Source organism: Monodelphis domestica, chromosome 3 (genome assembly GCF_027887165.1).
Source record: "Monodelphis domestica isolate mMonDom1 chromosome 3, mMonDom1.pri, whole genome shotgun sequence".
NCBI lineage: Eukaryota > Metazoa > Chordata > Mammalia > Didelphimorphia > Didelphidae > Monodelphis > Monodelphis domestica.
This window is the reverse complement of record NC_077229.1, coordinates 287,411,571-287,483,659: the sequence shown is the minus strand read 5'-3', so window position 1 is coordinate 287,483,659 and position 72,089 is coordinate 287,411,571. Positions and strand designations below refer to the sequence as shown.

At 37.8% G+C, this 72,089-nt stretch overlaps 1 protein-coding gene across 1 annotated transcript; it reads right to left on the bottom strand.

The window, feature by feature from the left end:
- Positions 1 to 20,895: 20,895 nt before the first annotated feature.
- Positions 20,896 to 53,242, bottom strand: RNF125 (ring finger protein 125). Its single transcript, XM_001369261.4, has 6 exons — positions 52,641 to 53,242; positions 42,307 to 42,460; positions 32,274 to 32,365; positions 29,804 to 29,894; positions 26,005 to 26,112; positions 20,896 to 23,767 (listed from the first exon to the last, which is right to left on the bottom strand). Exons 1-6 carry the CDS (start codon positions 52,805 to 52,807, stop codon positions 23,681 to 23,683), a joined length of 699 nt encoding a protein of 232 aa, XP_001369298.2. The 5' UTR covers positions 52,808 to 53,242; the 3' UTR covers positions 20,896 to 23,680.
- Positions 53,243 to 72,089: the final 18,847 nt, after the last annotated feature.

Here is a 72,089-nt window from a genome sequence, read left to right as displayed (position 1 = left end):
ATTACCTTCTCTATCTCTTTAAACTAGATTTATTTTTACTTTGGCTTTGTTGGATATCATGATTGTGACTCCTGCCTTCTTTTTGTCAGTTGATGCCCAATAGATTTGGTTCCACCCTCTTACTTTCATCCTATGTGTATCTACCTTCCTCATGTGTGTTTCTTATAGACAGCATATGGTAGGGTTTTGGATTCTAATCCACTCTGCTATTCACTTGTGTTTTATGGGTGAATTCATTCCATTTACATTCAGAGTTATGATTACTAGCTGTGTATTTCCCAGCATTTTGATTTCTGCTCCTGTTCCTGCCTTTTCTTCTTTCACTATTTCCTTCTACACCAATGTTTGCTTTTAAACAGTCCCCCTTGTTCCCACCCTTATTTTACTTCCCTTTCTACCCCCCTCCCTTCTTATTCTCCCCCCCTTATTTTCCCTGTAGTCTTTCTAAAATTAACCCCCCTCGCCCTCCCTCTCTTGTACTGCTTCCCTCCCCACCAGACCTTTTGTTACCCTTCTACTCTCTATGGGGCGCAAATCTATTCTTTGCCCCCAATGGATTGGATCATTTTTCCCTCTTTGAGTCAATTTCAAAGCACGTAAAAGTTGAGTATTTCCTGTCTCCGACCTCTTTACCCTTCCAGTGTATTGATGTTCTCCCCCCTCCCACCATAAGCTTCTTTATGACATATAAATTTATCTCCATTTGTTTCTTTTCCCATTTCTTTTTATATTAACCTATTTTTAGGCTCTAGTTATATATATGTACATATATATATATGTATATATATATGCATTCTCATGTGTATGTATTTTTGCATGCATATATCTATATACCTATTTATGTCTTGTCCTTTCATCCTATACAGTTTGTCACTGTTCCCTCTAAGTGTACTTCTTTTTGCTGCCCAGGTAATAACAACAGTTTTTAAGAGTTACCAATGACCTCTTTTCTTATAGGGATACTGTGAGATTTAAAATGGTTGAGGTCTTAAACTGTAGTGATTAAAATGGTGGAAGATATAAATTGTGATAGATATAAGAGAGGGTGAGTAAATTTGACCGCAGAAAATATGTTTCACTACAGTGTCTTGGTTTTTAAATCAAATATAAGGTGGTCACCAGGGAAATATTCCCAATTATTCAAATACCCAAGTCAACTGGGTTTTATAGAGATTTTAATTAATACAAATGTGGAATTAAAGAAAGGAGAGAAAGAGAGAAAAAGGAAATAAGTATGAAGGGCCTTAAGCCAACATGGCCTAGACCTGAGTCTTAAAAGAGAGAGATCAGTCAGTCAGTCTTTTAACACTAGAATCCTTGCTTAGGCAGACCTGGTCTGCCTAAGGATTCTAGTGACACCAGGTCAGCATCATCTCAGCTGCTTTAACCAGCTCCCTCCTCCATCTGAATATTTCAGAATGAACCTTCCTCAATCTGAATGTTTCAGAATGAACCTTCCTCAATCTGAATGTTTCAGAATGAGTCCTCCTCAATCTGAATGTTTCAGAATGAGATCAGCTCTTCTCTGAGCTCTCATTTTTAAGGGCAAAATCTCCTATGTCACCTCCCTTAAGTTCTTCCATCTACGTTTTCCAAAAGACAGCCCATTTTGAATTCACAGCTGAGTAGATTAATCTCTTTAGTAAGTCCGAAAAAAATGCTGCTGTGTCAACAAATTTCATTAAGAAAAAACCTCTGAATAAGTTTTCACCTTTTAGTTCTAAGTAGTTTACAAGTTGCCCCACCTTTATAGGCACTTAGCATCCCATTGTATCAATTCCAAAAATAGGCATGGCTCAAAGAACTCCTTTCCTTTATAAGTATGGGTTTCAAGTACTTTCATTGTTTAGCAAGGAGTTTTCTCCGCTAAAGCAGTCCCAAATAGGGATGGGGTAGAGATCCTCCCATAACAAGGAATTTTCACATTCAAGTAGAGTTCTCACTATCTGGTAGGGAATTATTTCAAGTAGGGAATTGGAGGATTCCTCAATGTGGAGTAAAATTTTTAACATTCATAAGTCTGTGATATTTTAAGGTTTACAATACATATCATTTTAAGTTATTGAGTCTCTTAAAAATTTGTTTTGTTTTGTTTTGTTTTTATTTTTCTCCCTCTTTTTTAATTACCTTTTGATGATTCTCTTGAGTTCTGTGCTTGTACATCAAATTTTCTGTCAGGTCTGGTCTTTTCTTTATGAATTCTTGAAATTCTTCTATTTTGTTGAATGACCATACTTTCCCCTGTAAGAATATAGTCAGTTTTGCTGGGTAGTTGATTCTTGGTTGTAGACCTAGTTCCCTTGCTTTTCAGAATATCATATTCCATGCCTTTCTTTTTTTCAGTGTGGATGCAGCCAGATCCTGAATTATCCTCACTGTGGTTCCTTGGTATCTGAATGACTTCTTCTTGACAGCTTGTAATATCTTTTCATTGGTCTGATAGTTCTTGAATTTGGCTATAACATTCCTGGGTGTTGTCAGTTGGGGATTAAGTACAGGAGGTGATCTGTGGATTTTATCAATCTCCACTTTTCCCTCTTGTTCTAGGATATCAGGGCAGTTTTCTTTAATAATTTCCTGTAATATAATGTCCAGGCTTTTTCTTTTGTCATGGTCTTCTGGTAGACCAATGATTCTTAAATTGTCTCTCCTTGAAAGATTTTCTAAATCCTCTGTCTTGTGAATGAGATGCTTCCTATTTTCCTCAATTTTTTCATTCTTTTGGTTTTGTTTTATAGTGTCCTGCTGCTTTGTGAGGTCACTTGATTCTAGTTGTTGTATTCTGGTTCTTAAAGACTGGATTTCATCCTTAGCTTTTTGGTCGTCCTTTTACTTTTGGTCTGATTTTCTTTGGAGGTCATCTTTCATCTTCTTCACCTCATCTTTCATCTCCTTTGCCTCATTTTCCAGCTGGTTGATTTTGGCTTTCAAGACACTATTTTCTTGTTTTAGTTCCAGTGCCTCTGTTTCCAGATGACTTATCTTAGTTTTTCAATTCTTTTCCCAATTGTCTTCATCCTCCCTTAATCGTATTTTGAATTGCATTTTGAGTTCTTCCAAAACCTGTATCCAATTTGCTGGGATTTCTGATTTTTCCTTTGCTGATCCCTCCCCCTTTGTTTCATTTGCTCTTTGCTCATTACCTGTGCAGAAGCTGTCTATTGTAATTTCTTTCTTCTTTTTCTGTTGTTTGCTCGAGTTTACCCCTTCTTTGCTCCCCATATTTGTCTGTGCTCTTGCTCCTCTCATTTTTTTTTTGGTTTTGGGGCTGTCAGTCTCCCCTCTTGGAGCTTTGTCAGATCTCTTGGTACAGTCTCTAGGGGAGGAATGTTAGCTTCCCTGTCCTCTGGAGGCTTTTGATCAGATTAAGTTCAACTGGGTTGGGCTGTATGGGCTCTGAGGCCAAAGACTCCTAGCAGGCTGGGCCACCCAGGCTCTCTCCAGTTCTCTCCAGCTGCTTCTCTGCTGTCCACAAGGTACCCCAGTGCCTTTGCCTGCCTCCCTGAGCTCTGAGGAGTCCTGATGGGATTATGTTCAACTGGATTGGTCTGGATGTGCCCTGAGGCAAAGGTGAGACTGGAGCCAGATGGACGGACCCAGCCACAGGCCCCAGTTTCTCCCTGGCTTCCTCCCCGCTGTCCATGCTGGACACTTTGAGCCTGGTGCCCCACTGCTCACAAGGTAGACCCTCCAAACCAGCACCTTTGCCCACTCAGAAGTTCCTGCTGCCGCTGGGGGCTCAGCCCTCTGGGTTGGGGGGAGGGGTCCTGGGACCTTCTCTCTGCCTTCCCCTTAGACCTGAGTATTCTTGGATTCCAGCTTTTGGGGTGCATACCTTTTGATTTGAGTCCAGAAGGAGGGTTCCCTGCCTCTGTCCTGTTGTTCAGTTTGAATTTCGATACCCTAGGAGCATTCAGTTTGTAATTGGTAAGGAAAGGTTTTCTGAGGTCTGAACTTTTGCTGCTTGCTAAGCTGCCATCTTGACTCCTCCTCTATTATTTTCTTTATTGAGCATTTGTATTTCCTTTTTTGATTTGGCCAATTTAATTTTTTTAAAGAATTGTTTTCTTCAATGGATTTTTTCCCCTCCTTTTCCATTTGGATAAACTCACTTTTTTGGCAATTTCTTTTTTTGGTGAGTTTTTGTATATATTTTACCAAGATGTTGACTCTTTTATTTCTTGTACCAATTTCTCTTCTACCTTTTTTTTTTGGTATGGCTGTCATATCAGTTTATTGGGGGTTATTTCTATACAAAATCTACCTCACCTCCCATTTCTCACCTCTGTCCTAGGAGAAAGGGACCAGCCTGTGTTGTGGGATGGAAATACTCCCTAGGGGTTGTCATCACTACCCAAGGGAAGGGAACGGCTCACCAGTTGCCTATCCCTTTCCTTGGGGGAAGGAGAAGGACATAAAGTAGCTTGGCCTAAGTCCCAAACTTCTCTTCCCCCATTTTTCCAGCATGTCAGGAAAAGAATAACCTGAAGTTTGTGAATCTTAAACATTTTTTCAGACTCTACCTTAGGACATTAGGTTAAGGCTATTCCCCATTTAAACAATGGAGGTACTTGATCAGGAATGTATTGGGAACTTTAAAATTACTCCACCCATACTTAGGCATACCTTAAGGGAAGATAAAGTTGTAAAACTCTTTACTGAACAATGAAAAGTACTTAAGTCATACTTATAGTGAGGCCAAAAGCCCTTAAGCTAGGTCTATTTTTAGATCTAATACAAAAGGGTTCTAAGTACCTATGAAGGTCAAATTAATCACTATCAGGCAACTTGCAAGGGACAACCTTAGCAAATAGTGTGAAATACTCAGAAGTTTTAGTCTACCCAGAGAAGGTGAAAACAAGATGTGAATTAAGAAGGTGATAACAAGATGTGAATTAAGAATGGTCAGTCCTTTGGGAAACGTCTACTGTGATTGGTAGATGTGAAAATTTAGGGGAGGTGACATAGGAGAAAATTCTCTTTAAAAGGAGGTCAGAGGCTTCTGTAATTAATACAGCCTTGGAGCTGAAGTGGAGGTCAGGAGTCAACGGAGGCTGCTGGGTCTCTGAACACTAGAGTTTTGCTTGGAAATATTTTGTGATGAGTGATTAAAGATTGACTTAGGTTCTTTCTTAAAGAGAAAGGCCTAGGTCCTAGCCTTTTCCTATTATTTCCTCTTATTCCGTCTCTCTCCCTTCCCTTAATGCTTTCATTTATATTAATTAAAATCTCCAAAAACCCCAGCTGACTTGGGTATATTTAATATTTGGGAGTTTTCCCATGGTGACCACTTATTTTTGATATAAAACCAAGACACTAAAAATTATCTTTACAGTTTAGGCAATTCAAAGTCTTGAAACCATATTTTCGCAGTCACAGTTTATGGCAACCACTCTTTTGTCTATAACAAGTTCTTAGGGTTCTTAGGGGTCCCTCAGATGAGATGTGCATGTTGCTGTGGGGAAACCCAGATTGCAATCTTTTGACCACAGTTAGCTTTTATTATCACTATTTTGGTAATATTTCTTTCTTCAAGTTTACACTTGGGATAACCTTAAGAGGTTAGAGAACATGTTTTTCTACTGCCATATGCTCAAGCATTCCCTGGCTTTGTTTCCCCATTTTTTAGGAACCAATGCTAGTACTGCAGTTCTATTTAATCACTTGACTTCAATTGGCTTTTTACAAAGGGATTTTTACTTTAAAGACCTAGTAAGAACAGATGTACAAACATTCCCCCTCTAATATATCCAGAATATCCCTTTCCCTGCACTACCTCAATCTTGGAACAGTAGACACAAAACTTAGCTCATTTCCCTCATAGATAGTTCCATTCCCGTCAAGTTCATATCCAAAGGCAGCACCACCTCTAAAAGATCTCTCATTTTCAGCTTTTTCTGGCATGAGTCTAGAAGGATGTTCCCAAAGACATTCTAGGACATTGATGCTGGGCCCTCTGTATTACCCAGTGTGGAATCTGACTCCCAGATCATATCCCTCAGTCTCCCATCTAAGTATTTCATTCCCTGTGTCCAGAATAGAAAAGAACAGAAAAAAGAGGTAAAGATAAGAACCAGGCCTATTTCTCTGGGGTTAAATGGCCTCAAAGAAGGGAAGAAGGACCTTTCCCTTAATCAAATGGTTTTTCATCAGACCTCCCTAAAGAGTCCAAGATTTCCCCCCAATCTATGATAAAGCAATGAGAGAAGCTGATTCAAGCTTTTAGTTTTAATTTTTGAAGATGTCAGAAATTCCTAGTAGACATTCAATGCTAAAAAAAATACTTCTAACTGCATAATTAGTCAACTAGAACCAGTTATAGAATGTCCACACATGATACACAATCTCTATTAGACCCTTTCCTCACACATCATCATGATTCACCTATGATTTACCTAGAAGCAGGCTCCAAGTGTCTCCATCAGACAAGCAACTTGATGAGATTTATTCATATGTTAGACTCCCATTATGTACATGTATATGCACATATATGTATATATATTGTGATGAAATGTCATAGAATTATTGATTTGGTCCTGGGTTAATGTAAAAAAAAATCCCTCCCATCACTGATTTTCTTATGTAATCAATAGTGTACAAAAGGAAGAAAGGACTTAGTAGAATGATATAAACATTATTTCTAGACATCTAACAAATTTGGTCCTTCAAAAGACTGATTTAGTCTGGGAGTAGGACTCACAGATCATTTCACCTTGTTGTTCCAGTGTGAGGAATAAATAATTAATCACAAACAAGCAGTGTATTTGTAGCTTCCTTAATAGTGGTCCTAAGAATGATACTGGGAAACTACTGGAACAACTGATTTTTTTTAACCCTTACCTATTGATTCTAAGGCAGAAGAGTGGTAAGGGTTAGGCAATGGGGGTTAAGTAACTTGCCCAGGGTCACACAGCTGGGAAATGTCTGAGGACAGATTTGATCCTAGGACCTCCCATCTGTAGGCCTGACTCTCAATCCAGCTGCCCCTGACAAGTGTTCTTCTGGATAGCTGTTTTTGCTTCAGGTGCCCTTTTGTTTGAAGGTTCTCTGGAAGCCATAGTTATGCAAATGATTATGATAAATGTGAACTGGGGCAGGCAACACAGTATTTGTGTAAAATTACTGGCCAACATCCCCAAAAGGTAGGAATGGCTCCTGTGGGCTCTGAGCCAAGAGAGTGTGCTCCATGGGATTCTTCCAAGCATATTCTTGGTTTCCCAGTGCCTAAGGAGAACTTTCCCTATATATAAATATATACATACAAAGGATCCATTGTGTGATGATTGAGGATTTTCACTCCAAAAATAGGTCAGGAGGGACTAGCTAATTGTCTCCTTTGTCCCAGTGAAAGAAAAGCGTCTGAGATGACAGCAAAACAGGTTCCTCCTCTTCAACAAAGAAAAGGGCATTTTCTGACAATTTAATTTAGCAAGCATTTATTGAGTGCCTTTTGGGGTGTGTGCTGTTGGAAATCAAAAAACAAAAATAAAGACAAACACTGCCATCTGGGACCTCACATCCTATTAGGGTGGGAGTGGGAAGGTGGAGGGAACACATCCAAAAGGAATACAAAATGTGTGCCAAGTAATCCTCTGGGAGACAGCACCAGCAATGTCAAGGACGTTGGATCAGGATATCAGACTTCCCAGGAGGTTACATCTGAGCTGACCACGGAAGGAAGAGAGGGATTCAGGGAGGCAGAAGTGAAAAGGGAGATGCAGAGTCTGTGGAAAGGCATGGAGGTAAGGGAGAGATGGGAATGCTTAGTTCAGGAAACAGCAAAGAAGTCAGTTTGTCTGGAACATCAAGCATATAAAGAAGGCTAATGGGCTAATGTGTAATAATTCTAGTTGGAGCCAGAAAGGATTTTAAAAACTATAGAGAGTAAAGAAGAGAGGACAGTCGAGTTCCCTGAGAATGTAAATTTTAAAATGTGTTTAAATTTCACCATAGATGTTTCTTTTCTTTTCTAAGGTGTTGTTTTTGATAATCCATATTGCAGATTCTTTGATGCCTGTTGCTTAGGAGATATCATGTATTTTCTCATTTTTTTCCCAAACATTTTATTATTTAAAACTTCTCCTTAAAATTTAAAGCTTTCTTTTGCATATAAATTTTGGCATTTTTGAACCAGGATGTTTAGATATGTTTGGGATATTGATTTTTGTTAATACAAAAGAATGTAAAACACAACCTTGTTATTCCCTAATATATCAATCACATTGGTTCAAGTACACATTTTCAAAACAAACTACTGTAGCAGAATTGATTGTACAGGATTGGAGAGAATCAGCAGACAAAAGGCACTAACATGGAAGGGGTCAGAAAAGATGTCATCTAGGGGCAGCTGGGTGGCTCAGTGGATTGAGACCCAGGCCTAGAGAAGGTAGGTCCTAGGTTTAAATTCGGCCTCAGACACTTTCCAGCTGTGTGACCCTGGGCAAGTCACTCCAAAAAAAGGCAAAAAAAGGGACTTCAATTCCTAGCCCGTACCACTTTTCTGCCTTAGAACCAATACACAGTATTGATTCCAAGGCGGAAGGTAAGGATTTATTTTTTTTAAAAAAAGGTGTCTTCTGGGAGAAAAAGGAGGCCAGTATCACTATTCGTGAAGGTGTAAGGCATATGTAGACTGGAAAAAGTTGGAAGAGGACCATTTATAAAGAGATTTGAAAACCAAATGCTTGATGCTGAAATGAGCTGTACTTTTCTTTATTATTCTATTCATTCTCCTCTTATCTACTTGCTTAAACTTCTCTTGTATTTTTTTTCCTTATACAAGTGCTAAACTTTAACTTCTTGAGTTTCATTTGTTATCCTTGTTTAGTCCTTCATCTCTTTATTACTCCATTTGGAGTTTTCTTGGCAAAGATATTGGAATAGTTTGCTATTTTCTTCTCCAGTTCATTTTACAGATGAGAAAATGGAGTCAAAGAGGATGAAGTGTCTTGTACATAGCCAGTAAACACTTGAGGCCAGACCTGAACTCAGGTCTTTCTTCTTTCAGGCTCAATACTATTCCATTCAATACCTACCTGCTACTTTAGGCATAGTTTGTTTTAATTTAGGTGACAGCTATTAATTTATCTAAACAATTAAATTCTGTTGAATCATTTCAAATTAGCTTCAATTCTGCTTATTTGCTAATAGGTAAAATCATCTTCTACATAAACAATACATCTTTCACCTTCCAGGCAAAAGAAAAAGTCTGTTCTGTTTCTGTGTGTGTGTGTGTGTGTGTGTGTGTGTGTGTGTGTGTGCACATGTGCGTGTATGACTATATGGACTGGAGGTCAATGTTATGAAAGACTTTGATAGACAAATGGAAGATTTTATATTTGATCCTGGTGGTGATAGGGGGACTAATGGAGTTTATTGAGAAAGAGAATATTATGATTAGGCCTATGCTTTAGGAAGATCACTTTGGCAGCTGAGTGGAGGATAGGTTGGAGGAAGGAAGGGAGCAAGTATTTATTAAAGACCTACTATGTGCCCAGCACTGTGATGGGCAAACATTCATTACAAATGTTATTTTATTTGATCCTCAAAACACTCCTGAAAGGTATGAATTATATGATTTCCATTTTATGATTGAAGAAACTGATGCAAAAAGGTTAAGTGACTTCCCCAGGGTCACACAGCTAGATGGCATCTGAGGCTAACTGTAAACTGAGATTTTCTTGACTTGAGGCCCAGTGTTTTATGGCACCATCTGGCTTCCTAGGAATAGAGAGAGCCTTTATGGCAGAGAAACAAATTAACAGACTAATTATTTCTTTAATTCTGTTTTGCATTGTTTCAGCCTTTTAAATAAATTATGAAAATGGTCACTAGTATTTTTGACCCCTTATTTTTAATACTTTCAATTTTCCCAGCAAATGCATAATAGAGTAGAAAAGGATACACACTGTTTCTTGTTCAGAAGTATAGAAAGGGAGCCTACATCTCCTCTTCAAAGTTCTAGGGCCATGATGGCAAACTTATGGCACGCATATCAAAAAAGGCAAGCAGAGCCTTCCCTGTAGACACACCTACAGTTGTCTGCCAGAGTTTGTTACTAGAAAGCCAGAGAGACTCTGGACAGAGCTGTTCCCCTCCCCCTCTCCATGAGCCTGAGGATATTCCTCACTTCCCCCACCCCTCTGCCCAGCAGCCAATGGGAGCACTTTCTCCCTCCTCTGTCTGGGTTAAGGGGGATCAGGGCTCACATGTTGTGTAAGGGGGTGGCATAAACAGCAGCCTGTTGAGTCTGTGGTGAAGGTGATTCCCATGGTGGGGTTATAGAAATGCTAAGTTTGAGGGGAGCATAGCTTATAATGTGGCACATAGCTGGAAGGGAGTAGAGTGTTCTGGCCACTCTGTGACTTTCATCACCTGCCCCTGTGCACAGCAGCCTAGTGAGAGAGCTTCTTCCCTCCCTTGTCTGGAGCAAAAGTGGGGGTGGGGTAGGAGGGGGTGAGGTGAGGATACTTGGCACTAGGTCTGGGGTGGGGCGGGCAGAGCACTCAGTCAGGGGTGGGGTGGAGGTGGGGCCCAGACATGCCATCTCTAAAATGTTCACCATCACTGTTCTAGGTGATCTTGAGGGACATGAAGCTATCTCTTCTTTACTGCAATTTCTTAGAGCCCCAACCAAATATATTTGGCTCCAGTGACTAGTGACTAGTGTCTCAGTTCCTTTTAACCATTTATCATCACTTAGCTTTTACAAATAGGCATTTACTCTGAAAATACAACAAAAATAAAAATGTAAATATTCCTCACCCCTAAACACCTGGGGACATATTCTTAACTCAGTTTCTACATAACATTGGTTTCAAAAAATGTTTGTCTACATAGAGTCTGACTGCCTTTTGAGTCCTTAACTTCTGTTTACCTGAATCCCAAAGGTCTCTTTTTTCACTTCAGGGCATTAATGTTGGACTGACTGCAAAATTCCATTAGGTAAGATTTCCAAGATTCTAGTGGCTTCTTCTCTTGACCTATTGTAATCCATAATATCGGAGGCCCTATTCACTTTGCCCAAAAAGAAAAAAACAAACACAGAAGCAAAGGAAAAAGGACTCTGTCAGGCCTTGATGGGACGAAGGTCCCAAGACTTCTGGGCTCATTACCATATGGTCTCTCCCCAGATATCTGTGAGCAAAAGGAGGGAAAAATAGAGAAGCAGAAAGGACTAGGTCAAGAAAAATGGTAGAAGCCAACCAAGGCCTTTGGAATGCCCACTAGCCTAATCAAAGAGCCTCCCATTCACAATATGATTGGCAGATAAAACCAGTTACAGCATGATTTACCATCTTCCCAAGGTTTATTTTCCTTATATATGTGTCATGACTCTCCCAGAAGAAACATTTCCAATATCTCCTTCTGGAGAGACCTTGACAGAGACAATCCACATGCACCAGTCCCAAATAACTATATAAGTAGTTACACAAATAATTACATAAAATTTATCTATGCCCTAGCTTAGAATTACAAATATTGTACTGAGAAGAAAATATACTCCTAAACTCAAATGGATCTTAAATCTAATCAATGTGGCTATTCCCTGAATTATACAGATTACAACTGATTCATATCCACCTATCTCAGCTGAATGTTTGCCAGCCTTGCAAAGCCAGACTTATACATGACAGTTGTTACATCTTTATCACAAATGTAGTAAAATGTAAAATTATACACTTAAAATTCAGCTGAGTTCCACCAACATTATAGTTTTTATATCCTTACATGGGAGTGGATAATGGCCAGAGAATGAAGGAGCTATTTAAAACCTCCATTTGTTAAATTAGTTTTTCCTCCTTGTTTGGTCAAATGATTTTCCTAAAACCATGAGTAATTCTACAAATGAGATGAAATTTTTGTTTTCCTGTATTACCTAGGCAGCATTCATAATGTATTAGATAATATAATATATCTTATGTGATTTGAATGCTATGGGGGTAAGAGTGATATACTTAAAGGGGTACTAGACCTCAAGTGTGAAAATGAGGCACAGGTGCCAAAGATGGCACTCTTTGTGGTCATGTGGCCATCCTCCCTCCCCACTCTATCCCCCAGAGTTTGTTACTAGAAAGGCAGAGGGACTCTGGTGGAGCTTCTCCTTTTGCCATCTCCACCATGTTTGATATTTTTTTACATCACCCATCCCTCCACCCAGCAGCCCAATGGGAATGCTTTCTCCCTCCCCTGTGTGGGGTAAAGAGGGAGCAGGGCAGGCCTGGCACTCAGTCTGGAGGATGAGGTAGGACCAGGGCCTGGCACTCCATCTCTAAAATATTCACCATCACTGCTACAAAACTTGGTGCATATAGGTCTGATATTGATAATGCTTTATTATCCATAGTATATCCCAACATAATACAGTTATCATATTTATCCTTTCTAACTACATCCATTTTAGCCCAAACTGTGTCAAAGATCATGATTATCCTTACCTTCTCTGGAACATCTGAGGCATGGTATATGCTGCTCCTACCCCTCACCTTCATTTTCAGTGTGTTTCTTATAAACAACACATTGTCAGGTCCTGGTTTTTTATCCTTTCTGCTGTCCATTTTCTTCTGAATTCATTCCATTCACATTCAATGTCATAGTTTTTACTTGTGCATTTCCATCTGCTCCATTCCTCCTTGCTGTTTGTCCCCTACTTCGTTTCATTCTACCATATACCTCTTCAAATGTCTAATTTCCTATGACCAATATCTCTCCTATTTACAATCCTTCCCATAAGACCTCCCTTGTCCTCTCCCCTTGCTCTCCTACTTCAAAACTGATCTTCCTTTCCAAAGGTCCCTCCCTTGTCCCTTCCCTCTTCCCTTTTAATTCCTATTCTATCCATCTGTCCAGATATCCTTTCCTAAACATCCAACATGCCCTCCTATTATTCTCTTAGGACCTCAAAGGGACTCCCAGGCCATCCCTTATTCCTACCCCCTTCTCTCCTATTTTTCTTTATGTTAAGAAAATTTAACCCTTCTTATTGTGCATGTTGTTCTCTCTTTATCCCAGGTCTGATGAAAGTAGGATTCTGATACTACCAGTTCTCCAATCCCTCTCCCTTTCTCTATGGCAGTTTTTCAATTTATTCCTCCTCCATATGAGATAGCCATTCCACCAATATCCATTTTTTAACATTTTAAAATTATGCTTATCTTTGCTAAATATGTTATTCTTGATTGGAAGTCCAGTTCTTTTGCTCTATAAAATGTTCTATTCCATGTCTTGCATTTTCTTAATGCTGTGGCTGCTAAGTCTTGTGTTATATTGATTGTAGCTCCACAATATTTAAATTTTTTCTTATTGTTTGTAATATTTTCTCCTAAATCTGAGGCCTACATAACTTAGCAATGATGTTCCTGTGCATTTTCTTCTTTGAGTCTCTTTGAGTTGATGATTAATGGATTCTTTCAATTTCTATTTTACCCTATGATTTTAGAATTTCTAGGCAATTTTCCTTGATGATTTCTTGGAGAATGGTGTCTAAATTTTTTTTTGCTTATGCCTTTCCAGGAGTCCAACTATTCTTATGCTGTCTCTTCTTGATTTATTTTCCAGGTTTGTGTTTTTAGATATTTCATATTCTTTTCTATTATTTCATTCTTTTGATTCTATTTTATTATTTTTATTATCTTATGAAATTGTTAGCTTCTCCTTATTCCAATTCCAGTTCTTAATAGATAATTTCTTCCATGAGTTTCTAGATCTCTTTTTTCCATGAGTGATCTTTCATAATTTTCTTGAATTGCCCTGATCCCCCCCCCACTCCCCACTAATTTTTCCATGTCTCTCATTTTCTTTTTGAGATCTTTTTTAAAGCTCTTCCAAACACTTTTTGTGAGCTCGTGGCCATCTATTATATTTCTTTGCTATTTATAAAGTGGGTGTTACTTTCCTGTCTTCTGAGTATGAGTTGAGGTCTTCTTTGTCCCCATAATAGTTATCAATAGTTGGGTTCTTTCTCTTTGCATCCTCATTTTTATTTTTATTTTTTTATGATTTCAGTAGCCATGTCAGTAGACTTAACTATTGACTTTTTTTGGTGGAGTTCTATGGTTCCTGGTGTGTTGAGGTATGTTAACTCAGGTTTTGATGGTGGTGGTGGTGGGGTCATGTGTTTATTTTTTTCCTGGGTTCTATTTAGTTATTCAAGTTTTTATAGTCCAGGGTCTGACATGCTCCTGGTTCTCCTCTCAAAAATTGACTTCAGATGTGCCAACCAGGACACGTGGGCAGCTCAGCTCTGCTATGGAAATAGCAAGCAGCCTGTCTACCTCCCTCTGTGGCAGCAACCAAGCATTCCATTCTCCTGGGACTGACTACAGTCAATGGGGTTCCAGTCCCTCTATAACCACACTCTGTGCTGTGCATTCTTTGTTCATAATCCTCTCCTACTGCTCTAGGCCTGGATAAAGCAAGTGTCTAGCCCATGTTCCTTGGGCCTCCAAAGTCCCTTGTTTGTTAGCTACAAGGCTTGAGTTCCTGCCATTAGTGCCTAGTGCCCATAAATTCTGTGGTGTCCACTCTCTCGGTCCTCAGCTGTGGATCAGAAAGGGTCTCCAAAGGCAGCAGCAGAAGCACCTTTTCCCAGGGCCCTCCTCCTGCATATTTCATTGGTATCTTCAGAGATACAAGCTCCCAGATTTAGCAACCAGTGAGGTTGCTAATCCCACCCTCTGGGGCTGCCTTGTAGATTCCACTATTTGCTCTATTCCTGCCCCCAGGACCTCCAGTGGTAGAACTAAGAGCAGAGGAGTTCAGTTCTACTTGTCCTTGGTTGTCCTGCTTCACTTTGGATTCTTGTATGTTTTTGTTGCTTTTAGTGTTGATTTTATGGAGATATTAGAATGGGAAGGAAATTTCATGCCTTAATTTACCATCTTCCCACAACACATCTGAGAATTTGTAACTCAAAACTTTTAAAAATTGTTAAAAATTGTTTTTACATGTAATTGATGAAAAAATAAAATATCATTTTTAGATATGATATTGAAGATTTTTTAAATGCAGTGTTTCCTCATATACTTCTCCCTAATAACTCACTAACCCCTCCTTTGTAACAAAAGAAAAAGTTAAGCAAAGCCAACTGTGTTAAGAACTACATCTATCTTATGTAGGATAGACTGGTTTTACTTTTAAGGGCAAGGAGATTATTTGTAGAATTTGGTTGGTCTGAAGGATTAAGACTTGAATCTTTAGTGTGTTTCCTTGTCTCCTAAGGAAGCTCAGTGTATGAGGAATTGGTATTTCAAAGGTTTGGTAGATTACTCACAACTTTGTGAAACAATTTTTTATTTTTTATTTATTTAAACCCTTACCTTCCATCTTGGAATCAATACTGTGTATTGGCTCCAAGGCAGAAGAGTGGTAAGGGCTAGGCAATAGGGGCCAAGTGACTTGCCCAGGGTCACACGGCTAGGAAGTGTCTGAGGTCAGATTTCAACCTAGGATGTCCCATCTTTTAATTTCATGTAAAATCTGAAACTCCATTTCTTCTCCCTATATATGTTAATTCAATCAATCCTCACAACAATGCTAATAATGTAAGTGCTATTATTATCTCCATTTTGTTATTGTCCAGTTATTTCAGTAATCTCTTACTCTTTTTGACCCAATTATGATTTTCTTGGCAAAGATTTTGCCATTTGCCATTTTCTTCTCCAACTCATTCTACAGACAAGGAAACTGAGGTAAATAGATTTAAGTGATTTGCCTAGGATCACATAGAGAGTGTCTGAGGCCATATTTGAACTCAAGATGAATCTTATAAACTACAGGCCGAGCACTCTATCCATTGTGCCTCATAGCTGCCACTGCTATACACTAGCATATACATACTCTATTATTTAGTGATTTGTACTCCCCTTTTAAGATACTTATATATTTGTTAGAGAATAATCATCATGTTTTCAGAGAAAAATTCTAAAAAGAAAGCTTGCAGGAAAGGCACTCTTTTAGGCCTCTGAGACAGAAACCAAATGAGTATTTTTAGAGTATCAAAATGACCACCACTAAATTCTCCCTTTCTGGGCTCCAGGCCCAGTAAAGCTACAAATCAGTAATGGTAATTAGAATGGTTTTGTTTTTGCTTTTGCTGCCTCTAAGCCATAATGCTTTGCAAGATTTGGGAACAAACAAAAGCCTGTTGTTTTGTTTTCTGGGAAAGAAAATTGATATGTTTGTATACTATAATGGAAAGAATACTGGCTTTAGAATCAGAAGACTTAGATTCAAAATTTGGCTCTACTACATATTACCTTTATAAGGTAGAAAAATCATGCATTCTCCCTGAGCCTCAGTTTTCTCATTTCATATTAATCAATGAAGCACTTATTAAGCTTCTAGCATGAGTTAGTGTAGTGATTAGCAGTTTAAGAAATAGAATCTTAGAAATCTTGTTTAGAAATCTTAGGACCTTAGAAATCTTGTTTGCAGCCCTCATTTTACAAATGAGAAAGCGGATGTTCAACAAATCAAAAACACAACTCCTGTCCTCAAGGAACTCATATTCCAATGGAAGAGACAACATACAAACAACCTTGTAGATACAAGATATAGACAGACAAGTATACAAGGGAGGTAACCAGAAAGGTAAGGCATCAGTAGTTAAAAGGAAAGACCACTTACTGAAGGTAGGCTTTGAGTTGAGAACTAAAGGAAGCCTAGGAAACCAGGAGGCAGAGGTGAGAGGGGACAGCATTCCAGACAGGGCGATTAGCCACCCCAAAGGGAGAAATAGCAAGGAATTCTGCACTAAATTGGACAAATCACATGTAGGGGAACACATTTAAAGAGAAAGATGAGAAGGTGATAGGTTAGCCATTCTTCAATTGATGGATATTCCTTCAATTTCTAATTTTTTACCACCATTAAAAGAGCTGCTAAAAATATTTTTGTTCAAATAAGTCCTCTCTTCATTTTTGTGATCTTTTTGGATACAGGCGTTACAGGATCAATGAGTATGATTATAGTTTTATAGCCCTTTGGGCATAGTTTTGTAAAAATGGAGACTTGAATCCAGGACTTCAATCCCCAGAAGTCCTTGCTCCACTTCCCCAGAATGCTTTGTAATCTCACTGAATTCTCACCTGGGCCGAGATCGAGAAGGGGTATTTAACCTGATTGGAAAGGGTTTTGGGTCTCTTCTTTTTCCTGTTTCCGCTTGCAAGCAGACGTGGCTCTTTCATAATGTAGGTGAGGTTGTCTAGGCCAGAGGCCTAGACACGTGTTTTTCTTATTCTGTATTTTCTTTAATCCTCAACCTTTAATAAACTTCTAAAAATATAATACTCCTTGCAGAGAGAAAACTAATTTTTACCTGCCTCAGTTTCCCAAAATTTTAATCTTACAGTTTCAAGTTGCCTGCTAGAATAGTTGGATCAGTACACAACATTACCAATAATGCATTAGTGTTCCAATTTTGCCACATGCCCTCCAGCAGTTACCACTTTCCTTTACAGTCATATTGGACAATCTGATAGGTGTGAGTTGGTACCTCAGAGTTTTAAAAAATTTGCATTTCTCTGATCAAGAAGGATGTAGAACATGCTTTCATATGATTATTGATAGCATTGATTTTTTCATCTGAAAACTGCTTGTGCATATACTTTGATTATTTGTCAATTGGGGAAGATCATTGATAATTTTGGAGAATAATTTCAAGGGCATGATGATTGATCAATGACACATGTAAAACTCAGTGGAATTGCTTGTTGGCTACAGGAGAGGAATGGGAGGACAGGAGGGAAAAACATGATTCATGTAACCATGGAAAAATATTCTAAATTAATTAACTAAATAAACTTAAATTCTCAGGGAAATGATAAGATTGGAAGCTAGTCAGCCTATAGAGGGTTTCAAAGAAAATGAGGAGAGAAATTGGAAACAGTGTAGATGATATTCTCAAGAACTGTAATTACACAAAAGAGTGATTGATATAAGAGGATAGCTTAAAGAGATGGTAGGATAAAGTAAAAATTTTGTTTTGTTTTTTAAGGATGGCAGAAACATGGATATGTTTGTAGGAAAATATCCAGTAGACAGGAAGAGGTTGAAATTATTGAGAATGGGGATAATGGAGGAAAATTGTCTTGACTGGGATAGAATGGACTTAAGGGTGCATATAGAATGTTTTACCTTGGCAAGAAGGACCACTTCTTCATGAGAGAAAGGGGAAGAAAATAGTCAAGAAACACATCTGAGTGATATGTGATGAGGAGGAGAAATAAGTAATGTGAGAATTTGTTTCTCTTGGATAAGCATATAATTCATCACACATTTATAACAAATTATATATTTTTTATTATTGCTGAGAATCTTAATTTATTGAGGACCTAGTTGAGATTATGTAACATAAATTTGTAATGAGCCCAGTTAGCATGGTTTCATTTCCTCATTTCTCTAGTTCTTTTTAGAAGCATATGAACAGGGGGAAGATAGGTGGCTCAATAGATTATAAGCCAGGCCTAGAGATGGGAGGTCCTGGGTTCAAATCTGACCTCAGACATTTCCTAGTTGTGTGATCATGGACAAGTCCCTTTGCCCACATTGGCTAATCCTTACTGATCTTCTGCCTTAGAACCAATACTTAGTACTGATTCTAAGATGGCCAGTCAAATTTTGTGTTTGTGTGTGTATGTGTGTGTGTGTGTGTATTTAAAGAAGAAAGAAGGCAGCAGGTGGTAGGAATAAGTAATCCAAAGTTAGGGTTTAACAAAAGATAAACATTAATAGGATAAGGCTACAAGGGCTTATGGGCAGAAGATAGAGTGAAGCTGAACTGGTTCACAAGGGGTTGAGATAGCAAAGGGAATAGTACAACAATTCAGATGTGATGGCCCGGGGGAAAAACTGCAGAGTGAAAGGATTGGAAATGACCAAGAAATGGTAATGGGGTAAGAGGTCATAAAAAGTAGTAAAAATGGTAGCTTGATTGATGCAAAAATTATGACAAGATAAAGAAATTTTGCATTCTTAATAATACCCAGGCAATAAACTAATTTCACAAGACTAGATCATGATCGGATTCATATTTGCTTTTTTGGCAATTGTGGAATGTGTTTTGAGAATTTTTTATTTTGGACTGAGGGCCATTCCTTTTACAGTTTTTGGTTAACTAAAAGTCTGTTTTAATATTAAATTCTTCTACATTAGATGAGTGGAAAGATGGTGGAATAGGGTGTGAGATTGCTATCCTTTCCAAAATCCCCCACAAATAATCAGAAACAATTCCACAGAATCAATACTAAAAACAGCAAAACTCAAAATGGATTGGAGTGAAAGAGTAGCCAGGGACAAATTGGGAGAGGGGTCTCTGACAAGTATCCCAGAGCAAACACTGAGGAATCAACAAGCTGCAAACTGCAAACCTTGAGGGCAGGGTGGACAACCTCACCGTTTTTTTGCTTGGCCTAGGAATCTATATTCAATGGTAGATAATGGTGGAATTAACAGATGACAGATCAAGAGAACAGCTATGTGGACAGTAGCCTTGGCTCCAGATATCCTGATTTACCCACAGCTGGGAATTGACCAATGACCAGGGAAGAACTTCAAGTGCCCATATGTGCTGACCAGACATCAGCTCATTCCCAGGTTTTGGGAGAAGAGAAGCAAAGAGGGAACATACTGGAGAGTGTGGTTGCTGAGCTGTAGTCACCCACAGGAGATTGGAGTCCCTCGCTGCCATCCTGGTAGGTGCCTCCTTGCAGTGGCAAAAGTACCATAGGAACTCTAGTTGCAACATCTATCCAAGTGGGTTCAAAAGTTTTGAATATGTTCTCTAATCTTTTTATAATTGATATTGGCTCTTCCTCAAATGAGGGAAAGTCTTCCTTGAATTTATTTTAAATCCTCAGGACTGAAAGGTGTATGTTGTCTTATGTATAATAAATAACTTAGGTTCCCATTTTTTTTGAAAGTTGGAATTTCCCTTAAAGGGAATAAACCTCTATCTGAATTTTCTCATGTTTCTGTCTCTAGGCTTCTTGGGGTTTGAACTGAGGAGGAATCAATGACTATATCAGGCCCTGGAATACAGACATTGGAAGAACTAATAAGGATTCAGAAAATAATCATCAATTAATTTTATTCCTTTCTTTTTTATTTAACCCTTACCTTCTGTCTTGGAATCAATACTGTGTATTGGTTCCAAGGCAGAAGAGTGGTAAAGGCTAGGCAATGGGGGTTAAGTGACTTTCCCAGGCTCACACAACTAAGAAGGGTCTTGAGGTTAGATTTGAACCTAGGACCTCCGGTCTCTAGGCCTGACTCTTAATCCACTGGGCCACCCAGCTGCCCCTGGAACTGAAATTTTTAAAAAATCAATGTTAAAAAAATTGTTTTTACATATAATTAGAAAAAAACTTAACTAAAATTTTGGTATATGAACATAATGGAATATTATTGTTCTATAGCAATGAATATGTAGAATTCAGAGAAGCATGAGAAGACTTTTATGAACTGAAACAGATCAAAAAAAGCACAGAAAAAATATATACATGACTCCAACAACATAATAAGGGAGTTGAAACTGCTCTAAAACTGAATGTTATGTAATTATTATAAACTAATGGGGCATCGGTTGGGAGGGTGGTAATACAAAACAGCAAACAAAGATATGAGGTTTGAAATATCAACTGTGTTGTCCCAGATTCTGTTAAGGAAGTCTGGGGAGACTGCAGAGCTCAGGGGAAAATCTTGAAAGGTACATGTAGTACATATAATAGAGTAGAAAATCTTCTTGGCAAGATGACAGACCACTAATGCTATACTAACTCTTCATTGTTACCCAACCCTAGTTCACTGAGTTTATGTATGCAGAGTCTCAATTTGTGGTCATGTTGGTTTATAGGAATTTCTGTTTTAAGTGCACATAAATGATAACACAAAATCAGGTTAGGTTTAGGAAAACCATTTATTGAAGGTCAGCATTTATGAATAGATACATATTTTAAACAAAAGCAATGGTCCTGCCATCCTTTGTTTCTCATAAGACATCTTTACAAAAGAAAATCAGTAATTGTTAATTTTTAAAATTCTGATAATTATAGTTTTTGTTGTTGAGGAATGAAACAAGAGTGGATCTCTTTTAAGACATTTTAGCACCTCTGTCCTTATGACCACAAACCGTATTGTTACTACCTTTCATAAACTCAATAAGCTTACTTGCCTCATGAATCTATGATGGTAAGTTTTATCACTTACATCAGAGCAGTGTGACTCTGTAGGCCTGGGAAGCTGAAATTCTAGACCTGTCTCTATCATTCATTAATACTCAACCTCTATCTCCAACCCACAATCTGGTTTGACATAATCAAGTTGACATATCCTCATAGAATATACATCCTAGCTTAGGTTTTACATAGGGGTGGGCTAATAATAGGTAATTTTCTTTTCTAGGTTGTCCATTTGGCCGCTAGGAGTACTGAATTACCAGAGAGACACTATTTTAGACGTTAATGACATTTTTTTCCTTTGTTGTTCCCATCATTCTCATCCCAGATGACTAAGTCACTTTAATACTCACTCAACAAACTGCATGTTTATGATAATTCTGGAATAAAACTCTAGGAGTTTGGACTCTGCTAAATCAGAAACATGTAACACATTAGGGCTCATTAATAAGTAGTTCTTGATTTGAGATCAGTGGTAAAAGCATGATGAAAGGAGATTTGAGGCAGAATTTAGATGTTGGAGGTCTCCTGTAGCAGATAAATTAAATTCAATCTTATATAGTTTACACTATAGGAGTGTCTTAAAAAAATTCATGTTTATTAAAAATTTAGACTTTTAACAATTTTTGTTAAATCTGAAGTTCATCTCTCCACTAGTCTAAATATAATGACTGATTAATATTGGTATAGTGCTTTAATAATTTATAGCACACCTTCACATGTATCCTCTCATTTGATTCTTTCAACATTGTATGAGGTAGGAAGGTCAGGTATTATTTATCACCATTTTATAGATGTGAATACTTAAGTTTAGAGAATAAGACTAGTCCCAGGGCACATAGAGACAGTGTGCCAAGCCTTGTCTTATTACTCCTAGATCCTATGCTCTTATAATGATGCCACTCTGCTTGTTGTATAGATATTCAACATTAACACTAGATATTACTCTCTTTTCCTTCTCAAGCAGAGTGGTATCAATAGAAAGATCACTTAATCTGTTTGTTTTAAGAAGAAGGAAAAGGCATATCGATCCTCTATCTTTACCAAGAAAACCCCATGACAAGTATGGTCCAATGGCTATAACTGAACATCAACCATAATAGAAAGATAAGGAGTTAGGAGGCTTTTGGGTCTTAGCTCTGTTAAGAATAATCTTAGACAAGTTGAAAGCCACTTTTCTATGTTTCCTTTCATGTAAAAAAAAGGGGGTGGGGAGTGGTTTTTACTTATATCACCTTTCTAAGTTCTCTCCTAAACTAATTAGATTTCTAACAAATGACCCAGTTTTGGATAACTCAGAATCTTTTCTTTTTCTTTTACAATTTATCTTAAGAATTCTAACGAAAAAGAAGTTATATATAACTCATCTAGGCTTTTCAGTAAAGGAAAACTAACTTCCCCAAATGAGATTTTGGACTACCCAGGTTTCATTTCTTTGTAGTCTTCTCAGTTCCCATATACCCTTCCAATATTTTTAAACATGTGTTAAGTTCTAAAGGTGATAGAAGAATAGGAACCAGGCCTCTAAAGAAATGGTACTCATTTTTCTTCTTTAAGTTTCCATACTATAAATAGTCCTTATATAGAAGGAATAAGCAGAAAGGACCATTTCTCATTAGAACTACTAATCCAAAACTTAGCTGAATAAAATCTTACCCTAAGGAGTTGAATGAATTGTCTTCATAAATCAATATACCTTTTTAGTTGAAAAATCAACCTGGTATGGGCTTTGCTTCAAAAAAAATTCTGTTCAAACAAGATATTTTTTACATGTAAAATGTCAGGCCATAATATTTTAGCACTTATTTACATTATAGGAATCTCCTAACAATAATTAACATTAACCACCAACTTTTCAAATATATTCTGCTTATGATAGATACATATTTTTAAAAATGAAAGCATTAAGAATACATTCCTATTACAGTATTTATTTTGTTACAGTATTAAGTAACAGCATACAACTTAAAGGGATATTGTTATCTACCACAATAGTTCCCTCTCTCATTTCCATTAAAATTTTGCATTCATAATAACATCTTAGAACCTAGAATATAAGAATTAGAAACTACTTTCAGGTTTTTCTTAAATACTTAACTCATTCAATTTTTAAAAATATATAAAGCGATTTGATGGTTATCACTGTCAGTCTTGTTGTTTACTATTAATCTATGGCACTATTCCTGCAAAAATTCATCTGATTTCCCAACAAGAACAACTCCCCCCTTTAACATGCCCTGTATGGTTATCCACCTTAAACCTCCTGGCTGATATAATTATTACTACTAAATATCAGGAAATCTCAACAGGAGACTATGAATATAAATCACCAAAGGGATAATATAGTGGTTTTTAAATTTCCAGATAAACACAATAACAGACACACACAAACATTACAGGTTTGTTATATCTGTGCTTTTCTTGAAGGCCAAAGATACCTCTTTAATTGTTAAAGCAGTATCTTAATATACTGAATCCATGGAAAATCTTTTCTCCTCTTAGGATAATTAGGTGCTATTTGAATGATTCATATATTCTAAAAGTGACCGGTCTAGGACTCTTCGGATCAGAGCTTCTTCTATTACATTAAAATCCTGAAATAGAGAAAATACTTATAAGTTAGCAAAATGATAAGATACATTTTTTTAAAAAATAGCTTTATCTTTTCATTCTAATCTATCCTATGAGTACCACTAGTTCAGAATGTCAAGTAAATATCAAGCCAATTAATTAGCAGTCATCAAGGCTATATACTAGCATTCACACACAAAAAATGCATATAATCCATAGGGCAAGGGAAAAGCTAGAATGATTCACTGGCCTTCAGTAGTGCTACTGAATGCTATTTTGGGTTGTCTGAATGTCAAACACTTTCAAAAGAAAACAAACTCCCAAACTCTCCATATGCCCTATTATGAGTCAAACCTGGAGCTGAATCCTATTAAGTTAGTGATCTCTAAACTAAGGCATAAGGCTAAAAAACTATCAAAATCCAAAGTAAAAACACGCAAAAAAAAATGTTTTGGGTCTCAGTTTTTGGCTTCACTAGTTTGTAAACTCTTCCTGCTGATGTGAATCAGCATCTTCTCAATAACACAAGGATTTAAGACACTTAAAATGACTTGCTGAAAAGACAAATAAAAAATAAACAAAAACAAACATAAAAAACAATTAGTATGGGGGCATGTAGGTGGCTCAGTAGATCGAGCTAGGCAAAAATTTTAAAAAGAAAGCTGCTATGTATCAGGCCACGATTTGAACCCAGGTTTTACTGACTCCAAAGCTATTCACTTCTCTAGTCAAAAAAAAAAAACAAACAAAAATTATATATATATGTACATATATATACACACACATGTGTGTGTAAGTATAATAAACATATACATATGTATGCATATATAACAACATTTTTCGTGGTAAGTAATGAGCTAGAAACAAAGCTAATGCCCATTAACTGGAAAATTGCTCAACAAATTAAGATATTAATTTAATGGAATATTATCACACAATTAAAAATATGAAGAATCCAGGGAAACTTGGGAGGACTTGTGTGAAGTGAAGTGAACAGAACCAGTACAATAATTTGCACAATGTCCACAATAAGATGAAGCAAAACAAAAGTCAAAGAATGCAATGATCAATCATGACTTCAATGAACTGTCAATGAAGCACATTTTCCTCCTCTCACCAGGGAAGTGGTGGGCCACAGAATGAGGTCAGACATGATCAAGGTTGATTTATTTTGTTTAGATATACTTTGTTGTTGTGAGGAAGAGTTCAATTGGTAGAAGAAAGAGGGTTAATCACTGGAAAGTGAAAGCAGCATTTTAAAGGATCAATACATTTAATTTTAATTTTTAAAAATGGGTAGCATTTAATTTAAAAAAATGGGCAGCTGGGTAGCTCAGTGGATTGAGAGCCAGGCCTAGAGACAGGAGGTCCTAGGTTCAAATCTGGCCTCAGACACTTCCCAGCTGTGGGACCCTGGGCAAGTCACTTGACCCCCATTGCCTAGCCCTTACCACTCTTCTGCCTTGGAGCCAATACACAGTATTGACTCCAAGACGGAAGGTAAGGGTTTAAAAAATAAATAAATAAATAAAAAATAAAATTAAAAAAATGAAATAGGAGGCTTAGAAAAATAAGGTATCTAAAATAATGATAACAAGGATTTATACTGGGATTTAAAGCATATAAAGTATGCTATCTCATTTGATTCCCCAAACTCTTATAAAGTGGATGCTATGATTTTATGTATGAGAAAACAAATTTAGAGACCTTAAGTGAATTGCCCAGTGCCCTGTGGTATTTTTTTTTTAACCCTTACCTTATATTGACTCCAAGACAGAAGAGTGGTAAGGGCTAGGCAATGGGGGTTAAGTGACTTGCCCAGGGTCACACAGCTGGGAAGTCTCTGAGGCCAGATTTGAACCGAGGACCTCAGGTCACTAGGACTGGCTCTCAATCCACTGAGCTACCCAGCTGCCCCATCTGTGGTATTATTTGAACTTGGGTCCTCCTGACTCCAAACCAAACATTGTGTCATCCTCTGTGTCACCCAGTTGTTCTTAGGAGCTTGTCATACCTCACTTACAGAGCTATGAGGCTCAGATGAAACCCAGTAAACCACTAAAAAAGGGGGAGCGCTCGCCCAGTTTGGTCAGATGGGGATATTTGAAATGGATGAAGTATGTTTTTTATAAGGGTGTAGTAAATATTACAGTGCCTAAACCTTCAGACCGTTTTCTTTCCCAAATTTTGTCTGACTAGGAAAAAATATTTAATTTAATTACCATAAATTTAAGAAAAAAAGATGAGGTTATTTACTTACAATGAATTCATCATAAAACATTGTGTGTCTGATTTGCAGGTGCCGGATCAAACTGTCACTGGAGTTGCGTGACTCTCCATTAGGTATAAAATGACAAAGCGGACAGAACTGTAAACAAACATAAAGGGCAATATTGGGAAACTGACAGAGCTATTAGTGCTAGATTAGAGAAACATGAAACTGTAACAAAATGTACTTTAATTCTGAGTGTTTATTTTGGGATCCCTTCATTTAGGATTTCTGATATCAGAACAGCATGTCCATTCCAGTCATGCCTCAATGAATGTCACACTTAATCTACCCTCTCAGGCAGTTCACAGATGATGATGGAGAGGAGAGGGTAAAGAGCTCCTATCTGGAGATACTTAGAGTGGAACTATTAAAAGGTTACTGATAGACATCCTAGGAGATAATAAAAGTTTCACTATTTACTTCACAGGATTATGGGAAAAAACACTTTGCAAAACTTAAAACACCACCTAAATGCAAATTAGCACAATTATTTTAAGTTGCCTTCTCTTTGAAGGTCTGGCAGAAAAAAAAATAAAACTAAGATTTGCTAGCCAACCCCCCCAAAATTAATTAATTAATTAAGAATATTTCCCCATGATTACATGATTCATGTTCTTTCTGTCCCCTCTTCTCCTTCCCACTCACAGAGCCGACAAGCAATTCACTGGATTATACATGTGTCATTGTTTAAAACCAATTTTCATACTATTAATATTTGCAATAGTGATCATTTAAAGTCAAAATCCCCAATCATATACCCATTGAAAACATGTGATCAATCATGTTTTTCTTCTCTGTACTAGCCAACTTTTTAAGAGGAAAATTCCTGGTAGATTAGAGTAGAATTTTCAGAAAAATATTATGTGCAGCTGCTCCCCCCCCACCTTTTTCTGTCTCCTCACCTCCCTATTCCATCACTCCTTTTTCTTTTCATATCTTCTCTTCCTTTTATTTCCATGAAATTTTCCTCTCTATAGTTTAATTTCATGTATTTCTTCTCTTCTTTCTTTCAGATTGCCAATGCCCTTCAGTTTTCTACCTTTCTTCCCTTTCAAGTACCTGATTTCCAACTGTGTTTGCTTATTTTTTTCCCCCTCCTTTTGCTCCATTGGGTATAAATGAATTCTCCTGCCTTCACTCTTACTTTTGTCCAAGAGTTCTTAATGTGGGGTCCATGAACTTGAGAGTTTTGTTTTGGGCAATTTGATTCTTCTAAAAAATGTTTTATCTTTTCCAATTGCACATGAAAACAATTTTTATATTCATTTTCTACAATTTTGTGGTGGTCTAATTTCTCTCCTTTCCTTCCTCTTTGAGAAGAAAAGCAATTGGATACAAATTATACATGTGCAGTCATGCAAAACGCACTTCCACATTACTCATGTTCACACACACATACACACAAAAAACAAACACAAAACCAAACAATATACGCCACCAAGAAAAATAACAAAACAAAACAAAAAGTATGCTTCAGTTTACATTTAGATTCTATTATTTCTTTCTTTGGGAGTGAATAGCATTTTCATGAATTTATTTTTAAAAATATTTTGACAACTTCTTTTCAACATAATTGGTTTCCTTTGTAATCTTATAGTTCTGTGTTTAAAAACATTATTTGGAGAAGAGGTTGATCAAACTATCTGAGGGGTTGATGACACAAAAAAGATTCAAGCCCTGGTGAAATCAGATTTATTGTTCTGAGGACTTCATTTGCCCATGACTTCGGCTCCACTGAAGACCCTGTGGGACAAGGAATCTTTCCTATACAACTGGCCCTGAGTGACTGATAGAAAAGGTATCGGGGCAAGAGGAAAGATTCCAAAGGAGCAAAAGAAAAACAAAAGTAAAAAAAAAATCTTACTAATATCATCACAAAAAATAGGTTACAGAGAAAACATAAATGACTACTGACCCATATGTCTACTCTACCATTTATTCAAAATCATTACGTGACTAAATTATATATGAAGGGCTTTTTCATGAAGGGATTGTAGAGAATGAGCAACTGACATCAATAATGGATCATGGGGAGCAGCTGGGTGGCTCTGTGGATTGAGAACCAAGGCTAGAGATAGTAGGTCCTGGGTTCAGATATAATCTCAGACACTTTCTAGCTAGACTCAACATAACTTGACCCCTATGGTCTAGCTCCTACTGTTCTTCTGTCTTGGAACCAATACATAGTATTGATTTTAAACTCAAAAGTTCTTAAAAAAGGATCAAGTCTTTAAGATTTTGTACTTATTTGAAAGGTGTAGAGAACACAAGTTTTCATTGTTCAAAGAGATTTGGTGGAGTGAAATAATAGCTAACCAACATTTATAGAAGTGTTTAAGGTTTGCTAAATGCTTCTCATATATTTTCTCATTTGGTCCTTACAACAACCTTGTGAAGTGGGTCTTATTATTTTCCCCATTTCCCCAGGAAACCAAGAGGTCAGACATAGGATTTGAACTCAAATCTTCTTAACTTTATTTTTGGAGGTACTTAGAAGACATTTAAGAATTACTTTTCTAGCTGTGTAACTTTTTGTGGCTGACTAATTCTTCATGTAGAGAAGTCACCCTAGAGTTCAATAATGCTCAAATGTGCTCCTTTAAAAAAATAATGCAGTTTAGGTTTGGTGATAAGGTAAATATGTCATTAAACTCTAAGTTGTTGGTTAGTTGTCTCTGATTCTTCCTGATCCTATGGACCATATTGTTGATGAGGTTTTCTTGGCAAAGATACTAGAGTGGTTTGCCATTTCCTTCTCCAGTGGATTAAAGCAAACAGAGTAAGTTTTAGTGACTTGCCCAGGGTCACAAAGCTAATAAAAATCTGAGGCCAGATTTGAAATCAGGTCTTCCGGTCTCTAGGTCCAAAGCTCTGTCCACGGAGCCATCTAAATGCCCCTATGTAGGACTGCAAAAATTAAGAGTTTGATGAATGTTTGCATATAAAAAGTTAGATCTGTGTTGTTTGCTCTCTCATAAGGTAAAACAATTATAAGTTTTTTGATTAACTACATCCCCAACCAAAAAGAAATTTGCTCTTTGAAAGAAATTATGTGTTACATTAAATAGAATAATGATTAGCATCAAATTAGGGTCACATTTATATGTCAGTTGTCAACTAAAAGAACTTATTTGCACTGAAACTCATTCTCTATTAGAGAAAAAGAATGTTCTTTAATTTCACAGGAACAAGAATAAATCTCATAAGAGAGGTTCAGGCTGACACAGGACAGAGTATACAGCTAGTAATCAAGCATACAGAATCTTAAGCTAACAATGAAAACTGACTATCAAAATAACGGGGTGGACAGAGATCCTATTATTCAGGAAGACCTGAATTCAAGTCTTGCCTTAGTCACTGGCTCGGGGAACATGGGCAAATTACCCAAACCTTCGATGCTTCAGGAAGCTCTCTACAATAATAAATGACACAGTGGCAGCTAGGCAGTCCAGTGGTTAGAGCTAGGCCTGGAGTCAGGAAGTCCTGGGATCTTGGGCAAGTCATTTAACCCTATGTGTGTAGCCCTCTTTACACTCTTTAGTGTCTTAGAATTGATACTAAGAAGATAAAGGTTTAAAAAATAAATAATAGAAAATTACACAGTGACTATTGATCCTTATGAATTGACAGTTTTTGTTTCTATACCTAGAATCCCACACACCAGTGAAATCAGATAAATAACCTCTCATAAATTTTTTTTAATCACAAAGACAACCCTAATTAATGAATCTGCTAATAATGGTTTCTTGCTTAGATAGAATAAACATAAAGGAACAGAAAAACATACCACTGGCCTCCTTTCTGATCTGTGATAAGTGAGACAATGGTTAAGCAAGCTATCTTCATCCAATTCTCTCTCACAAAATGGACATGAACATCTGGAATAAAAGATACAACTATAGTGTAGTAAGCGCATAAGCAGAAATAGCCAAATACATTAGGGTCTAGTCCTAGCCCTGACATTGACTTTACATTTGATCAGTTACTTAAGCTAAAATATGCCCCAGTTTCCTTATATGTAAAATAGATATAAGAAAATTTCTCTCCTAAATTTTCTAAAGGCATATGAGCAGAATATAATAAAATACAGTAAGAAAAATTTTAATCTTCTAAGAAGAAAATTACTATTTGTGTATGGCTCATCACCTACAAAACCAAGCAATATACCCATCTCTACTATTTAGCTGAGTTATCTTCCATGACCCAAATATTCCCTTATGATTTCTGTATTATTTCTTCATGTGGAAAACTAAAATTTTATTGTTTATATGAATATATAGCGAATGATACAAATCAAGGATTAAAGAGTCTGTGATCAATTTGTTCAAGATGGCATCAGGGCACACAACCAGATACCAAAGAGGGAACCCTAAGTCTTCTCAAGAAGACTTTTGGATTATCTATTCTAAAACACTGATCACAGAACATTCAACAATATATGCCTGTTGATTTAATAGAATTTCAAAGGTAACATCCTAACAAAATATGTTTTTGTTCTAGAAACCTAGTTTATTATTTTAATTTTCTCTTTTATTACTATGAACTTGATAAGCATTCACAAACATAAATATTTCTACATTCAGAGAACAGAAAACATTTAGTGTATTATTAACTAATTAAGAAGTAAAATCCAATTTACTTCAGTTTTTGAATGTTAAAAGCGGCAGCTACCGATCCATTCTTTTAAAAGCCAGTTCTATTGCTGAAAAGATGTACAGTGTATTTTTTTTTTTTGAGTAAAGGCTATTTGCTATTTAAAGAAACCCAATAGCAAGTCTCTTTGTAAAGGGAAGGCTCCATTGTAATGCAAATAATCACTCTAAAATTTCTCAGTATTATAAGCCAAGGTTTTCTTAAAAATAGAACTCAGCTGAGTTCCCAAGGTGATGTGAGGGTGTTCAAAAAATTAGCTGAGTATTAATGTTCTGACTTTACTTCGTGGCCACAAGAATTGACATCTCATCAGAACACAACATGTTCAGCTTTCATCATTTCCTTGATGATGGAGTCCAGCTTTTTCAATTATTCTGACAAGTCTAAACCACTCTTCCAATCAGAGGAATGAAAATATGAACTTTTTGGGAAAATGTACTAAAGTCAATTACATCTCCATTGCAAAAAACTGCCTGAGGGGAAAAAAGGGTCCACCAGGAATGAATATTCAGTTAATCTCAAGAGTACTGTATGGCATTTAGGATACCAACCATTTACCAGTCTTTTCTTTAAAAATGAAGAGAAATATAAGAGAGAGAAACAGGAAAAGAAAAGAACAACTTTTAAACTATGATCTGCAAAATGAAAATCTGGGTCCAAATGCAGTAGCTGAGTAGCTTAGATAGTTGGTCACAAGGTTCAGTTCTGCAATCTATTTCTGGTTCTTCCTCAATTTAACAGCTTCCTCTTATGGAAATTGATGGGGGGCAGAGATCCATTCTCTACATTTGTAAAAGGGAGTCAGCAAAATGTGTTCACTTGCTAGATACTGGCAGCTAGGTAGCACAATAGATAAGAGCCCTGGGTCTGGAATCAGGAAGACCTGAGTTCAAATATGACCTTAGATACTTACTATAACTGTGTTACCCCGGATACTTTGGTTTGCCTCAGTTCTTTCAACTGTAAAATGAGGATAACAACATTTGCTTGGCAAGGCTCTTGTGAGGATGAAATGAGGCAATATTTATAAAGCATTTAGCATAGTGCCTACCACATAGTACGAGCTATATAAATTCTTATTCCCTTTTCTCCCTCTGCCCACAACTTGACCACATGATTACCAAAAGCAAATGATACAGCTACTTGCAAGTAATAATTCCTAACATTCTTATAACTTGTTAAATTTGCTTTGCATAATTTCATTGAATCTAACAACCCCACAAAGATTTTGTTGTTCATTCATTTTCAGTCCCATTTGGCTCTTCATGACCCTTTTTGGGTTTTCTAGAGTGGTTTGCCATTTTCTTCTCCAGATCATTTAACAGATGAGGAAACCGAGGCAAAAATGTTAAGCAACTTGCCCAAAATCACACAGTTCCTAAGTGTCTGAAGCCAAATTTGAACTCAAGCCTTTCTGCATCTAGATTTGATGCTCTCTCCACAGTACCATTTACCTTCCCAATGAAGAAGATATTGCAGGTATTTATGAGGAAATAGAGGGTAAATTGGCATAATATTAAAAAACAACTGAAATTCAATAAATTAATTAAACTTTCATAAATACAACATTCATTAATAAATTTCATGTAATTGAAACATTTTACCTTGTTATTTCTCTGAGCTCTTGAAGAGGTCCATATTTTTCTATATATTTCTGACAAGTCCTTATATGAGCTCTCATTTCACTGAGACATACCTATGTAAAAAGATTTTAAATAAATCTGTTGTTGCAAGGAAGTTGTTAGAAGTATTTCTGATGGTCCAGTTTATGACTCTCTTAATTTTGCATCACAAGAAGCCACCCAACAACTGAAAAAACAAACAACCCAGTGTTTTTAGTATATGGAGACCTGGTTCAAGTCTCAGTTCTGTTGCTGACTAGCTGAATGGCCTTAACGGAGTCATTTACCAATTTGACCCCCAGGTTTCTTTTTTAAAGTCTTTACCTTTTGTCTTAAAATCAATACTGCGTATTGTTTCTAAGACAGAAAAGCAGAAAAGGCTAGGCAAATGGGGTTGAATGCCTTGCCCAGGCTCATACAACTAGGAAGTGTCTGAGGTCACATTTGAATCCAGGACCTCCTATCTTTAGGACTTATTCTTTATCCACTGAACCATTCAGCTGCACTTGAAGTTCAGTTTCTTTTGTAAAATAAGGGATCAAGCTAAATTATCCCCATGGTCCTTTTAAGCTCTACAAACAGACTGGACCACATTAATTACCCTGAGGTAAGATTAAAAACTAAAACTAAAACCCTTATGTGAAGATTGAATTTAGCTATCTCCGGATTGTAACAATGAAGATACTTAGCTCTTCCTTTATTGGGAAGATTGAATTGTAATCCACCATTTATTTTTTTATTTTAATCTACAAAAAGGTGATAACTCAGTATTTTAAGTAAATCTACCCATTTTAACTACAAAAGGTGTTAAGTAACTACAAAAGGTGAACTAACCAAAGAAGGTGTGAACTAAAGGGTGGGCCATCCTGGAGAGGAGGGCCTGCTGTGATCAGTAGACACAAGAGGTGACACAAGAGAAAAAGATCTTTAAAAGAGGACCAGAGGCCAGAAGAAGATATTTAAAGACAGACAGACACTTGAGGAGCGACTGGAAGACAGACACCCAGACGTCTTTCTTTCCATTTAAATGGTCATTGTTGATTGACTTAGTGACCCTGCATGCTCTCTCTCTCTCTCTTTCACTATCTTCCCTCTATTATAAATAAAGTACCATAAATTCCATTTACTTTAGTAATTCATTTTGGGATTTAGAAACTAAATCCCTGGCGACCACCTTATTATTATATTTCAGTCTCAACCACAAATAAATTTAACAGTTATTTAACCATGTAGGCTGTGATGAAATACCTTCAATATTCTTAATTTTCCTAAACTTTTTCATTACTGTGACTATCTCTAGGTCAGCTTTTAATAGCTTATTTTGATCAGCTGTAGAGGTAAGTTCAAATTTGGTTTGATAAACACAGCTGTTTTAATCTTAGCAACAGGGCCCTAAGGTCCTAGCTGGGAGAGCTGTTTCTAAATCTCCCTTGCTTAGGGAACAAATAGCCCAATTACCAGATCCTCACTGGCAATGAACTACAGCTATGGCTTCGGGCAGCTGGAAAACCTTTACACAATTGTACATCTTTAATGTCCATTGTTGATAAACCTGTAATGATTTACTGGACACCCCCATTGGATAATTCAGATTTAATATTATTTACAGATGGTTCTTCATTTATGAGAGATGGTGTGTGCTATACAGGAGTTGCAGTAGTTAATGAATTTGAAATTCTGTGGTCAGCTTCCTTACCCTCAAATGTAAGCACACAAGGTACAGAACTTACAGCATTAAAACACGCCTGTATCATTGCAAAGGATGAGTCACAATCTACACAGACTCCCACTACACCTTTGGTATATGTCATGCTATTGGCATGCTATGGCTTCAAAGAGGATTTTTAACCTCATCTGGAAAATCTATAGTTAATGCAGAAATTATTAATGAAGTTCTTTCTGCTCTCCAGCTGCCCGAAGCCATAGCTGTAGTTCATTGCTCTGCACATTCAGGTGGCAATGACCCTGTCTCTAGGGGAAATGACCAAGCAGATTCTGCTGCAAAGCTAGCGGCCACAAAAGGGCCTGAATTAATTTTAACATTAACAACCACTGATGACTTAAATTTATCACTTTTCTATAATGAAAATGAAGTGGAAAAATATAAACAAAAATTTAAAGCAAAACAGATTGATGGAGTATGGGTGTCATCTGAAGGAAAACCCTTGCTCCCTACGAGTTTTTATCAACAAATTTGCCAATCTATTCATTAAAAATGCTCATTTTGGCACCCAGGACATTGTGAACTCTGTTAAAAGAGTATGGATAGCCCCTGGTATAACTACTATAGCCTCTAAAGTATGTACAGCCTACCCTACTTGCCAGGCCTTTAATCAATACGCCTTTTGTGGAAAAGCCTTTGGTGGATGTCTTCTTGCCTACACGCCATTTGAACATTTACAAATTGATTTTATCTCTATGCCAAAAGGCTGGACAGTATAAATTTTGTCTGGTCATAGTCGATCAACTGACCAGGTGGACTGAAACATTCTCTACTGCTCGGGTCACATCTGCTTTTGTTGCCAAAGTCCTTTTAAAAGAAATTATTCCCCGCTTTGGCCTGCCAGCACATATTGACTCGGATAGAGGAACTCATTTTACTGATTCAGTCTTATCACAAATTTATTCATATTTGGGGATAATTCCTAAATTTCATACACCATATTATCCCCAGAGCTCTGGTCAAATTGAACGAATGAATAAAGAACTTAAAACTATGAATCGAAAATTGTGCATGGAGACTCATTTGAAATGCCCTGAAATTAGACCTCTGGCCCTATTTTATCTCAGAAGCAGACCCAGAGGTGATTTACACATCTCACCATTTGAGATGCTATTTGAACATCCACCTATTCAGGCACAAGCATTTATCCCTGCCTATACCTCATTATTAGAAGGGGATACAAGCTACATATATCAGACAATTACAAACAAAATTGCGAGAACTCCATGACTCTGGAGCAGCTGTTCAAGCAGGCCCCATAGACTTCTCACTTCATGATTTAAACACAGGTGATAGTGTGTATATAAAGAATTTCAAATGTACTGGGTTGACTGAACCTAATTATGATGGACCTTTCCAAGTCCTATTAACTACACCGACAGCTATTAAAATTGGGGAGAGGGACTCATGGATTCAATGTAGCCATGTAAAACGAGTACCCTCTGTTGATAATGAATAATTGACTATATTGATGGTATTTAACTATTGACTATAAGACTTCCCTATTGATGGATCTGTACTATTTTATTGTACTTTATTTGTGCCATACAGTATTTTTTTTCTTTCTCTCATTTTTGGAATTTGAAGCACATGTAATTGTATTGAAAAGATTTTCTTTTAACTATTTTTGATTTTTGCAATAAGCTAAGATATCCATTTGTTTAGCATAAAAATGCATGCCTCAAAGCTTTATACTATGGAAATTTCCATTTATTGATAAATATTATGGGACTATCATTAATGATTGTGTCTGATTCTAGGGATCAAAAAAGGAGCACAGATTTTATCTTCGTAGTGCCATAGAATCACAGATTTAACCTGAAAAGTGTCAACAGAGCACACAGGTCAACAGGAAACCAATCCATGTGGGAATGATGAACTTTTATGCCAATATGAAAAGACTTGAACCTAGTGTGAGACTCGAGGTTGCGGCACTTGACATATGTTAAGACGCAGGACTCCTTGAACTCCACTCCTTGTAAAATACGTTCTATGAAAGTAGCTAACAATTGGCTAGTCTAGCTCCCCTGTCCCTGAGAAATGACAAAAGATCAGACTTAAGGAACTATACTTCCCTTTGTACACAAAAATCTAGCCTTTTTTACTTCTTAAGATATGGCAACTTCCTGTACTCCTGACTCGCAATGGGTAAATAAAATATTACTGTATTCTGTCCTACAGACTTGTGGAATAAAAATTACTTTAATTGGACCCTTAATATCTTCCCTCTATTGTAAATAAACTACCATAATTTCCATTTACTTAAGTAATTCATTTTGGGATTTAGAAATTAAATCCCTGGTGACTACCTAATTAATATATTTCAGTCTCAATCACAAATAAATTTAACACTTACCTTCAAATAGAGTATTGCTTCCAAGGCATAAGAGTGATAAGGGGTAGGCAATGGGGGTTAAGTGACTTTCCCAGGGTCACAAAACTATATACCCAGGACCTATTATTCTCTGGGCCTGGCACTATCCACTATCCACTGTGAAATCTAGATGCCCCCCCATTTTAAAAAGAATGCTTTCATGATAACAATACAATCTGAATTATTGTACTATGAAAATTTTGAAAACTTTGCTTAAAAATTAGAACGACCTAATCCTCAATGTATTACTTTGACCTGTTCATATATCCCTTGAAGTTCAATTTTACTTTATTTAAAAAAATTTTTTTAATAAGGCCATAGCAAGTGAATAGGAACCTTATACATACACTCCTGGGTAAGACAAAAATATGGTGGATTCTTAATATGCTCAGTATCATCCTATGGATTCATAATACTTGCCACAATAACTCCATCAAGATTATGCTCAAAAGATGGTTAATGCATTATATTTGGACCAGTAAACAATAAAGAACCTTTCTCATTAAGGATATCATACATTTAGCAATCCTATCTATAAGGGACCTGTTGCTACATAGCAGATAAATGAATAAATGTTTCATAAGATGCAGATAAAAATCTTGTGTCAAAGGAAACTTCACACACAAAGTCATGGTATAGGGATGGGTTGATTCTGTGCTTTTCTTTCCTCAAAGCTACAAAAATTAAACCTCAAAAACCCAAATAGACAATGTGAAAGGATGTGGCAATTTCCTGATACAGCTAAATTGAAAAGAAATGATGAAGACAAAACAGACACATGTTTTCCTAATATCCATTTTAGAGACAGACACAAAAGCAGGGGAGGTGAGAAGGGGAGAATCAGTTTACCTTAAAACAAATTTATTCTAGGAGGCAGCTGTGAGTAAGGGTTAAAAAAAAAAAGGAAGAAACAAGTTTAGGATAAGAACCAAAGCAAGGGTCAGGTGCAGTAAGTATATCCAGCTAAAGGATGAGAGAATGGGAATAAAGGCCAAAGGAGGAATGGCCAATGGTATTAAAATCTTTACTTAACTATAGAAAAAAATAAAAAGAAAAGCAGTAAATAGAAAAAAGACGTATGATGGGAATGAAGAGAATGGGACTTCAAATGGTGCCTGAATAAAAATGGAAGAGTAGAAAGCATTCCGGCTGGGGTATTAGAGGATTTGAGTTCAAATACCAGCTCTGACACTTACTACCAAATAACTTTGGATAAGTCTCTTAATCTCTCTGAGACTAGACTAGATGGCCTCTTAGCATCTCTTCTTGCTCTAAATCTATGCTCCTCAAAAGAATGATCCAAGACAATTCCAAAGGACCAAAAATTAAAAATGCTATCTGTCTCCAGAAAGAAGCATACTTTTTAAACTTTATTTTTCTCCTTTTTCGGGGGTGGGGAGGGTCTTTTCTTTTGTAACGTGGCTAATATGGAAATGTTTTGCATGACTCTAACCAATATCAAATTGCTCATTTTCTCAGTAATAGGGGAGTGGGGAAAAAAAGGTTAAACTTTTTTGATAGGGAATTGGGAAGTATCTAATGAAAAACATAAATGCATTAAAAAAAAATAAATCTATGATCCTACAAAAAAGGAAATCAGAACAAAAGCCCTGTTTTAGATTTGCTTGCTTTTCCTTGAACTCATTTGGATATATCTTTTGTTTTTAATGACTTGCCCAAGGTCATTCAGTTAAAAAGGGTCCAAAGCCACATTTGAACCTAGGAACTCCCATCTCTAAGCCTGGCTCTCAATCCAATGAGTCATCTAGCTGCCCCTGCAGTCTATCTTATTAAATGTTAACTGCTTCAGGTAAGATTTTATTATCTATAATAATTGAAGATTCAGAGAAAGGAAAGAAAAAAGAGGCAGCATGGGCAAGTGAAGGCATTTCTTCAAGAATGAGGAAACTTCACAAATTGGAAAACAGAGGACCCTCACAGAATCACAGAATTTCAGGGTTAGTAGGGATCCCAGTGGCCATCTGGTCCATCCCATATCTGAAAAGGAGCACAAACTATAACACACCCCTTCAAAATGGTTATTCAGTTATTGTTCAAAGACTTCCAATGAAGGCACACTCACTGTCTCCGGAAACACTCCACTTTAGGATAGTTTGACTTGTACCAGTTGATAAGCATTTATTAAGTAACTTCTGTGTGCCTGGCACTATGCTAGATACTAGGGATACAGACAAAATGAAAAAGTCTCTCCCCCAGCTACCTGAGAACATGTAAACATATAGGCTTATGCTAAATATTTTATCAATGAAAACCTGTATTAACCACCTACTAGGTGTTTAACATAGTAACACACTTACCTGCTAGGAACACAAAGACAAAAGTGAGACAAGTCTCTACCCTTAAGAAGTTTATAGATTCACCAGGGGGATAACATATGCCTATATAAATAAATGGAGAATGCATACAAAATCAATAAAAGATAATTTGTTGGGAGGAGCAAGGGAATTCTGGTAAATAGTTCAAAACTGGTTTTGGGGAGAAAAAATGGGTTCATAAATTTATTCTGCATTACTACCATTTCCCCCATCATTTCCACAGTATAAATATACTATTTTATATTTATTATATATGTATTATAAAATTTATAAAAAATGAAAATTTAACAATCTGTTTAATTTAAACTAGTTCAAGTGTCTCTAGCACACTCCTGGCAGGGAGGAAGGTGGCAGAGGAATTCAAAAAGGCTCCCTTGTAGAACATATTTTGAATTGAGTTTTGAAGTAAAAGGCTTGGAGTCAAGAGGACCTGACGTCAGAACTGATCTGAGACACTTCCTAGATATATGACTCTGGGTAAATCACTAAACCCAATTGCCTAGCCCTTGCCACTCTTCTGTTTTAGAATAGATACTAAGAAGAAAAAAAAGAATGAGACATCCAGTGCAAGGGCATTTAAGTTGGAGATGAAGTATCATGTGTGAGGAATAGCAAGTAAGTTTGGAGTTTATTGATTTGGGAAGTAACACAGCACTGTAATTTAAGAAAATCACTTTAGCAACAGCATGGAATTTTTCTTCTTTGAAACGTCTACTAAAACCATTAGCTCTTCTATATCACAGCCCTACACATACGTGAGGAGAGCTATCTTACTTACTGTGACCAAATTGTGCTCTTTTCCAGGTTACCTACTCCCCTCACTCTAGTTTCCAACAAGATTATCATTATGGCAAGGACTCAATCTATGTTTTTAAGCTTATCAATGTCCTTCCTCAATTATGGTGTCCAGATCTGAGTTCAATAATACAGATTATGGTCTGTCCACCAAGGCAGAGTATAGCAGAACCAACACCTTCCTATTACAGAAAGTTATGCATTCCATGATACAGCCCAAGACACATTAGGTTGTAGTATCATACTGCTGACTCAGAGCGAGCTTATAGTTCACTAAAACCTCCTGTATTTTTTAAACTGTTACCTAATCATGCTTCTTCCATTTCATACTTGCAAAGTTTGTGTCCTGAACCCAAATGTAAGATTTTAAATTCATCTTCTTGGATTCAACTCAATACTTTAGCCTGTAGAGATCTTTTTGCACCTGCCCTTCATCCAGTATTAGCTATTCCTTCCAACTTTGTGTCATCTGCAAATTTCATAAGCGTGCAATTGTACAGGTGCAATTCTGCCTTTATCCAAACCATGGACAAAAATGTTAAATACTGGCAAAGCACAGATCTCTGAAGCTCTCCATTGGAGACCTACTACTAAGCTGACATGGAATCATTAACATCTATTGAGTCCAGATATTCAACCAATCGATCCTTATAGATTATTGGTACCGGTATAGGTATTTCCAATACCTGTGTCCTGAGTGGATAGGCTGTTCTTTTGATTGTTGAGAAAAATTGCTTCTCTAAATAGTCTGAAAGAATTCTGGCTCAGGCCAGTTATATAAAAATATATTTATTGTAGGTATAAAAATTTTAGAGGAAGGGATAGTAAAAGGAAAATAGGTAGAAAGGTATTTCTTATATTATATAGGTTCCTATGCTAATAAATCTTAACTATAACCCCCAACCAATCTGGTCCATGAGGACTTCCTTCTTCTTTGACAGTCAAAACTATCCTTTCTTCCTATTTATCTAAATCCCCCAAATCCTTAACTATCTATACTAATCTAAATTTAAAACTTAGAAATAAGAAGAATAAGTCAGGTTTCTCTTTCCTGCTGCTCAGATGTGATTTCTAACTGGTCAAAGATTCCACTGCCTTCTCCATTCTAACAGGTCAGCCTTTATTGCCACCTATTGGAGCAGGTACAGGTACTGCACCCAACAATCTTTTTCTTTTCTCTTGCCTGATAAGATGGTTTATTGTTAGGATGTAAATTCACCAAGATTTTCCAAACTTGTAGTCGCTCTTCTTTGTTCAGCTTAGCCCCACAAAAAAGAATCATTAGATCAACTGCCTTTCTCAAGCTCCTTGAGAAAATTCTCTCCCATCAATCATCCCTGAGATTCCATTCAGATTTGAAGAAACCCAACTTATTAATGTCTCTTATGTATCTATCAATAAATTATGCTACTAAACTATTTCATAATGAATTCTTAATTAACGAATGTTTCTCTACACTAGGCACAAGAGGATAACGTCTGACACCTTGGTCTAGTCTATATATATATATATATATATCTTCATCTTTTCAGTAATAATATACTATTAACAAATGTTTTGCTAAAATCTAGATAAATTATATCTACAACATATTCATGATCTTCCCAATTAGTAATATTGCCATAAAGGAAAATAAAGTTAATATGGCATGACTTATTCTTGATGAAATTATGCTTGTTCTTTCTATCACTTTTTCATGTTCCAGGTGTTTCTAAACCATCAGTCAAACTTACTGACTTATAGACTGTACACTCCACCTTATTCTTTTTTATTAACATGATTTTCCCTAGTTCTTTCCTCATTCTAAGATCTTTTAACAATCATTGACAACGGCTTGGTAATGACATCAGTACCTATGGATGTAGCTCATGTTGACTAGGTGATTTCAATTTTAAACCAGGTGGCTTGGAAAAACTAAAAAGGAATCAATTCAAGAAACACTTAATTAAACAACTACTATCTACCCAGTACTATAACACAAAGCAAGCGGTCCCCAACCTCAAGGAGTTTATATTCTACTTAGATAAATATGTAAATTGAGAAGTACAAATAGTGTGTGTCTTAGCAAAATGGTTGGGGGGGGGGAGGGATAAAGCACTAACAAATGGGAAAATAAGGTCGAAGGTGACATGAACTAAACTTTGGAGATAGTTGAAGAATCTGAGATTAAGAAATGGAAAAGCATTCCAAACCTAAAGCAGTCTGTAGAAAGGCATGAAAGCAAGACAGAATTCGTGTATGGGAAAAAGGAAATGGGCTAATTTAACTAGAAGCAAAATGGATAAAGGAGAGCAATGTGAATTTCATAGCCTGGTAAGATTAGATCAAGCCAGATTGAAAAATTTTAAAGTTGCCATACACAAGGGAATGTCTATTTCTTCCAAGAGGTGAAAAGAAGTCACTCACTGTTCTTTCTCAATGAAGGTAGTGATATTACTGAAGCTCTGATTTGAGAATACTGATCCAGGACAAACTATAGAGATGGGAGAGATTAGAAGTAGAGATGTTATTTAAGAGGCTACTACAATAACCTAGGCAAGAGATTATGAGGGGGAGAACTGAAGTTGTAGTCAAGTGAAGGGAAATGTGGATTTACTGTTAAAGGTAGAATTATGAAGAATTGTTAATTGATTGGACATAGGTTATAAGGGAGAGGTAAGACCTGCATGGAAAACTGGAAGCATAGAAGTGTCTTTAATGGAAATTAAAGAGGTTAGTGAGATTAGGGGAAGTATGACAAATTGTGTAAAGGGTGTACTTAGCTAGGAATTACTCAGTGACACATACCTGAGTGTTACACTCTGTGCAGTTCTGGTATACTGCTTTCATTTTCTTCATGATATCAGTTGCTGGAACTCCTTCTGAAGGAAGATATGCCCGGCAATAAGGACAAGTCCACTTACTGTTCCTTAGACTTGTAGAAATACAGGAACGACAGAATCTACCCCCAAACAAAACATAAACATATCACTTTCTTCAAAAGGTTCGAAATTTTTCAATTATAGAATTCTTTTTTTAACTACATGGACTACCAAATTAAAGGTTCATAGCATTTTAGCCTCCCCCCCAAAAAAAGAACATTCCCTCTTCTAACAGGTCTTTTTTGAGGAATACATTTGATGTTACCTGAACTGCATTGTAGGTATAGCTTGAATGAAAAGGAAAGAATATACATGGAGAGAGCAAAATAATATGGACAGAAATATAGTCAAATGGAGATCTTTAATATCAAAGCTTTTTCATTATGCCTTAACTTTTCCTTCTCTTCTCTTTACTCCATTGGGTGAATAGATGCTCTTGCTCTATGAGTATGGGAATTTGCTCTACGAGTATGAGTTTGGGTATGGGAAAATTTGGCCTCCTAATACCGTAATACATTATATTAAATATAATTTACCCCTTGAATTTAAATTCCTCAAGGGAAGGAACTATCTTTTTGTTTTTATTATGTGCAGGCTCAGGACTTAGCATAGTAGTTGGTACAAAGTTAAGCATTAATAAATGCTTAATGAAGAACTGATTGAAGTAAATAATACAATTCTTTTAAATAGTTAGGCCAAGTCATAAATAAAATCAACTCTTTTAAAAATGCCATAAGGAACAAATCATTTCCCCTCTACCCAGATATAATTATTGAATAGTAATCCTTATTAAAGTTGTAACTTAATCAAGGACTAAAAGAATAGAAAGTCTAATCACATCAGAACACATTGACTATTAGTGAAGAGATTTAAAATTTTCTCTCCTTCCTCCAAATCTAGCTTCTTTTCTATTAAACCAGATTACCTCTAGTTTACAATGCATGACATGATGCATCTTAAACTACCCTGTATAAAGGAATAGGATTTATACTATTATATACAGAAAATCTTTGGCAACAGAAGACCAATATAGATATTTTTCATTAGTTCATTTTCCTTGTTATTGAATGGTTTTTAAAAATAGAAAGGTAGATTCTTCAAACTATGGTCCAATGTGTTTGATGACAAAATTCTAGAATGCATTCTTCTTTTTTTTTTTTAAATAAACCCTTACCTTCTAACTAATTCTAACTCATTAAGTCCAGACATCAAGGTTTAAAATCACGTCATCATTCTCACTAACCCCACATAACCACGCAATTGCTAAATCTTGTTCTATCTACTTCCACAACTTCTCTCCTCCCTGTTCACTTTTCTCTACTCACATAGCCATGGCCCTAGTTCAGATACTTATCCCCCCTTCATCTGTGCTCTTACAATAATATCTGACAAAGTCTTTCTGGATTAAGTCTCTCCCAACTCAGATTCATCCTCCACAGGAAATCACAAAATGATTTCAGGTTCGATTGTGCCATTCCTCTACTGCCTTTTTTTCCCCCCAACACCTCTAGGATCAATTATAAACTCTTCTGCTTGACAGTTAAATCATTATAGACCTGCCTCCATCTTATTTTTCCACCCTTATTGCCCATTACTTCCCTTTACACATTCTTCCAAATTGACATTTTTATCATACCTCATCTGACATTCCGTATTTCACTTTTGTGCCTTTTCATTATTAATCCTCATCTCTTCCTCTTGGAATCTCTAGTTCAATTCATTCTTCAAAGTTTCAATTTCCAAGGTTCAACTCAAGTGCTACCTTCTATATTAAATTTTTGCTAATCTCCCAAAATTGTTTCATATTTATTTTAGAAATACGTCTATGTGTACTTAGCTCTTCTCACTGGATACAACCCTTTATAGGGCAGGAACTGTTTCATGTTTGTGTTTGTGTTCAGGCTGTTTAGCATAGTACCTGGTTGACACTTAAAAGGTATTGTCAATTGTCATTTGATTGAAATGACAAGACCCAAAGAGTAATGATTAGCATATCAACATTAAGCCATAGTGGTAGCTTTAGTAAAAAAAAAAAAAAGCTTTAGTCTTTGGTGTCTCTTTTTTGCCCAGTGATTCATGTTTATTAACGATTTAGATGAAATAAATGATGTGCTTATAAAATGTGTGAGCAGGAGACTGAATAGAGTAGCTAACATACTAGATGGCAGAATTGTTTTTCAAAAGCAACTCAACAGGTTAGAAGGATGAAATGAGCTTATGATAATTATTTTTTTCTTTTTACTAAACATTTATTGATTTTTTAATATCACTTAAATTTCCCCAATGCTATCTCCTTCCAGAGATCCAGGTTTTATAACTGTCAAATAAAAAAAAAATTAATAATACATGCTCTGGGTACAAGTCTGCCAAAAAGAAATTTGTTTACGTTCTCATTATTCTAATATCTAAGCATTTTTGGCTTAGGAAAAGAGACCTGTCCAAAGTGGAATAATCCTACCCTCTTGAACTATATGTCTCTTCCTATCAAAAGAATTTGAGATAATACAGCAATTTTGCATAAGAAAAACCACAATGTTAAAATACAGTTCTGGGGGTTAACATTTCACAATAGTTGCCTACCAACAGTCACTATCCTATTCTTTCCTGGACCATTAGCCTCAAAGGTAGAAAGAGGCCTTCTTTTTATAAATAGTATCATATAAGTTAATGTCAATATCATAATCCTTTCTGAATGGAGAAAGATGGGTCATGGGCTTTGGGGGATGAGGAAAAAGGACTTTCCTTAGAAGAGTAAATAATGCAAACACTTTAGGGGATTAAGAAGGCAAAGTTTTTTTAATCTCCTATATTTTTAAACAAATTTTATTGACAATTTTTGTTTTTACATTGCCTAAATTTCTCCCAGAATTCTTACCCTTCCTTCCTCCTAGGGAGTTATTCTATATAATTTTTTTAAAATAATATAAAAAATTAAAAAAAGAATATAAAAAAAGAAAATTAGCAACATTTATCAACATATCAAAAACATATAATGTTCCACATTCATGGACTTCCAATCAGTATCTGTACAAAAGGTGGGGGAGAGGGGAATGTTTTTTCATATCTGGATTAATTTCCACCTTTAATCTATTTCCTTAAAGAAATGGCCTTTGATTCTAAACATAACCAATCAAAGGAGACATGTCTGGAAAGGGTTTTAACACCAGAGAACTACTGACATCTTAATACCTCTAATTAATTAAAAAATGAAGTTAGTTATGTAGAGTCAAATTCTCTAAATCACTGTTGATTATAGAAATGAAAAATTAAAACAGTACTACCTCATACTTATCAGATTGGCTATCATGGCAGAAAAGTAAAATGTCATGTGCTGGAGGGGATGTGGATAAACTGGGACACTAATGCACTACTGAGGGAGTTATGAACTGATCCAACTATTCTGGAGATTAATCTGGAACTATGCCCAAAGAGTTATAATAAAATTATGCATATCCTTTGACAGCAGGTCTATATCCCATTGATATTTTTTTTAATAAAAGGACCTATGTGTACCAAAATATTTTAAGCAGCTCTTTTTGTGGTTGTAAGGAACTAAAAATTGAGGGGATACCTATAAATTGGGGAATGGTTGAACTAGTTGTGGCATATGACTGTGACATAATACTATTGTGTTATAAGAAATAATGACTACGATGGTTTCAAAAAACCTGGAAAAACATACATGAACAGATGAAAAATGAAAGGAGCAGAACCAAGGGAACATTGTATGTTGTCACTGCAATACCATGTGATGATCAACTGTGAATGACTTAGCTATTCCCAGCAATACAAAGGTCCAAGACAATTCTACAGAGCTTTTGATGGAAAAATGCTATCCATCTTCAGAGAAAGAACTGATGGAATCTGAATGTAGAATGAAGCTATCAACATGGAATCTAGAAACCCCAAACTTGTAGCCTAGAAAGATCTGATGAAGCCCAAGTTTTAGAACCAGCTTATAAGTTGGAGTCCCCAAAGGTTATACTTGTTCCCTGTTCCCCTGGGAATCTACCCTGAAGGGAATCTAGTAGTTTCAGACTGAATAGACTCTTAAGGAAAATGACAATCCCAATTAGGTGGGGCTAAGCAGATGCTAAGTACCCTTTTTGACTTAGGTAGTCATCCCCATGGTATCAGAGACCCTTTCCCAAGAAGACCCACACCTGGGCAGGGACCATCCTTTTAGTATCCATTGTAAGTAATTCCTTTCCTTACACCTTAGTCTCTGGCTAGGATTCCTTTCCCAAGCTTGATTGCATCCTGTCTGTATAGTTTGAACACCATTTCCTTGTAGCTATGGTAACGTCAGTCATCTTTCCCTGCTCCTGGATCTCCTCAAATAGCATATAAGTCCCAAATATTTTTGTTCCTTGTAGTTGTTAATCCAGCACAGTTGGCTCTCCCAGGGGTCAGTGACCAGAGCATCCAGAGTTCAATCCTTGGAGCACTGTGTGATACGCAGCTCTGTGTAGAGGCCTAACTCAGCACTGAACCTCTTTCCTTAATTAAAGAGTGGTTTTTCTGACTATTTAATAGTTCTGTTTTTTCTCAGTCAACAAAGCTAATACTATTTTTTATGTTGTTTTTTTCTTTTCTCTTACAACATGACTAATATGGAAATGTTTTGCATGATTGCACATGTGTAACATATCAAATTGTTTGCCTTCTTAGGACAGGTGAAAGGGAGGAAAAGAATTTTAGTGGAATTTAAGTTCAACATGAATCAACACTATGTCCTAGATGATTAAAAGATGGAACTGGGTATGTTTAACCTCGAGAAGAGCTTATAATTTAGTCCTTGAAAGGTAGTCAAGAAGAAGACAAATTTAACTAGTGGTGATTGGTCTCAAGAGGACAGATTTAGAAACAATGGATAGAAGTTGCAGAAATGCAGATTCAAGCTGGATATTAGCGAAAACTTCCCCAACAATTAACAGTCCTCCCAAAGAAGAATGTGTAGCTTTAATTAGCAATCCCTCCAGGTTCCTGGAACGAAGGGTCTACAAGCAGTAGCTAAACAATATCTGGGTTATCATTTCAAAGGGAGTTCTAGTTGAAATCTAAGTTGTACTCTTCAACTGTTTACCTCATCAGAATTTTTTTCTTATTCATCCTTCTCAATTCAATTTTACTTTTTTTAAGACTCTCAGGATAAGAGAGAGAGTCTATCTTTTTCCTGAACTCTTTGAAACCTGGTCTCCTCAAATATAGGATACATTTCCAACTTTCCGCTTTTTATCAATAATTCTATGACAGCACATTCATTTACTCTCAATATCCTCATCATTTTTACTTCATCAGCAATCCCTCGAGCAGGATGTGGTCCAGAATAGCCATTCTATATGCTTGCTTTGGAAGAACAATAAAAATTTATTCGATGTTTTATTTTTTAGCAGAGGAAGACGTGGATGTGTAGGGGATTACCTGGCGAGTCAACATGAAAAATTCACCATTCAGAGGAGGCAATAAATAAAAAAGTTCAAAATAAAAAACCCCACAATATACTAGGTCTGGGGGCCAAGCAAGAGAATTTCAGAGTTGGGGATCCAAAGTCGGCAGGCATATGGAGGTGAGCACTGGATCATGGACGAGTTTCTCCACATAAAACATGTTGCTGAGGCTGCATAATGGTGTGATATCAGGGTGCTGGTCCACCACCTCTTCCCTCAGATAACTAAAGACAATGCAGAAGAAGGCTAGAATAGGTTCCCATCACAATACATACCACCATTGCCATCTTTGTGATGTACCATCAGTGTTTTATCATCCATTTCCTACTAGATCCCCCCAATTTTTTTTTTGAGATTTTGAGATTTGGATAGATACCAAAAGAGATTATCAAAAGATGGGCAAAAAGTCTCATTTACACTTCTATACTTTTCCGTTTTAAGTTAATTCAATCTCAAATCACCTAGTTTAGGCAGCACTAACAGCTATTCATTCTGGTGAAAAATTTTCTGATGGGGAAAGCGAACCAAGTAAGTTTGCCAAAAGGAGGGATATGGAAATTTTGTTCACAACCAGAACAATGAGCACAGATTTGTCAAACAAAGAATGGGAAAGCTGAAGGAAGGAAAACTGTGCTGGTCACAGTGGGCAGTTTTATGGCTTTTTCCAGTTGCTTGGCTTCCTCCCAATCAGAGCAGAACAAAGAGAAAAACTAAACAAAAAGATTATTTTGCAAAAGAATTAACAAGAACTTTGCAAGTTGAAAATACCTTTCAGGGGCAGCTATGGGGCTCAGTATATTGAGAACCAGGGCCAGAGACAGGAAATCCTGGGTTCCAACCCATATGACCCTGGGCAAGTCACTTAATCGCCATAGCCTAGCCCTTATCTTTTTCTGTCTTGTAACCAGTACTCAGGTGGCCCATTTACAAATAAATACATTTAAAAGTATTTTAAAAAATCACAAATGCACTTTTACAGTTATTTTTCTTGCTCTTTATTTTATTTTTACAAGGAAATTCGCCCAACAACATGTAAGATGATTAAGACCTGTGGCAGATGGGTGTGTGTAGTGGATAAGCTTGCTGTATTTGGAGTCAAGAAGATCCGAGTTCAGATGTGACCTCAGACCCATATTAGCTATGTGACCCTGGGCAAGTCATTTAACCTGACTTTCTCAACTCTAAAAAGGAGAATAATAGCACCTGTCTTTGAAGGTTGTTCTGAGAACAAAGTTGTTCTTTTACAAATTATAAACGGTTACATAAATGCTAGGTATAAATGTAATTAAAGGTCTTTCACACCACCAGTGATGTTACCAAGGGTAAATCACTCAAGAGCCTCCTGGAGTTTCAGGTAACTTTCTAAGATTTCTAAATGGGTTTCACCTTCCAGGTTGGATGGTAACATTGAATAGTGGCATCAGGAAATAAATCTGATGCTAATTATGGTTAAAGTTGGCAATTCACCCTAAACCTACTTTCAATGTACTTTTAATCATTCCCCTCTCCCCTTCAAGCTGAAAGCACTACATTTCCAATGTGCTTCTCAGGGATACATGCTCATGACACAGCATACAAAAATGAAAAAGATTCTTACTACGTGGATAGGCCAAACCTTGGGAACTTCTTCAGCCTATTTTTATAAGTTAGGGAAGGAAAGAGGGGAAAGGGAACACTGATTTCAAATATTTTAATGTTTACAAATTCTAAAAACTCTATGGAACATGCCCTTTAAAAGTAATTTAATTCTACATGCTATCAAAACTTTTGCTAGCTATTACCAGCTTGATAATGGGCTATACTGGATCAATCGGTCTCCCCCAACAATCTCCTCCAATTTTCCATCTCCACACTTTTTTTTTTCAGGCTGTTTCCTGAGCTTGGAATACTTTTCCCAAGGTGAATTCCCAATCATACACTAAAGCCTAATTTAAGTGTCAACTTCTCCAAGATTTCCTTGATGTTTAGGTAGTTAATAAACATCTTTCCCTCCAAGTCTTCTCCTAGCTCTGCCTCTAATAGCAAAGTACAAAACAAGATAGACTATTGACTCATTAAAAAAAACAACAAACAACACATTACCTTCTTTGTCTTGGAATCAATTTTGTATATTGGTTCTAAGGTAGAAGAGAGGAAAGGGCTAGGCAATGGGGGTCAAGTGACTTGCCCAGGGTCACACAGCTGGGAAGTGTCTGAAATCATTTTTGAACCTAGGACCTCCCCTCTCTAGGCTTGGCTCTCAATCCACTGAGTCACCAGCTGCTCCCAAAATCGAGTTTTCCCTGACCTGGAATCCAAACTCAGCCAACGATGTAAAAGTGCAAAATCCTAGCCACTAGACCACTAGGGACAACTGACCCATTTTCATAAGTGGAGTGGCAAAGAAGCCCACCAAGGCTTGACTAACTAGTATAGCTATCCCAAAATGGAAAGGAGCTTTTTTCTCACTAGGTTTTCAAACAAAGGCTAGATATTAAAGAGATGATTCTTGTTAAGCTCTTAATGAATGCTTTCTGATTGATACTCAGAATGTCAATGGAGTTTTGGTGGTAGAAATCAAAGTAGTATACTTTTCACTATTACTGAGCTATATGCATCTAAGTCCTGGTAGGACTTAGAGCTGGAAGAAAATGACCCTAAAGACCATATAGTCCAATCCTCTCGTTTTACAGAAGAGGAATCTGAAGCCTAGGGAAGTTAAGTGATTTGCACAAGATTGCAGAGCCAGGATTGGAAGCCACATTCTCTGGCTTTAAATCTAGTGTGCTTTCTACTAAACACTTTACCAAAGTCCCAAAATTCTAAACAATTGCATTTCTGGTCTATTACTATTTCTGTTATTATAATCCCTTTCTTAAAGCCAAAAAACACAGAGTGAATACCACAACACTCTAGAAATGGCTTAGAGGGGCAACTAGGTAGCACAATGGTTAGACAGGTCTGGAGTGGGGAGGCCCTAAATTCAAATTTGACCTCATATACTTCCCATCTCTGTGACCTTGGAAAGGTCACTTAATCCCAAAGTGCCTAACCCTTGCTCTTCTGTCTTAAGAGTTTAAAGAGAAAAAGAGAAGTGGCTTAGTAGATCCAAGTAAGGAAAGCCAATATTACTGTTAATACTTACTGGGAGGGCAGCTCCATGGCTTGGTGGATAGTTAGCCCTGGAGACAGAAGGTCCTGGGTTCAAATTTGGCCTCAGCCACTTCTTATCTGTACAACTCTTGGCAAGGCCCCAGTTGCCTAGCTCTTACCACCATACTGATTCTAAGACAGGAAGAGCTTTTTAAAAAAATACAGCAGGGGGACCATGGGCAAGAGCTGAGACAACTCTCTGAGATTCCAAGTTATCCAGTGAAGTAACTATATTATCATTCATCCGCTTTATGTTGTTAGATGGTTGAGAGATAACAACAGTTATCTATCTTCCGTGATCCCAAGTCAAAGTGAATTCAGAGAATGAGAATCCTCAGATCACGCATTCTGCATTCTGTTCCATGATGCCCAAAGAGGCAACTAGATGGCGCACAGAACAGGGGGGTGGACCCGGGGTCGGAAAGACTCAAGTTCAAATGTGACTTCAGATGCTTGCTTATCAGCTTACCAGACTCTTAGTAAGACATTTAACCTCGTCACTGTTTCCTCATCGGTAAAAGCAGAATACTAGTACCTATGTCTCTGGGTGGTTGCGAGGATAAAAAGGGTATTTGTAAAGGCTCTTTGTAAACCTAAGAACTACATATATACGTCTATACACACATAGACATACATATATATATGCTCGCTTAGATTACACAGTAAGGAATTAGAAATCGTACGGAACAATGGAAAAACGACCGATTTGAATAAATGGCTTGAAAAAGAAACCATTTAACCTATACTTCCTATTAAGCTTCCCCCTTTAAAGCTTGGAGACCTTGACCTTCCTGTAACTTTGTTGCTTCATTTAACAAGTCAGTTCCCAGCAACAGGTCTTCAGTTTAAACTACCAAATCCTAGTCCAACTTCAGTCTAACTTCAACAAAGTAGCAACGCAAATGACTTGGGCGTTAGAATTCCGGTAACTTTACCTTCAACCGGAGGAGTAGGGAGAGAGAAGGGAGGTAAGGGCGGAGCGGGGAGAGAAGGAAGGTTGGGGGTTAGTTGGGTCAGTTGTTTTCGACAGAGGAGGAAGCGCCGTGGGCGTTTCAGGACACGTGCGCAGCCCCAACAAAAACGCAACACGTCTGGGTCCGTGGGGCTCCGGGAAGCGTTTGTTTACTTGGAGAATTGCGCTAGGCTGCAGCTGGCAGCTTCCTAGTTGCATGATCCAGTTGGGTTCAGCAACTGGCAGACAGTTGCCCCTGTCAATCCAGAAGTTGCTGGCACTTCATATGTACCCATAACCCGAGCGTGGAAGCGGAGCTGTGCTGGCCAGCTACCCCGAGCATCCTACCTAGTCCTGAAGCATCCGTTGGGCAGAGCTGACCTGGCCACTGACTCACCACTAACCTCCAACTGAGATCCAGGTGCTCAGATCTGATTTAGGGGCAAAAGTTGCCCACCTGTCTCTTCCTCTTTCTCCCAGACTTTGTGCCACCTTCAGACTAGGCATTTTCCCGCAGCCAGGGAGACCCGACGGGTCCAGATCGTACAGAGCCACAGCTCCAACAGAAGAACAGCCTTCTCAGTGAACGCGGTTCTACTAAGTTAGATCTTTTAAAGCTCTACTGACCTAGAATACTCTCCTTCCTCCTTCCACCTAGCTTCGCTCTGGCCGGGCGGGTACCAGCTACTGGGAGTCTCGCACCCCGGGCCGCTCACCCTCACTTACACGTGGCCGCAGCGGGTCCTTATGGGCTGATGTAGAACTTCGAGACAGACAGAGCAATCAAAAGAGGTAATCGGCAGCTCCACTTCGCTCCTCCTGGGCAGGGATGATGGAGTGGCCCGACTGGCCGGGGCTGCTCGGCCGCTGTCACTGCTTAGCGCGGAGCCCATCGCCTCTCTCCTCTCTTACTCCTCTCTTACCCAGACAGCAGCAGCTAAGCTGGGTGCCTTAGGTTCAATTGTTTTGTTGTCCTGCGGTTAAGGAAGGAAGTCCCTGCCCAGCTGGGATCGCCGCCTCCCTGCCCCCACAGGCCCGATCTCGGGAGCCAGCCCCCGCCCCTTCTAACCTTCCAAGTAGGGAGTTCGCCAGGAACTCGGCCAGTCAGAAATTATCATCTTCCCCCAGCTACCCTCAACTTCTGAGAGGAGGCAGCGGCGGCCACAGCACCAAGTACTGCAGTGTCCTCCCCTCCCCGGAGGCTTGAAACCTGAAACCCAAACTGCACAAAGGAATAGCAGCAGCTGCTCCCTGTTAGGTCTTCCTCCCTCTAACCCGAGAGAAAGCAGGGATAGGAACCCTTTTTTAATCTTCAACTTTACAACTTGATAATGGCTCTGCTCACTACTTCAGGAAGCCCGTTCTGCCAAAGTTCTGACTGTTGCCACTTCCCAGCAATGCACAGCGGTTAAGGAGATCTGGAGGAAAATAGTTTCATTGCATTTTAGCAGTTGGGTGTTCCACTTCTCTTGAAACTAGAGTTTGACATCATGAGAAATGTTAAATATTTAAAGTTCAGATAGATATGAGAATAGACTGCAACTGAGATTAAGGTCTAGTCAAATAATACAGTTCTTAATAAACCCACTAATTCCAAAAACTAATGTACAGTAAAATGTTAGTTACTTGAAGGCTGGGACTGATTTTTTTTTAATTGTATATCTTCAACACTTTGCACCTTCCCTTGGATGTTTCTTTATAAATTTTTGTTGTGAGGCTGCTGGGTGGCTTAGTGGATTGGAAGCCAAGTCTGGAGCCGGGAAAGTCCTAGGTTCAAATTCGACCTCAAACACTTCCTAGCTGTGTGACCCTGGGCAAGTCACTTAATCCCCATTGCCTAGCCCTTATCACTCTAATGCCTTAGAACCCAATACAGTATTGATTCTCAGCAGAAGGTAAGGATTTAATTTTTTTTTTTTTTTAATGAATCATATCTCATTGCTGAATGCTGTAGGACTAGGCAATGAGGAAGATGGACAAGTTTAAATAAGACAATGCTGACAATGCTTATATCCTCATGGAACTTAAGGTTGTCTAATGGAGTAGGATACAAATATCATAAACTTTTAAGAGTTGGAAGGAACCTCAAAGAACACCAAACTGATCCTTTCATCTAAACAAGAATCCTTTCTATAAAATACTCATCAAATGGTCAGCTGGCCTTTTAGACCTCAAAAAAAGGGGGAATCTACTACCTTCCAAGGCAGCCTGTTCCGCTTTTGAATTGTTAGGATTTTTTTTCCGGATTGTGGGTCCAATTCAAATGAAATCTTTGTAAAGTGTTTAGCACAATGTCTGGCATAAACTGAGGGCTAAATAAAAGCAAGCTATTAGCTAATTCGACCCATAGCCTTCTCTTCTCTGGGCTAGAGGCCCTTCCCTTTATATATTTATTCTGTGTATTTTTATATATTCTTGCATATTTATGTGTACTTATATATGTACACATACATAATATATTCACATATACACATATGTATATATTGTTAACTAGGAAAAAACACAGAACTATTAAATAGTCAGAAAAACCACTTTTTAATCAAGGAAAGGGGTTCAGTACTTTCTTCAAGGCCTCCACACAGAACTGCTCTGCGATACACACCCACGCAGAGGCCCAAAACCTTGCTTGCTCTGGTCACTGACCCCTGGGAGAGCAAACTGTGCTAGTTTGACAACTGCAAGGAACACAACAATTTGGGGAATTTATATACTTTTGGGAAATGGAGGGACAGGGAAATATAGGACATTATCAGGGTTACAAGGAGTGTTCAAACTATCCTGACAGAATATAATCAAGCTTGAGAAAAGAATCATAGCTAAAGGCTAGGGTGTAAGGGAAGATGCTGCTTACTAAAAGAGTGATTCCTGCCCAGGTGTGGGTCTTCTTGGGAAAGGGTACTTAGCATCAGTTTAGCCTTATCTGGCTGGGATTGTCATTTACTTTAGGTCTGTTATTCAGTCTGAAACTGCTAATCTGAGATTCCCTGCAGGGTGGATTCTCACGGTAGCAGGGAACAAGTACAAATTTTGGGGTCTCCAATTTACAAATTAATCCTAAAACTTGGGGTTCATCAGATCCTACAAAGCTACAAGTGTGGGATTTCTGGATTCCATATTGACAATATATACACATACACATAGGGCAGCTAGGTTCAGTGGATAGATAACAGACACTAGCTGTGTAACTTTGGCCTAGTCACTTAACTCAGTTTGCCTCAGTTTCCTCATCTATAAAATGAGCTAGGGAAGATAATGCCAAAACACTCCAGTATCTCAGAAGAAAGAGTCCTAAATGGAGTCAAGAAGAATCAGACCAATAACAACTAAACAACAACATGCATTCAGGAATGAGGCTGTTGCTAGGAGATAGCCTTATTTTAGGAAACCCCAAATTTACCTTTGTCCCAGGGGAACTTGTTTTCAAGGAACTCCCAGACTGGACCCTTGTCCCAGATAGAACAATAAGCCATCAAGCACTCATTAAGCACTCTGAATAGGAGTGATAGAAATGCTCAAGTCTTAAATACCCATGCCCTTTTTTGTTTCTTGGCTTCTCTTACTGTATTTGGGCCTCTCCCAAATACTCTAGTCTCAGGCTAACAACCTCTTTCCCAAGCCCCTTTGTAACTGGTCAGTTGTCCTTTTTTTCCTATACTTCCCTAAGGTGGACATAAGATCCCAAATTCTTCCATTCAATGGAAATTCCCCTGAATGAAGGACATTCTCATGATGGAGAATCCCATTCATGTTGCATTTTCCTGGGGACATTGTTCCCTAAGCCTCAGAGCTTAGCTTGCAGGAGAAATGCTGTGTGCACACATGGGACTGTGTGTTAGCCATAAGAGCAAATCTCCCTTGTGATTAAAGATTTAAATTAAAGATGATCTTTGTAACTGCTTTGGTGATTCTGTTTTTTACAGGCTGACATAAGTATCAAGGTAGATAGAGGTCTGGACCAGGAGTCAGGAAGACCTTAGTTCAAATTCAGCCTCAGACACTAATTGTGTTCCTAGGCAAATTTAACATCTGTACCTCAGTTTCCTCAACTATAAAATGGGGGTAATGATAGCACCTACCTAGAGATGGGAGGTTGGAAGATAAGGTTTAAAAAATTATATATGCTCAACAACACACTTTGAAATTTAATCATCATTGTTACAATTTTCTCCATCACTTTCTAGAAATCAACAAGATAATAAATTCATCTTTGATTTCTGGCATTTGCCTATACCCTATTTCAAATGTGAGCTATTTCATCCTGAAAATTTAACATCCAGATCTCAAGAACCTGTTGGAAACTGGCTTCTGCATACTCTTGAAAAGTGACAACAGACAAAAGAAGTAACAGAGGCAGCAAAATCTGAGTTAAGGTCACTCTTGTCATACATATTGCACACTGGATGTATTATCCTGTTCAAGTCATATAACTTCTCAGCATGCTAAGTAATTCTCCAAACAAGTTGCTGAGCAAGTGGAGGCCTGCATTGGTGGAGGCTACCAGATGTTCTCTACAAAGATGAAATCATAATCCCAGTTTAAAAAAAAAAAGCATATGAACCTTTTGGCTCCACATTACACTCTTTTTTTTTTAACCTTTACCTTCTGTCTTAGAGTCAATACTGTGTATTGGTTCTGTTAGGGTAAAAATTAAGGTTGTTGACTGAATATATATTATACTAGTGGTTGCCAAGACTTAAAATTCAATCCCAATAAAATACTCAAGTCAGTTTGGGATTTTTATGGTGGTTTAATTGCAAAAGAAGGAAGAAATTAAGAAGAAGAGAGAGAGGAAAGGGACTTGTGCTGCTCTGGCAAGCCAGATAGGAGTTGGAGATCAAGGAAAGGAGGAATCAGTCACCTCATCAAGGTCCCTCAGGGAAGATGCCTCACCTAACCCACTACAGAACTTCTCCCAGTCACCTCACTCGCACACTGCAAACGTCCAAAGCGAACAAGAGCTGCAAGCAGGCCAAAACTCCGCCCAGCACTCCCCATGCTGCCAACAAAGACCAACTTCTCCACAAGCAAGAGTGAGAGAGAGCCAGTGAGAGGAAGTGATGCAAAATATATAGACCGCTCTTTACATCACTTCCTGTATCTCACATGTACCAATGGTAACTTAAGCTTGACTTAGGACAGCCTGGGGGGGGGGGGAGGTCTGTCAGTTGTTTCTTATTTGTCACTTGCTAGCACATGTCAGTCATAGATCATCCTCCTCAATACTTAATCCTTAAGTAGGGGTGTATACATTCCTGGTTGCTAGAATTCCAAGACTAAGCAAAATGGAGAGAATCTAAAATTCACAGTTCCAAGGCAGAAGAGCAGTAAAGGCTAGGCAATGGGGGTTAAGTGACTTGCCCAGGGTCACACAGCTGGGAAGTGTCTGAGGCCAAATTTGAACCTAGGACCTCTCATCTCTAGGTCTGGCTTTCAATCCACTGAGCTACCCAGTTGCCCCCTCCACATTACACTCTTGAAGTATATTGAATTTATAGTCAATTAAAAACCCCCAAGATCACACATATTTTACATCCTTCTTCTTCTCTTTACCTATAAGACAATACCTCTAATTCAAGCTTTCTTTGATTTTCTTTGATTTTCCCCATTGCTGATGCTCCCTCCCTTTTCCAATTACTTTGCATTGTATTTATGGATGTAACCTAAGCCTCAAAGCCCATTTATAGGGGACCTTCCCATCCCACCCCATTTGTTCATATTGTTTACTCATTGCTTCATGCATATCTGAAGTGTGGGGTTATTGAAGGCTAAAGAGAAAACTTCTGGCTCAAGCTTTGTGAAAGAAGATCTTCCTTCTAGACTGATATCCTAAAAGGAGAGAAAGGCTGGCAAAAGGCTGATATATTTGGGTTATATTCCTGTATTTGTTGTACCTATCCAAAAAGAGGTAAACATCTTCCAGCCAAGGACTTTTCTGTTTTTATCTTTGTACCTCCAGTGTCTTGTAATCCTCAATAAAATTTTTTTTTTAAATTATTGAGTATAATGCTAAGGCTTAAACTGTTGGGTTATCATAGTGAACTGAAGAATTGTCACTAGATCTTAGCTAATCTAAGGAAAATCCCACTCTCCCCCCCCCCCCCCCTTTTAAAATAAAATCCTTGAGAGGGGAAAAAGGAAGAAACTAACCAGTCACTGTTTCTACAAAGAGGAGAATGAAAGAAAATGGTTTTTAATTGCTTCATGATATGTTCAGTGTCTTGTTTCCAGAAGCCTCTCCCACTGTATCACACCCTTCTTTTGAGGATTAAACTCAGCCTTCAATTTACAAGACTGACAGACTGCCAACTGCTTAAAGAGTCACTTGGCTTGGGCTTGGCCCCACCTGATGAGGATTGTCATTTACCTTAGGATCCATTATTCAGTTAAACTGCTAGACTGAGATTCCCTTCAGGGTGGATTCTCACAGGAACAGGTAACCAGTACAAGCTTTAGAGTTCCCTGCTTATCAGCTAGTCCTAAAACTTGGGATTCATCAGATCTTACTAGACTATAAGTTTGGAGTTTCTAGATTCCATGTTGACTTTAGTAATAACAACAGTAAAAAAGACCTTACTTGTGTTAACTTGTAAATAAACACAGAACTACTAAAGTAGTCAGACAAACCTAAGTCTTTAATCAGGAATAGGGATAGGGTCCATTGTTTTTTAGCCACCATTCTGAGTCCAGCGCCATGTACCACACAGGGCCCACACCCTAGGGACTCTGGGAACTGTATCCCTGGGAGAAAACACTGTGCTAATTGCCAGCTCTGAACTTGGGGGGGTCTCCTATATCCTCTGGAGAAATTGCTATGGCAAGCCTAAAGAGACAAACCACAAACAGGTTGCAAAGCTCTTTGCAGCCAGCCTCAGGGGTATCACCTAGGGGTCAACCATAACACATCAAAGGCAAGGGTCAAACTGCGGAGCTGAGGAGAGACAATACAATAAGGGAAGCCTCCAAAACAAATAAAAGGCACTTAACATTAGCTATGTCCACAAATCCCACCTAAGTTCCCAAACAGATCTAAAGCCCATAGTTCAACCCCAAAACAGGGGTGCTTTGTATTGAGGTTTCTCAAAGGACAGAGGTAAACTGAGTCATCCAAATTTCCCATCAACACTTGTACCTTACTGTAGTCATTTGTGTGTATGTCTTATCTCATGTACAAGATTGTAAGCTTCTTTATTGATGGGACAAAATCTTATTTATTATTGTAATTCTTTTAATACTTTGCATATACTAGAATGACCTAGAAAATTTGTTGGCAAATGATCTTATGATATTGATGGTTCACTAAATATTAAATAGCCTTTTAAGAGTTTAGTTTCTACAGAGAAGAGAGCATCTTAATTTTGTCCTTCCCTACCAGTTCCTCTTAGAAATGATAATAGTCTCCAGTTACCAAGATGCTAGAAGGCTAATCACCAAAAAATTGTCTCATGGGCCAAGTTCATATTAGGGAACTTCCCACCTTCTTTTTCTAATTCAATTTTATTTTATTTTCAGATCCAAATTCTCTCTTCTCCCCATCCCCCTCCTACCCATTGAAAAGGCAAGAAGAACAAAGCCTATTAATATATATATACATATGTATATATATGGTCATGTAAAACAAATTCATTAGCTATAATAAGATAATGAAAGAAAAAGGAAAAGAAGGAAAGAAGAAAAGGAAAGATTATAAAAGAAGAAAGAGAAAAATAGGAAGGCAGAAAAGAAAACAATATGCTTTGATCTGTACCATGAGTATATCATTTCTCTATCTGGAGGTGGAAAATATGTTTTATCATGAATCCTTTGGAATAGAGGTTGGTCATTGTGTTCAAAATTCCCAAGTCTTTCAAAGTTGATTTTTATTACAACAGTGGCGTTATTATACAAATTATTCTCCTGGTTATGCTTCAAAGTGAGGAAAATTAATGTTGAATTATAATTGAATTGAATTATAAAAATTTCCATGTGAAACTTTTCTTAAGCTTAGAGTTTTGAAGGTAAAGTTTTGAAGCTTCTAAGCTAATTTACTACCAGGCCTCAAGGCACCTCAGCCAGGCTAGTTTTTGTTAGAAGCAGGCTGGAGCCCTGCTCCTTATTAAAAAAGCATTCTCTTAGGTAAGGGAAATCAACAAGTTCTTGCTATTGAACTTTTGCAGCCTGGCTGGGGAGAGAGACTTCCTTGTGACACTTGCTTCTCCAGAGATGAAGTAATAAGGGAGGAGTTCATATCCCTTAAGTCTACCTCCTATCTTGAAATATCCACCAATGGGGCAGTCAAGGGGAGGATCAAAGGTTAAGCTGTCAGGTCAATCAGAAAGAGGGCACAACTCTGTTTATAAGCAAGACTCAGAACCTGATCTCCCTTTTTCATTTAGGAGGCCCTTGAGAGAGCCATTCTTTGTTGGCAGATACACGTATCTGCAAATAAATAATGTCGTTCCTGGATAAATAGCCTCATTTTATCATTAGTTAAAAATCCAAACACTACAAAAGTGAAGTCTCTTTGTATCAATTCCTATAAGTTTTCCCATTTACCTTCCTGGCTAGTCTCTTGATTTCAGATTGATCCTGATAGAGAATTGATGGTAACAGACACCTTTTTGGTGAATGGCCACCACATACATTCAAAACATGAGGAACATGGAAATATGTACTATATGACAATGTATGTATAACCTATATCATATTACCTGACTTCTTGGAGTGGGGGGAGGGATGGGAAGAAGAGAGAGAATATGATTACAAAATATTAGCAATTGAAAATTTAAGATTGTGTTGACATGCAATCTGGAAAAAATTATTTTAAAAAAATGCATGCAATGGCCATTTATCAAAAACATGTCTGTGTCAAATCACTTCTATCAGGAGGTGGGTAATGTGTTTCTTCAGAAGACTCCTGGAAACACAATCAGTTAATACTTTGACCAGAGTTCTTAGGTTTTTCTAAATTTGTTTTTCTTTAAAATGTTGACATTAAATAAATTATTATTCTGGGTCTACTCACTTTGCTCACTTTTCTTCAGTTCATACTACCCAGGAGTCTCTGAAACCAGTTCTTTCATCATTTCATTCTGTACTATGATATTACATTCAGATACAATTTGTTCAGCCACCCTACCCCACCCCCATTATCTAAAAGGCAATCTAAAGCATATCATTAGATCTTTCTTCTTTGTTATTTTTTTCTCCCGTTTAGTCTCTCTTTCAAGATTAGGAAATTTTTTTTTTTTGCTTGTGGCTATTTCCTCACTGGTACTATCTTCTCTCTTTAACCAGTCCTCTATCCACTATGAAATATAAATGTAAATTCAACTTTTCTAAGTCCATTTCATATAAGTAAGGTTCATCTAATACACATCTCCCATCCCTTCCTCCATGAAAAGACAGATAATGACTGAATTTAAATGAATCTGGTCTTGCATTCCCAGAAAATAACCCTCTATCCAGAAAACTGAATTTGAAAGAAGATAATCATATTTGAAGAACCAGAGACCCACTCTCATCTGCTCTGGCTGTTGCATCTTTTCCCAAGCTTTGGTAAACTCAAAGAAACCTGGCTGTTGCTCCCTTCCAGTTTTCTTTTCCCCTTCCCTCCCCTGCCCTTTCAAAAGACTATGGGTGATTTCCCAATGCTATGCCTGTCTGATTTCTCAATTATAATCTCCTGGCTGCAAATAAAGACCTATTATTAGAACTAGGTTGGTAGTTCTGTATTTTTCAGATTAACAGTTAGCAAGCAACCACATGTACTTTCATCCATCACCCTTATCTATAATCTCATTTCTCTAATTTGGGGTTTGCTGGGGAGGAACTAAGAAAAAACAGCAATAGTTTGAAATTGTTACTTAGTCATTCTCAACACCTAGTTGCTTTGTTGCCTTCTTGTTCAGTCACTTTCAGTTTGACACTTTATGACCCCATTTGGAGTTTTCTTCAGAAAGATGCCAGAGTTGTTTGCCATTTCCTTCTCCAGTTTATTTTATAGATGAGGAACTGAGACAAACAGGATTAAGTGACTTGCCCAGGGTCACACAGATAATAAGTGTTTGAAGCCTGATTTGAGCTCAGGAAGATGAGCATTCTTGACTTCAGGTCTGGAACTCTAGTCACTTAATTCCTTAACTTAACTCCTTAACATGTTTAACAAACTCTTTAATTTTCTCTATCTCAGTTTGCTGCATTTTTCAAGTCTGAATAAAGATTTTCTTTTAACAGTTGAATATAACATACATACCCAATAAGCATAAATAAAGAAATTGGAGAAAGGGGAGATCATTAGCAACTAGGAAAATCAGAGAAAGAAGAAATATTCTAACTTGACTGATTCATCTCTAAGAGCTATCTTTTACTATATCTCTATCTATCTATCTGTCTGTCTGTCTGTCTATCTGTCTGTCTATCTATCTATCTATCTATCTATCTATCTATCTATCTATCTATCTATCTATCTATCTATCTATCTATCTATCTATCTACCAAAAATCCTACTTTTTGAAACTTCCAGCAAACTGCAATTTCCTGTGTCTGGTAAAACTAACACAGATGAATCTAATTGATGTTTTACACCTGTCTGGGCCAATCTGTCTGATCCACCTACTTTTCATTTCTCACGGTGATGAGTCACATAGAAGCATAATGTAGGGCTCCCTGTGGGCACATTCTTCCAACTCCCACTTCTTTTGTTGGTTGGGTCCCTAGAGAGCAGCTGACTACTTCTCCCCTCTGGCATCTAGGGATACCTTTGAGGACATAGGAATTTCTAGTAGTGTTTATCAATATTTCTCAGTCTTGAGGGGTCATCATCCTTTTGGGGGATCCACCACAATCTAGACCTCTAAGTCCAACTCATACCTGAATAGGAATATTCTTTATAACATGTTCCACAAATGGCCATCTAGACTTTGCCTGAAGACCTCCAGAGAAGGAGAACCCACCACTTTCCATCAAAGGTATAACAAAGAATTTTGGTATTGGGTAAAATTCAGTTAGTAGGAAAAGGAAGCCTAATTCCTTTGTATAGGTTAGGTATACACTGACTCTCCTGGTCCTCATTGCCTGGAAGGCCAGGTTGGTTACATTTTTTATCTATTCCCCCAGGGTTCTCCATGATACTTAAGGGGTTTGGGGGTATGTGTCTACTATTGGCTTCAACTTTAATTGATGTTGTTTCTTCAACTGTAGGGATGGTCTCTGCATCAGTTACATTAGTCACCAACAGTGAGATTAGCTTTTATGTAGAAATATTCAGAAGGCATAATCACAAATATACAAATTGCTTCTCAGAGAAGTGAGAGGCATAATCCTCCTCCTCTGTACCACCTTAGTCTGTGGGGAGGTCCAGGGGATTAGGTTCATAGTTTAGCTCATTTCCTATGAAGCACATTCCCATTTCCAAGACTAAGACCTGCTTTGGGCTTGAGTCCCAGACACTTGTATTCTCCAGGTTTCCCTACTGGCTTCACCATTCTTCCTGGAATGCTGGCTCCAAGTTCATCATAGCTCAAACTCCTGAATTCAGTGTGAATCAGTGTTGGCACCTGAACTCTAGATAGACAAACAAAAACAGAATGAGACAAATATCCCAGCCCACTTCTTGGAGCTGGGATAAAAAGAGGGAGCAGGGGAAGGAAGTCCTTCCACTCTGTTTCAGTTCCTAGTGTCCTCAGTGAACTATGGAACTGTGATCTTCACCGTCTAGATACAGCAGCAAAGAGAGTGCCAAGAAGCATATAAGCCAGAAAAAGAGCTACTGTCTCAATCTGGCCCTATTTAAAGAAGCAGCTTGCTCCAATTAAAGGGGCTACACCCACCCCTATAGAAGGGGTTGAGGTTTTCAAACCTCCATGTTAGGAAATCTAAGCATGCCCATGAAAGTCTCCATTACAATAAAAAAGGAAGTCATAGCAGGTAGAGAAGTTGGGGGGTGGGGGGCTGGGAAGCCAAGGTGTTAGAAGAGAGGAATTGGATGGACAATACATGTTGAATCAGGGGCTATATTTCTTGGGAAGAAGGGAGAATATCATAGTTGATGATAACAAGGATCAGGATGAGATAGAATGAACTGTGAAGGAAGAGAGGTAGTTATTAAGTGATGGTAGCAAAGGGACAGTCTGAAAGTGGGAGTAAATAGCTAGGAGTATTCTGTTTTCCTCTGCTTTTTGTCAAAGGGAACATCTGGCCCTGGAAAAAATGTGAAGTGATATGGTGCCTTCAGGAGAAAGCTAAATTTCCATGTCCAACATTCCTCATTCCAAACGTCTCTGTAACTACTGAGGTACCACCATCTTTCTAGTTAACCAAACCAGAACCTTGACGTTATCCTTGACTTCACTTTCATTCATCCTACAGATTGTATAATTCAAAATCTGTTACCCTAAAAAAGAACTACATTTCCTGGGAGCCCACTGACTTCCTGTCATTATGTACTTCCTGTAGATAGGGGATATTAGCAAGTGGGCAGTCCTCTTGGGCCTCTTTCTTGGGCTTTCAGACAGCATGGTGGTGGTGGTAAGCTAAGTGCAGGGATTTTGAAATGGGCTAATCAGCCATGGGCATGTGGTCTTCATTTTGTATCCTCTTTATTCCTTGATTTCTAATGATCATTAATAAGTCTCCTAAAATATGATATTTTTATTATTTGACATTAATTTTAACTTTTACAATATCCAATCTTTTGCTAAATTTGTTGTATTAGCCAGATGGTGAAGGGGATATAGCAGTGGGCCCAGAGTGAGGAAGTCGTAAATTCACCTCTGACCTTAGACATTTGTGGGACCCCTGGGAAGTTAATCTCTGTGTCTCAGTTTCTTTCTCTTTAAAGTGGAGAAAATTACCATTACCTTAGGGAGTTATTGTGAAAATCAAATGAGATAATCTTTGTGAAGTACTCATCATAGTACTTGGCAAATAGTAGGCACTTAATAAATGCTTACATTTATTTTACAGTATCTAGTGTATACCTCTCCTCTCAATTCACACAGTCAACACCCTTCTCATCTCTGTCTTGGACTACTGAAATTCTAATTGGTCGCTCTGCTTCAAGACTCTCTCAAATTCAAATCCATCTTTCATTTGACTGCTAAGGTAAATTTTTTTCTTAAGAATAGATTTGATCAGGGGCAGCTAGGTAGTACAATGGATAAAGAGCCAAGCCTGGGTTCAAATGTGGTCTCAGATACTTGTATTGTATGACCCTGGACAAGTCACTTAACCTCAATTTTCTACCTCTTACCATTCTTCCATCTTAGAATTGATATTAAGATTAAAGGTAAGGGTTAAAAAAGAAAAGAAAAGAAAACATTTAACCATATCACTCACCTACTCAATGAGCTCCCTCTCAAATAGAAACAGCTATGTTGGTCATTTAAAACTGTTCTTCACTTGGACCTTTCCTGCCTTTCCAGCCTTCTAACACTCATCAACACCACATACCTCTACTAGCCCAAGCCTCCTGGCTTAATTGCTGCTCCTTTCACATTACACTCCAACTCTGATCTTTTGCACTTAGATTGATGGCTTTCATTTCAACTCAAATCCCAGCTTCTGCTAGAAATTTTCCTTGTCTCCTCCCATCTCACCCAGCCCCCCTATAGATATTAGTGCTTTATCCTCTCAGCTTACTTTCCATTTAATTCACATATATTGTATGTACTTTGTAATTTGTATAAGAAAGTAAATTCCTTAAGAGAAGTCACTATTTTTTTCTTTGTATCCCCAGAAAAAAAGCTTGTTGACTGTCAAAATGGCCACAAGATGGAAGGCATGTGAGAAGGAAAAAAGAGGGGGAGGTAATTTTTTTTTAAACTCTTACCTTCCGTCTTGGAGTCAATACTGTGTAGTGGCTCCAAGGCAGAAGAGTGGTAAGGGCTAGGCAATGGGGGTCAAGTGACCCCAGGGTCACACAGCTAGGAAGTGTCCGAGGTCAGATTTGAACCCAGGACCTCCCGTCTCTAGGCCTGACTCTCAATCCACTGAGCCACCCAGCTGCCCCCAGGGGAGGTAATTATTTTTTTTTTAATATATTTTATTTGATCATTTCCAAGCATTATTCGTTAAAGACATAGATCATTTTCTTTTCCTCCCCCCCACCCCCCATAGCCTACGCGTAAGTCCAATGGGCATTAGATGTTTTCTTGATTTGAACCCATTGCTTTGTTGATAGTATTTGCATTAGAGTGTTCATTTAGAGTCTCTCCTCTGTCATGTCCCCTCAACCGCTGTATTCAGGCAGTTGCTTTTCCTCGGTGTTTCCACTCCCATAGTTTATCCTTTGCTTATGAATGGTGTTTTTTTCTCCTGGATCCCTGCAAGTTGTTCAGGATCACTGCATTGCCACTAATGGAGAAGTCCATTACGTTCGATTATACCAAAGTGTGTTAGTCTCTGTGTACAATGTTCTCCTGGTTCTGCTCCTCTCGCTCTGCATCACTTCCTGGAGGTTGTTCCAGTCTCCATGGAACTTCTCCACTTTATTATTCCTTTTTGCACAATAGTACTCCATCACCAACATATACCACAGTTTGTTCAGCCATTCCCCAATTGAAGGGCATCCCCTCGTTTTCCAGTTTTTGGCCACCACAAAGAGCGCAGCTATGAATATTTTTGTACAAGTCTTTTTGTCCATTATCTCTTTGGGGTACAGACTCAGGGGAGGTAATTATTAACAATAGAAGAGAGTTCAGAAATCACAGTGGAAAGAGGAAAAGGAGGTTAAGGATGGCAAAGAAATGGGGGGTGAATTTACTAGTGGTAGAAATGGAGTCGCTAGGGTGTGCCACCTTTGTTGCTGACCCCTTCCCTATGCCATAGACCTTCTTGTGGTACATGTACCCAAACCAGTTGAAGATTTGACTTGATACCAGCCTTTCTTGCTTAGTGAAGGCATTTTTATTTAGTGTTTAAGGGAAGAACTAGACCATCAACATATAGAGACTAATGCCCCTGTTCTTCATCCAAGCTGAATAAGATGGAATAACGTATTTTTCAACTGAATTAAGAAGAAAAAGAACAAATCTAGGGTAGTACAAAGTTAAAAGACAACTAGGGAGTAAACAGTGCTGGAAGAGAGAAGACTTCATCTGTTAGTCATGTGATGGAGAGTCTTTTTAATTGGTCATAGGGGTATTCAAAAGGCAGAACCTTGTTCTTCTCTTTGGCAAATTCTTCCTAATGAGTGGCTTTACAGTGAGAGAAGAAAGGCAATGCTATGAGGATCAGATCTCTAGCTGTTATCCTTAAAGAAGAACACTGACTAAGTTGTGATTGGTACATTCTGGGAACAAGTACTACAAGTTGAGCAGGTGCTTTAATTCATTCTGCCTAGATACAGCAAGGTTTCCCATGGGAATAACATTTCTCATGGCCCTTCATGAGTAGCGATGGCTCTCCTATCCAAAGTTCTTTGCTGTGATGCCAGATTCCCTAAAAGCACAACAAAGTAAGAGAGGACAGTGGCCCTGACTCCATTCCATGAGGTGAACAAAGAGAGTCTACTCCAGTGAGAAGGCAGATTTTGGGAATGGGACATGATGATACTGGCAGCCTAGGGGCTGGGTGAGGGAATAGAAAAAGTCTCTTGACTGGCATTCTACCAACCATACCCCTAGGGTAAAGAAGGATACTTCCTATACAAAGCCAGGTCAGTCCCATGATCATTCTGGCTCTGTCTCCTGAGGCCATCCATTCTATCTCCTTGTAGCTCCAGTTGTCAGGAAACTTTTCTCTACAAATTGAAATCTGGCTGCAGTGGGTTCTCATTCCTCAACTAAGTCACGATCCCAATCATTGTCTTAAAATTTTTATGGATAGGAATAGGACTGGATTAGTGAATGGACTCATTTGGATTCTGTATTCTATTGGACTCTTGCATGCTTTTGCTTCAAGATGCTATTGTTAATGGAAGGGGTGCAGGAGAGAGAATTCCCTTCCCTGACTGATTGTTGTACTCTCTGGGAGATGCAAAGGAAAAGGTGATGAGCAAATTTCGTTCCCCATTAATGCTTGACTTAAGAGTGGGGACAGTTTGCTTTCTTTAATTTAGGCCACAGGACTGTAACCAGTCCCCTCAGACAATAATGGGAAATTAATGGGAAATTCCCTATGTTGCTCCTTTATACAGTGACCTATAATTCATTATCTTGCCTGAGGAACTCCTTCATCTTTTTGCTGCCAGGTTATTTTACACACTTACACACACACACACAGTCTGCCTCTGTCATGTTAATGTTAATTTTAGGATTAAAGACTGAATATATTAATTAAAGGTCACCAAGGATTTCACTTATGAAAATCCTGAATTAAGTCAGTTAAGTCAGAATGGAGTTTTATGGTAATTTAATTACAACAGGAGGAAGAAATTATTAGAGGGAAAGAGAGAGAGGGAGAGAAGGAAAGAGGTTAACTCAACCTTCTGGCAGAGCCAGAGGGAGTTTTAGGCCTTGGAGGGCCAAGGCAGGGAAGGGAGGCAGTCCTTATCACTCACGTGACCAATCTGAAGGAAAGCTGTCTGGGGGCCTCCTCCCAGCTCGAGCTCCAATATCGAAGTGGCATCTAGCTCTGTCCACAGGAAGTGAGCAAACTCCAGAGGCTGTTCTCTACCTCACTTCTTGCACCTCACATGTGCCAATGGTGGCTCAAGCTTGGCTTAGGACAGCCCAGGGAGGCAGTTAGTTGTTTTTGATTTGTCATTAGCCTGTGTAGTGTGCAAGTGCACATTCTTGGGTGCTAGACCAAGCAAGATGGAGAAAATTTAAAAATCACAGTCAGCCTGCCTGCTTGCCTCTCTTTCCATACATATATAATTTACCAATTTTTAGTTTCCAATAACCATTCAGAGGCCATTATTATCTCAAAGCAAAGGCATTTACCAAAAATAATATTGTAAGGAAAATAATAAATATATGGATATGTATGGATGTATATATGAATCCATACACATACAAAAAGTTCTATTCCAATGCTTCATTGTAATTTAAAGTTGATTTTCACAGTTAATACCAAGATTGAAAGGCTTCCAATATTGTCTGGGCAACAAACCCTTTATTTTTTGGAACTAGTCTAGCTGATTATAAAGAAGCACATTGCTAGAAGACCAGTTGTGACTCATGAAACATCTACATATGCCAAAACCTGTCCTCTGTAGCATTTTCTCTGTTTCTGTCTTGACAATGGTAGAATGGTAGAAGAAGGCTCAGAGGGCACTAAAAATTATAAAACTCTTAGACTGTCTCTAAACATTAATTTATTTATACTTTTGATGCACTTCACCCAGTGATTGATATCCCAATGGAGGATTGACCAGTGAGTCTAATCTTTATGAAAATACACAAAGTCCCTCTGGGGCAATCTCTCCATGGTTTGTAGTATGTACAATAGAAATTCTGTAACTGGGCTTGGTCTGGTATCCCTGTGATGAAGGGGAGTCTTTTTAATTGGTTGTGGGAATATTAAGAGGTGGAATCTTGTTCTTCTCTTTAGCTGACTTCTTCCTGAATAATAGCTTTCTAGTGAGAGAAGAAAGACAATGCTATGAGGTGAAGAAGTCTCAAGTCTAGCTGTGAACATTCTTTCCACTTAACTGTATCTTCTTTGTGTTTTCTGGTTTTATTTATATGAAGAATGGCAACACATGTGGTTCTGTTTCTTTTAGAAAGTGTTTCAGCTTCAAGGGATGGCTCATTGCACAGGAGAAGAAAGATGAACATATTTGTTCAGAGATGATAGTGAGCAAAAGATACTGTAGGAAATGATCAGATTGTGTTCTTTCAGAGTGAGGAAGTCTCTGGCTCCCCTTTGGGAGAATTCCCCTCATGGACAGTGACTGAGTTTTCTCTAATGCCATCAGCTCACCCTGCAACCCCTATTCTGATGTGATTTCATTTAATAATTAACATTCATTAGCTTTTTGCAAAGTGATAGATAGAGGAGAAGACAACAAAAATATTGTAGAAAATGTGGTTCCAAGATTAGGGCCAAATTTTAAAACCTAAGGCCTCAGAACTGTATGATCCAAATGTCAGGAGGCCTCATGACCATATGGTACAAGGTCTTTAAGAGGGATCCAAAGGTACTGGCTATGGGGAATATGGAACAACATCACAAAGAGTGAAGAGTTATTACATCTTCTATAGATAGCTGGGTCTAAAGTCTTTCTGACTTTGGACAGGTCAGAAAGACCTGAGTCCCAATTTGGCCTCCACAAATTACTAGTTGTGTCATTTTGGGCAAGTCAAGTAATCTCTATATGCCTCCCAAAGTTTTTGTAAGGATCAAAAGTTGTGAAGTGCTTCACACAGTGCCTGCCATAGGAAGTATTTAATAAATACATATTCCTTCACCCCAGACTAAGGACAACATATTGGTCTCATCTTTTTGCTTCTGCATTTGCTTTTTCATTTTAGGAGAAGGATATTAGAGTTTAAAATGGTCAGGAGAATGAACCACTAGGAGATCTATAAATGGAGTCTGTGTTATGATTTTCAGTCTGATGTTCCAGTTTTGAGGCTAAATGATAGAGGAATGACATTCTGGATCCAATTCTATGGCAACTGAGACAATGGCTCATCCAGCATCCATGCAGCAATCTGGATATGAATTCAGAGGGACCATACCTATGTAGGAAGTTGAGCTTGAGCACATTTTCCCAAAAGCCCTAGATAGTTAAAAAAAAAAAAAAGAGTATGTCTCTGAGGTGTTGGGAAGAAATGCTGGTATTTCTGTTCCTGCTATTGCTTCAAAGTAAATATCACTTTGCAAAAGCTAATGAATGTTAACTGTTAAATGAAACCACATCAGAATGGGAGTAAGGAAGGTTTTCAGGGTGATCTGATGGCATCAGAGAAAACTAGGCCACTGTTCACGAGGGGAGGTCTCTGGAAGAGGAGATGTAACCTTCCTCACTCTAGAAGAATACAATCTGATCATTCCTTACAGTATCTTTTGCTCACCATAATATCTGAATATATATATCTCCCCTCCCCTGTGCAATGAGCAGTCCCTTGGAACTGAAACACTTTCTCTAAAGAAACAGCCACATCTGTGTTGCCATTCTTCTTATAAATAAAAACAGAAAACACAAAGAAAGCATAGCTAAATGGAAAGAATGCTCACAGATTTTTCTCAGAAATATAAATAAATGAATGATGGAAGTTTTGTGCCCAAAACAATGAGAAATGACATTTCATAGAACTCTTGGACATTTTAACTTGTAAGGCTCATGATGAATACAAGGTGACAAACTTTGCCATGAAACTCATTGCAGCACATAACATCGACAATGGCTACAAAAAGTTTAACAAAGAGAAATTCTGCTTAAAAACCCCAGCAATTGATGAGAACTGTCAAATCAGGCCATTATATTCCTTTGGTACTTAGTGACTTCAATGTGATGGTAGATATGGGAGAAAACAATAAAAATATTTTGAATGTAGTTCAAGATTAGGAAATTTTAAAAGGCTAAGGTTTGTTAGTTGCCCAAAGACCTTACAACCATATAGAACAAATTATTTAAGAAGTCCAAAGGCACTGGCCATAGTGAATATGGAGCAACATCATAAAAAGTAAGTTTATTATATCTACCATAGGCAAATCTTTATAAGACTTTGTTAGAATTTTAAGTTAAAGTAGAAACCTTCATTCCCTGTATGGGGGATTCTCTCTCCCAGAGATCCCTATTCCAGTCAAATCACAAATATAGTCCCCTAACTCTAGCTTACAAGGAAGTGACAACTATACTCAAAGAGACATTGAAAAGAATGGATGGATCTGGACAAAATCATATTGTACACAACTAAATTTTAAAAGCATTCAGGGATGTATCAAAGATGGAAGGTTCTAAAAGAATGGAAAAACTTATATATTATATTGCCACCCCCCCCAAGGTACCAAAGACCTTACTAACATCATGATTCCAGAGGACTAAAGATAAAGCAAGATACCTACTTCCTAACAGAGATAATGTACTCAAAAGGCAGAATGTCACATACATTTTTGGACATGGGGCAATGCTAGTTTACTTTGCTTGACTTTTCATACCTATTATGAGGATTTCCAATCCAATAAACATCTATTAAACACCTACTATGTGTCAGGAACTGTGCTAGGTGCTGGGAATTGGTGGTTGTCCTTCATTCTTGAAGAGGATCAAAATGACACTATTAGTGATGTCTTGACTCCAGGATA

What these genes read in the sequence shown, in the direction of transcription:
- RNF125 (XM_001369261.4), bottom strand. Translation starts at nt 52,807, where the DNA reads ATGGGCTCCGCGCTAAGCAGTGACAGCGGCCGAGCAGCCCCGGCCAGT. An exon ending in AGGACCCGCTGCGGCCACGT is followed by an intron (nt 42,461 to 52,640) that starts GTAAGTGAGGGT and finishes GTTTGGGGGTAG; the next exon opens with ATTCTGTCGTTCCTGTATTT. An exon ending in GATCAGAAAGGAGGCCAGTG is followed by an intron (nt 26,113 to 29,803) that starts GTATGTTTTTCT and finishes GTTTGTTTACAG; the next exon opens with TTCTGTCCGCTTTGTCATTT.